Source organism: Manacus candei, unplaced genomic scaffold, assembly GCF_025592945.1.
Source record: "Manacus candei isolate 608988 ecotype Guabito, Panama unplaced genomic scaffold, ASM2559294v1 h1tg000014l, whole genome shotgun sequence".
Lineage (NCBI taxonomy): Eukaryota > Metazoa > Chordata > Aves > Passeriformes > Pipridae > Manacus > Manacus candei.
The window spans coordinates 36,043,695-36,115,783 of record NW_026138062.1 but is presented as its reverse complement, the minus strand read 5'-3'; positions in this window follow the sequence as shown (position 1 = coordinate 36,115,783).

Genomic DNA, 72,089 nt, shown 5'->3' with positions numbered 1-72,089 from the left:
TTTTTCCTAGTTAGAGAAATTTCCCATAAGCTTGGTAGAGGAGGGAATATTCACAGCTTTGGCAGATCTATATATAATAATATAATAATATTATATAGCTATATAATAATATAGTATTATTACATAATGCTTTCCCAGGATGTTGTACTGAAAGGAGAGGAATTCAAGAAACCTACTGTATTACCTCATCCTTTCTACATGTCTTACACTTGCTGTAGGGATGAGGTAGGAAACACCTCACCCAGGTATGTTGTAGAGTATCAGGTCTTTTTTGGTCACAATTGTTGCTAATTCCCATTATTAATTAGTAAATTAATTTTAAGCCCTAGTCCCACACTAGAAGGAAACTAGAGGGAGGATATGCAAAGTAACTGAAAGTAAGTAATTAATTTCAGAGAGACCTGGGGTGAGGGCAGATTCTGTGTTGCATGTAGTGTTCCTGGATGGCAGTCAATGAAAAATCACTTTGGAGACTTTATCTAAGAGGTCAGTATAACAACAAATGAGAAAGCTTTTAACGCGTGAGATTGTGAAATAGAGATAACGAAAGTTCTTTTCAGTTGCACTGCTAATTTTATATACAGCTCGTCAGCTAAACTTGTTCAGTTCTCATATTCTGCTATATTGCATTTTTTTGCCCAGAAAAGCAAGATGCTTATGCTGCACAGGTCCAAGACTTGCACAGCAGTTATATGCTTGGCTAAATGAAGGTATTGTAATACTCTGCATATTAGAGATCTTGGACTGCTCCAGGTCATGGAAAGCCCATTATTTTAGATGTAAGCAAACGCAGATGACCTGAATGTGTCACCAGTCAGCACGGGCTCTGAAGCTACTTTCTTTCTGAGGTGGGTGCTACACATCTTCTCTTCCTTCAGTAGGTACCTTCTCTTGTCACTAGCCCTATTCTCTGATCTCTGTCTGAGGGCTTCTGAAGGAGCCAACAGGAAGAAACCATGTTCCCGTTCCCACGGTGTCTGCTCAGGGAGATATTTCCCCACTTGATGTGCTGGAGGCTCTTCCATGTTCCAAATTCCTTTTTCTATGGTTTAAATAGGCTGAGAAGGATCTCATCACAAGTTAAGTTCCCGGTTGACTCTTACAGGACATACACACTCTGTCCTGTATTCAAGGAGTGAAGGCAGAAGCTAGAACCTCCTGGTCTAGAGGTGGCATTAGCCCTGTTCAGTTAATCTACACCAATTTGTATAAATCTGTGAACTCATGGCAAAGCTCTGATTTTTTGCTTCTGGTGGTTAAGCATTTGATGTTTCTGAGGATACCGAATGACCAATATATGCAAATTTCCGGTATTTGATTTCCCTTATATACTTTTTTTCCAAATATAAATCTACTCTCTTGCTATATATAGATATTCTACTGGAATTCGGAAGGTGATTCTTATAATTTAGATTTCTGTCTATGAGCTGGAGAACAAGGAAGGAAATTTTGCTCAAGGAGGAGAGGGTGAAAAAGGCACTATACTTTTTTGGTCATGACCAAATCCAGAAAATTTCCTTTAACCCAAAAGGTGCCCATGATTTCACAGTAGATTTCTTCTGCATTATTGAAGGTCATTTTCTAAACTCAACATTTAATATATATAGTGGCTCTTTGAGAGAGAAGACAGATGTGACCTCCAAGCACTAGAGAATCTCAATGGACATCAGCAGATTTTACCAACCCTGCAGGGACAGCTTGGAAATAGTTTGCCTCTGCAGTATAGTCTTGCCATGATGTTATTTTACATAAGAAAAGATTCATAGCTACAAAATGTTCAGGGAGTTGTACTGAATTACATTCAGAACAGAATGGCCAATACAAGATGTCCTAAGCTAAAGTCTTACACAACTGACATGCAAGTGCAAGGCTGGGTTATGAGGTGAGTTTTGTTGCTAGCATGAAAACATGGTGTGTTGTAACAGGAGGAACAGGTGCTTCCAAAAAAATTTCTTCTCCTATCAAAAAGTAAGTTGTTATGATGCAAATAGCTGATAAATCTTAGACAACATTAAGATAGAACTAAAGACATATGGCCTTAAAAGAAAAATACAGCTGCACACCATCAAGAATTAGACACAGTTCCCCATGCAAATGTATTAAATCCCACAGCATCAGTATGAAGATGAGGCACAACACTGACTTGAGAGAGAATTCCAGAGGAGTGGTATGAAATCCCGCAAACTTCCAGGTCTGCTTATGAATAAAAGATAAAAAATTACTTACCAAGAAAAGATAACCATTATGTTGAAAATTTTAGTAGCAATTTGATTGATTTATGTAGAATCCCATTTGGGGCACTCTACTTAGATATATGATGGATATGGGGCCTCATCCTACCCCAAAACCTGACCCTGTGGGAGAGGCAAAACTTTCTAGCTGAAGAAAACTCCTTTGCTCATAGTTGGAGAACTGACTGTCCCACTCAGACTGAGATCAAAATATCATATACTTGCCTGATTCTTCTGCATTGCCTTGTTAGATACTTGAGTTCTAGAAGCAGATTGCATAAAACACCTTGGAGTCCAGGGTGAATCAAACTCCAAAATGACTTGATTTCATGCCCTTTGATTCCCCTGGGATGGGTTGTGTGGCAGGGCAGTTACCATCTGCTTCAAGACTGTTGGCTGTAGAAGTATCCTTCAGATGAGGCTGGATTTCTTTGAACTCATCCTACTTTGTAACTACAGAGACACGTGGCTGTGAGTTTTGATGACGGATTGTACCTCTAAGCATGCTAAGCATAACTTTAAGTGGAAACAAATGCTCTAAATCTTCAAGGGATATTTTGCAAACATGGCAAGAAAACAAATTTAAGTTCATTTCACACCTTCATTCGGGAGATGACTTGATCACAAAGGAATATAAGAGGAAGGGAGTGGCTTGGCAGAGCAACCACCTCTGCAGTGCTTAGAGCAAAATTTTGGCATGATGTTTGAACAGAAGCTTTTGCGGTGAAATACATTGTATACTGCCTGGCACTCTGTTCCTTTATGTTGGGCAGAACATACGTAAAAAGCAAAGGCTGTATTTTGCCTGACAACACTTCCCTTGCGAAGTAGAAAACAACCTTGCTGGGGCCTGAACAAAAGGCTGCAGAAGTCAGTGACAGGTGTTAGTCCCTTGCAAGGGACCTTGCTGCTATGCCCAGCTCCATGCTGGAAGGGTGCAGTTCCGTGCTCAGGTGTGCACCTGCTGCATCATGGCCAGTCTCTGCACATGGAAATCCACTTACTCTTGTTTACTGCCTTGTACAAGCTCTAACAAGCCTCCAACGCTAACTGGCTTTTCATGGCCAGAGTTCAAACATACAAAATGAAGCATACCCCATGTATTCAAGGTCTTTCTACTCTTTAATCAACATCTTTCTAATACTCCCTTGTCTTATTTCACCCTTTTAATTTAGAGTGTTGAACAATTACACATTTTTTCTTTCTCTAGTGTACAAAGATATGTTTCCCCTAATTACAGCCCCCCAATATCTTAAGAAAGATCCTATGTAATTTTTTCAACGACTGTAACCATTCTTTTGCATGGGAATGGAGCTTCAACAGTGACCCTACATGTGGACTACTTCTAATATCAGGGGTCTAGTCTTCTTTACAGTGTGACCACTTCGCTAGTAAAAAGGAGGGTTTAGAATAAATAGAAATTATACCCTAAAGTAGGATTGCCAGCTCTCACACTATTATTATGAGTCTCACAGTATTTTGCTTAAAGTCTTAACTCCTTAGAGCAGATGCTTGGTTGAAGATCTCAGGTTTCATTCTTTTTCCCCGTTTTCCATTTTTTTTTTTAAATTTCAAAGGGATATTTCTGGATCCTAAATTTGTAAAGAGAATGTTTAAAATTTCATTTTGATCTACCAGGACCAAGAGGCAAAGAAAAGCATGTAAGAAAATCAGTAAAAAAATAGGACTTCTGAACTAAGCTTATGAACTAAGCCCATTTCCAGAAGAAAGGACAGGTCATGTCAAGAGACAGAATAATCTACCAAACTAAAGACAAAAATTTGTGATTTTATTGCCTGTTATTAGCTTATGTAACTATTTTAATGTCCTTCATCTCGGTCCTTCACTGCATTCTCAGGATGGTGACCTTGGCCAGATCTTTGGGTTGATACTGTAATAAAAATGATGTGTGGAACTTGGTAACACCACCTATAATTAAGGTTTCCTAACCTTCTGTATTTTAAGATCCTGGTTTTGGTTGCATATAATTTGCCATATTAACTATTTAAACTGAAATTACTCAGTTGTTTGCATGGGATGGATGGAATCTTTTTCTGAATAAATTTCATGTGAAGTGTTTCACTGCTTCTTAGAACAAGTGTAGGGGAAAAAGCTGATGTGAAAATAGTTTGCATGAAAAGAGTCGAATGGTTCCACTGACAATATGCCTGCTTTGCACCAGAGATCAGGGCTTGGTCAGGAAACAGGCACTGCTGCCAGGGGTGTGCCTTGTACTATCCCTGAAAAACTTTTCAAATTTGGCTCACTTCGGAACCCCTGCAAATCACAAGGTCACAGATGTTTGCTTAACCTTCAGTTAAAAACCTCTGCTGCTATTCTGCAGCCTCTGAAAGTAGACTGTCCTAGTACTTAACTCTTGTTAAAGTGAAAGGGGTTTTCCTTATATCTGGCTAAAATCTGCCTTGCTGTAAAGTGAGCTAAATTCTTCTTGTACAACAGAGAGTGGACATAAAGAACAACTGATTACTGTCCTCTTCAGAATAACCTTTTATGTATTGGAAGACCATTATCATGTCCCTGCTCAGTCTTCTCGTTTCTAGACTAAACAAATCCCATTCCTTCAGCCTTTTCTCATAGTTCCAGTTTTCTAAACCTCTTATCATTCTCATTGCTCCCAGTCTGGCTGCTTTCCAATGTATCATCATGGGTCTTTTTTACTGTGCAGTGCCCCAAACTGGACACAATAGCAGTAATACAGGATAATTACCCCTCCTGCTTCATATACAACATTCCTTCCAATATCACACAGAATTAAATGACCTCCTTTTTTTTTTTTGTATCAGCATAAATTCGTATATACATATTTGATTTGTCCTGCAATCTAACTTCACTCTCAGTGTTGCTTCCTGCTCCTTTTCTCCTAGTTTTACTAGCACTTCACTTCTTCTTTGTAGATATAGGGCAATATATTTATCTTCACTGAATTTTATGTGGTTAATTTTAGACAACGCCTCCAATTTATCAAGGTCAGTTTCAATTCTTATCCTACCCTCTTAAAAGCTTTCAGGTCCCTCCAGCTTGACATCGTCTGCAAATTCTGCACATTTTCTCTCCTTTCCATTATCCAAATCATTAACAAAAATATCAGATAGACTAAACAATACAGAACCTGGTAGGACCACACTTCAAATTCCTCTCCAGCAGAATCTCAAGTAGCAAAATTACTTTCTGTGTACCTTTGGTGGTTACGTATTTGCATATTTACATATTTACATGCTTCTGCTTTCAGTAGCAACGAGAATATCAAAAGGAGAAAGTATAAGGCAAAATTCCTGGCCCAGGAATCCACCTGTTTGCTACTGCTGGGACTGTGCAGTGAAGCTCCCCAGAAAGAGAAGTGGCAGCTATTGTGGGCATGTGAGGGGAAGCAAAGGGAGTAGGGAACACCAGGGAGCAGAGACAACCTGTGAGAGGTAGAAAGGCTGGTTTAGAACCATGGCACACTGGTGCCTGTGCAGATGCTTCAGATAGTGGGACCTAACCATCTGCCTTGGCAAGAAAACCTACAACCTGCCACAGAGGAGAACAGGTTCTTGAAACTGTGGGTGTTAGCTCAGCATCAGGGTTGAAGGGGTGGCGGAGCCGCAGACTCAGGTTGCTGTTATGCATTGTGAATGGGAAACTGGAGAGGTTATTGTACTGTAAAAAAATTAAAAAAACCAAACCATCAAATAAATCTGCGAATGTTGCAAAATCAAACATTCAGAACTCACAAACCACAGAAATGAAGACTGCTGATGGAGATTTAATTTATTCCCTTTCTGGTATGCTTTGCAAAATTTTATAATAGTTTGAATTGCCATTAGGACTCACAAAAGATGGTATTAAGGAGCAAGTACTTAGGCAATATTACTGCTTGTCTTCTTAATTCAGTTTCAATATGCAGTTGTTGTTTGTGTAACGCAGGTTGACAGAGTTACACATAACTTTTTAAAATTAGCTTTGGTTTAAAGTATTTTTGTCAGGTTAAATACAATTCTGACCAAAACCTGGATGATGAGGGGGAAAAATTTATCTGGCAAGTAATATTCAAAGACTATGAAGACTCTGTGCGTCTTTATTTATAGATAGGTGGTTCTGCTGGAAGACGTTGGATGAAGTTGTATGACATTGGTAAAAGAGGAAAAAATTTTGTGACGAATGGTGATGAAACAGTAATGGAGAACTCACCATTATTGACTGATACAGGATATCTCTTACAAGCACCACCTGTCAGGCCAACCAGATGGTGCACTATGGGCCATTACTCAGTAGGCCAGGCTACTGGAAGACAGAAGGAAATATGCAGTTATGGTGCACCAGGTGGACTAGGATTACAGGTAAAAGTGAAATAAAAGGATTTTTCACATTTTTCGGTATGAAAATATCCTCTTTATAGCAGTCTTTTTTTTTTCTTCACTGTGTAAATAATCCTGAAAGATTTGTGATCTTCAAGAAGCAATGAGCTTTAGGAGATGGCTGTTGATTATTTGGTCTACTGGTCCTTCTGAGAATGGAGCTTCCTTGGATCAAAAAAACCCATAAAGGACACGGAATTGCTGATCCTCTGGCTTTATGGATTTTCTTTTCTTTATTCGTGTTGTGGAAGATTTAATTGTTCATCAGCCAATATCAAAGACATACATTTGCAAGCTACAGAGACTTTTTTAGCATTATGCTAAACTCAATGTCCTCTTATAATGGCATAAATCCACACTAGGCAGAGTGGATTGGCATGATATCATGAGTTACAGAAGCTTTGAAACAGGTCCAGCGCTTAAACAAACTTCTGCAGTTAAGCAGGCTGTGGAATTGGATCATTTTACACTGCTTTTGTGCTGTTTACTTCAGTGATGCTTTTAATGGCAGTGTTAATAACAGATGTATCATGCAAAGGTACTACTCTCCTCAGATTCACAGAAGATGTAGTCCACTTTATTGAAAGTAAGAATTGATTCTTAGGCGCCCAAGTGAAGCAGTTATTCTGAAGTTTACTGTCTGAATTCTCTTACAGGTCAATGGAAACAGTCCGAAAGCCTGCAAAATTTCCAGGCAGAAGCAGACACTGGAAAGGTCCTCTGGAAGCATTCACAAACACTTACTTCTCTCCACCGATTATATGGGAAATTTGACACTCTCTTTCAGGGCACAAGTTACTTATACACCTAAATTTTAGGTACAGGTTAGGAGGTGTAGTATACAGTATATACTTGGTTTCTGCATTGCAAACAAGAGGGAGGCCCTGTATGCTCTAACACATGCCATGCATTGGAGAAAGTCTAAGGGCAGTGGGCTTTATCCTCATTTCAGCCAGGTGTTAGCCTGGGGTAACTTGCTAATGACTGTGGAGTCTTGCCAACTTTGCACCTGTGCAGTGAGATCAAAACTAAGGCCATTAATGATGCATTTAGAGCTGGCTGGAGAAAAGCAGTTTCACTTCATGATAACTTTGAACGTTGCAAAATTGATATTTTTCCTTATTGGAATGAAAACAAAACCTTCCAAGCACTTCGTCAGAATGTATTTAGATGGAAAAATACATTTTCGGATCAAAAAAAGATCATATTTCTGTCTGCTCTCTCTCTTTCTCTTTTCCTCCAATCTTAGAAACCTCCTTCTTTCCCTCAAGTCAACATGGTCACTTTTCTGTAAAGCCTGTCAGCCTCAGCAAAGCAGTTTTTTTTGGCATGAAACCTCAGCAAAAGAACTTTCCAGCCACAGCCATGCGTCCACTCCATGCAAAGATATAACAAGCAGAGAACAGAGAGTAGACAAGGTAAAAAATTAAACCAAACCAATGGTTTAAATTTAACCAAATCCTTTCCTGAGGTTTGAGAAAGCTTCTATAACTTTCTGCTTTTTTTTTTTTTTTTTTTTTTTTTTTAATTTTCATTTCCATTGGCTTGTCCTCTTGTGACTTGCAGCTGAGACTACGCACTGGAAAGACCATACTTTCTATTTTTCTGGCCATACAGTAGTATCCTCAAGAGGAAAGAAGCCGGTTCTTGTGAAATTTCCAGCTGAAGCCAGGCTGAGTCACCCAGTAGTTTGCAGTTTTGCCAGCACAACCTAAAGATCACAAAGAGTATAGCCCTTTGCAGGGTAAGGAGAAATTTGAGGCTATTTCTCAGATTTTTTTTAATGGCCATAAAGATAACTGGTCATCTTTGCTTTTGGGTGCAGCTTACCTTGGGTGCTGAATAAGCTTCAGACATGGTACTCTGGGTGGTAGCTGTTGGTTACTGAATATCAACAAACCCATTTTCTTTTTCTTTTGTCCAGAACAAGAGGTCAGAAAATTGCACCAGCTCCGAAAGCCTTAATTCAAGCTTGTTAAATTGCTGCTCTGTACTTTTCATGACAGAAATACTTTCCAAAAGTGCATGTGTCACCTAATGTGTTACCTTTTTTAGAAACAAACAAATATTTCCTGGAGATTGCTGAATGTCAGTTATATAAAATGCTGTATTTACCCCTGTTTGACTCATGCTACAGCACACAGAAAAAAAAGTTCTTATATCCACATTTAAGAACAGCTACCATGGCCCATTAAATACTGTCAAATTTTGTTATCATTCTTCCTCTTATCCTTCTTACCTCTATTTTTTTCCACTTAAATAGACTGGACATTCAGAGCATGTCATGCATGTTGGAGGTATTTCTTGATGTTGGCAACAAGTTGATATAGTAGCAATCCCCCACAAGGAGTACAGCAGAGAAGGAAAGAGTGGAGTTTGGCCCTGCCATCTTTACAGAATATTTCTGTCAACTCAAGCTGCGGTATAGAAAAAGCACATGTGAGAGGCAGCAAAATAATCAGATCCCTGTGGGGAAAATTGAGATAACTACTAATAATGCAAACTAGCAATTATACAAAATCAAAACCTAAACTAACAAGTGAGGAGTGTGAGCTACAAATAGATGTTCACTGATCCTTGTTCTTACAAATCTATCAGCCCACAGGGAACCTTGCAAAACAAAAGCATTTTTCTACTCCAACATGATTCTCTGTGAGTACATGGATCCCTTTCTTGCTCTATACATATAATTTTTAGGGAAGAGCAGGTTAGGCTGAGGGCCTTGGCGGTACCTTCAAGAGGCTCAGTGGACTTAGGCCAGCTCCTCCAAAAATCACCTGGTGAAAGGAAAAGATTGGAATAAAAAACTTCATCCCTGTGGCACAATGAAAAAAACATTCATAGCACAAAACCTTTTCTAGGCAGGAGAGAAAAACATGCCCCTCAGGAACCTGTCAAAAGGATCATCTTTGATATTAGGGACTATGGTAAATTGCATTCTTGTTCCTGCTTTGGGTATGTTTTCTAACCTTGTCTTCTCCATATATACTAAAGAGTGGATTCTTAGGCAGTACAAATATCTGTAAATGTTTGCTACTAAATTGGTCACACTTCTAGTCAATAGAGACAATGGTCAATTAAATCTTTAGGTAAAATAATGTATAGGTACGTAGTACAGGTAGGATTATTTGTGTCCCTAAGATACACGCTTTTGTCACAGCCTACTAAAGGAACCTTGGCTTACTATCTCTCATCTAGATACCTATGTTGTAAGCCTGAATTTAAGTGATGTGAATCCCACCCAAAATAACATTCACCTTGGAAGATGAAAAGCCAAGGAGTCAAACAAAAAATTCAGCAGAGCATCATGACAGAAAGAGACTTCTTCCAACAGAATATTTCTTGGGAAGAAAAAGAAGACAAACCATACGCAAGGGTATTAATTTGCTTTGACTAACATATCATTAGGAAGTGAACAAATGCACTACAGGTGCAAAGCAGTATAAGAGCCTCTGTGAGACCAGCATACAGTAAAGTGAAGTTGGTTTAGCTAGAGAGTGGGTTGCACACAATTGTTAAAGGCTTGAAACAATGAAATGATGAAAATCTCCAGATACATACAGTAACAATTTCATCATAATGGTGGAAGATGAATATTTAGAAATGCAAGGCAATGGGGGAAAATGCATCATGTTTCTAAAAAGGAAAGTCAGACGAATCTTCGTATTATTTTAAAATTAAATGCATGACCTAGTGTCCTGGTTTCAGCTAGGATAGAGTTAAATTTCTTCTTAGTAGCTGGCACAGTGCTGGGTTTTGGATTTAGTGTGAGAATCATGTTGATAAGACATTGATGTTGTAGTTGTTGCTAAGTAGTGCTTACTCTAAATTAATTTTTTTTCAGTTTCCAGTCCTCAGCCAGAGACTGGATGCACAAGAAACTGGGAAGAAGTGTGTTTAGGACAGCTGACTCAAACTGGCCAAAGGGCTATTCCATACCATAGTACACCATGTTCAGTATATAAACTGAGGTGAATTGGACTGGAGGGGCTGATCACTGCTCAGGGACAGGCTGGGGATTGGTCAGTGGGTGATAAGCAATCGTGTTGCGCATTACTTGTCTTTTTTGGGTTTTATTCCTCTCTCCTTTTCATTATAATTGTTATTGCAATTGTTATTGCTGTTGTATTTTGTTCTTGTTTCTGTATGCTGTTCTTGTTTCAATTATTAAACTGTTTTTATCACAACTCATGAGTTTGTTTTTTTTTTTCTGATTCTCATTTTCACTGTGGGGAGTGGGAATGAGCAAGCGGCAGCATGGCACTTAGCTTCTGGCTGGGATTAAATCACAACACCCAATAACTGAAAGCTGATCCATAGAAATATTTTGTATCAATACAATTGGCCAAATAAAATAAAAATTACTATTTTAATGGATAACAGTAAGAAAATATTAAGGGACACATACATATTTCATTTCAATGATTATTATTTAGTACCATGGTGCAAAGCACAGCTGTAAAGATCATAGAGATGACTCATGAATTTCTAATGCCAATTTTTTTCCTTTGTTTCCGTGAAATTATAGACTCATTCAATTCCAAGATCAAAGTATTCTCCTACTATGAAGCCATCTAAAATGCTCCAGAAGAAATTGAATCTTAACCTTGATTCTAATAAGAGGTTCAACATCATCTCCATTCTTAAATGGAAAGTTTCATAGAAGGAGAAGGATATATATCTAACACTTTATTTAAAAACAGGATGAGAGAACAGACTGCATAGATGGTATAGTAATGGCATGCAGCTATACCGTAGTAATTTGAAATTGGTTGACTATAACATCTATAAGTTTTAGCAGGTCAATCCTATTTCCTCAAAATAGGAGCTTGAGTAGTGTTTATAGGAAAGTCTTTAACAGAGATTTGCAGATGTCCTGGTTTCAGCCCTGATCAGCGTGAAAGGGCATGGCAAAGAACCTAGTGTTATTCAATACCACCTGATGTCATTGCTGGGATGGGGCAAAGGGACTCACTTCTGAGAAGAAGAGCATTCATTCCAGTAGGGGGAAGCCTGGTTGGGAAAGGCCGGTGGGTATTTGTTGCAGGCTTTCCATCTAAATCTTTTCTTTGTCTTATACCTTTTATTATTAATACTGTTGCTCTTACTGTTAGTTTTCTTATATCATGGCTGTTTCCAGTAAATTGTTCTTATCTCAACCCATGATCTTTGCCTTTCGTGTCTCTAACTCTCAAGTCCATCCCCAGAGTGGGAAGGGGAAGCGCGGGGAGCAAGTGAGTAGTGACTGGTTTGAGAGTCTCAGTGGTGGCGCTGAATAGGGGAACATCCCTAAACCACAGCAGCAGTGTAAAAGGGATCTTCTGGTAGAGTCAATAACCCCTTAATTGCAATATTTAATGCCCTTTTTAATGTCTTGCTTCATGGCTGGAGTGTTACAAAAGTAAATGCATCCATGTAAGTGGGTGTCAAGCCTCAGAACAGAAGTATGCCTTGAGACATAATAAAGCGAATATATCTGTTTTGGCAGAGGATGCACAATATTGGAAAGATTGGGATAATTAACTGTTAAAATCAGAGCCAGTGCCTTCCCTTGCTGTTATAAACCACACCTCCAAAGCTCTGCTTGCTGCTGCATCTCAAGGCAGTTCCTTCCATTACCTCCACCTCCTGAGTCCAAAAATACCACAGGCTGTGTCCACACACCCTCTAGCCTGACCCCAGAGCTGGTTGTCCACAGCCTGCCAGTGCTTCAGCTCTGCAGCTCCCTTTTCCATAGCATAAAACCTACTTCTGTAAATACCTCCTCTCTTGTTAGCAATGGAGTAAGAAACCAAAGTCTGGAAATATCCCATATACTGTCTTTCCAAGAATCTCGCTTGTTTGTATATGCGGGGAGACTCGCAAGAGTCCAGTACAGCTGGAGAAGAAGACTGTTTTGAGTCTGATGGAGAACATGTCTGTGAAATCTTTTCAAAGCTCTCTTTTTATGACATCTGTCTCATGTTTCAGTCCGTATTTATTGTAGCCTGTGGTTTAGCTAAACACTTCTACCTTTAAGACGAATAATTTGAAATCTCCCATTACCTTTCTGATTACCATAGTCAAGGCAGTGTGACTCTTAAGCTATTTTTGGAGCCAAGACTTTTCTTTAAAATGTTTATTCTGAGTCATAACTTTATTCCAACCTGGGTGTTAAGTGGTCCTTAAGTATCTGGTTAAATCCTATCAGAACCTACAGAGCTTCTGGCCTATGTTTCAAACTAAGCATGTGCTTAAATAATGAATTTAAATTAATTCTTGCATCAGGGCTTTAGCTGATGGGTTTTTTTCAATAAGCTGGTATAACTTTTTTTTCTAGTTGATGTATAGATGTCAAAGTACCAGAATGGTTAGGTTGCCAGCCTCTACTTTCAGATCTTTCTTTTCCTCATTGTTCTAGGATAGCAACCACTGTCTTGATGTTACACAAAGCATCTGATCCTCCATGCATGTAAATAGAACTCAGTTTCCATTCACTTCTGTTGTGCAGGAATATTTCCACAATATGCTGACAACTCCCTTGGCTTGACACTGAATCACTAAATCAAGAAATATACACTTTTATCTCCAAATCTCAGACTTTTTTCATTTAAAAATACCCTAAAAAAGCATGTGCCATCATTTGCAGCTTAAAAAGAAAGGAAATAATGTTTACCTTACTGTTATAAAGAAACATTCCGTTCTTTGCAAAATGAGCTACAGATCTTTGGTCTAAATGTGAGACAAAAAATGGCTTTTTCTTAGCCTTATGGTTTTATATAATGCTAAGTATATACATGAACGAAAATTGTTTTTCCTTCAGTGATGTTTCCATCAACAATAAACATACTACAGTGCACTATATCCTCTCTCTCTATTTTGTGTTCACTTATGGTCTTCAATATGATCAGCACTGATGAAGAATTACATGATATTTCTAAAATGAATTGTGAGGTTGCATCTTGAACATAGAATTACAATATCAAGCAACTCAGAGATGAAGATAGACGTTTTTTCAAAGTAGTGGTCAGACACTGTTTGGAGCCTAAGAGCATGATCCTAAGAAAATATTGGAACAGCTCCGCAAAATATATGGTAGATGTTCCATGAATGAAAACCTTTGACTGGGATGTAATACTAAGAAGAAACTTGTGGTCCAGTTCAAGAATTATTTGGTATATGTCATGATATGTGCTTTTAGTGTGGATATCAGTCCATTAAATGATTACAATGGTCATCTTGTTGCATTAAAATCTGTTATCTTGCAGTAAGGCAATCAACATTAGTTAGGACTCTGACATGTCTACATTCAAAAAGGTGAGACTGCAGAGGCCAGAGCAGAGAGTGATAGGGAAAAGGACCTCCTGGTGAGAGATTGGAAGCCAAAGCATTTGCCAAAATAGTCATTATGAGATACCCCAATGTCAACATGCTATCACCTTCAAAAGGGGAAAATACTGTTTCCCTTTGGATGGAGAGAAGAGAAGGACTCTCAGCTGGAGACTGAACAAAACCAAACTAAGAGTGTTTAAAACTGGCTGTTTTTCTGAAAGATAAACATTAGTAAATATATTAATCTCAGCAGAGGGTAACTGGTCAAAGACCAAATGAAATATAAGATGTTTAGAGGATTTAATTGTCTTCTTACTCAGTTTATTACATGAAAGCAGGAGAATCAGGGACACTATTATGAGAATACTGACCTAATCTATATTACTCTTCTCTCATCTGCTACAAGATTTCATCCCAGGGACGCTGAGAGGAAGATAAGTTTTCATGGAAGCAAGAACAAAGGGGAACTTTCTGTGGAGTATTATTTAAATCCTAGGCCCTAAAATTCTGCAAATATGTGGGGGTTTTGTACACCTGGTTGGTGAGGATGTCTTTGGATCTAAAAACTGACTGACTTGAACTTCAGCTAGAGTTTGCTGTGGGAACCTGGACTTCAGTGGGAGTTCTGTGATGAAATTCTGGAGTGTAGATACATGGAGACCAGAGACCTCTTTAATTTGAAAGGTCACTCTTTCAGAACCCATGCATATACATGGGTTAAAGTGCTACAGATCATACCAAAATTAACCAAAAGACAAAGTCATACATATCAAATTCCCCTGAAACCGAGGATTTGGGTAAATTGGGACATAGATAAAACCATCTGTAATTTTGAGTATTTAATGATCAATTGAGGAACTTGCCAGGCCAAAATTACCATTTCTCATCAAAAGTTTAATAGGGATAGTATAATTTTGTGAAGTTCAAACCTTATCTTCTTCCCATTCATCTCTAGCTGACACAACAGCAGTCCTTGCTGGTTCCTATTACATTGTCCTATGTTTCTAATACTAAGGTATAGGTGAACTCTGTGAACCTAATAACAGCCCATTTCTAGTCATTCGAAACACATGTATAACAGCCTGTTAATAATTACCACTGTCCTGACAGACTTATTTCCACTTCACATCAGTGTATGTAAGCAGGACCAGTATTTTTTTATTCTGATGTTTGGGAGCATTTTTACTACATTTTTTCCACAAGATACTGCATTCTGCTTCCTTTGCTTTGATGTTAGGTCATGTTCTCATGTTTTTTCCAAGGATTAATGATTGTATCTTAGGGTCACTCAGAAGCATGTATCCAGTCAATATGGACAGTGGAGTTAAATATTCTTGGAATATTTACTTCCTTTCATTCTGTTTGTATTAACTTAGTCTATTTGTCCTTTTAACATCTTAACTGTAAGTACATAGCAGCTCTGCTCTGTGAAAGAATAATTTTCTTGGTGAATCCATTAGTCTTTTAACCTGACTTTTGGCTTAAGAGCTAGATCAGAAATCATTCCTCTCCACTCCTTTTGGGTTTGCTTTAAATTGAGATAATTGAATGGATGAGAAATGCCATTCACATATCTCTGGATTCAGGTAGATATCTACTGTGGGTTGCAGTGTAGTCATAAAAGTGATAGTACCCAGCCTTTAGGACTGATCTTTAGCGTAGTACAGACAAGAAAAGGTTATGTTGTGGGAGTGGTTTAAGAAGGAAGGAATGGACATTGTCAGTGTACACTGATACTTCAATAGGTCCGTGTGTTGGTGGAAAAGGAAGCAACCTGGTGACACCTCTGAAGAGTCTCCTGCCATGTTTTCTGGAAAGCAGGATGGTTGAGGGGCTGTTGGATCTGCTCTGTCAGCTCTGAGGCATCATGGCATAGGCGTCTTCAGTGCAGGAAAGATTCTGCAGTCCATTTCTCTGGAGAGTAAAAAACCTGTATTCACCATTTCCTTTTTTCTAGACAGGAAGGAAATGAATTATATATCCTCATAGGTGTGCTATGGGGAAGGAAACGTCCAAGTAAGGTCTAAGCAAGGGGCTTTTCTTTTAGGAGTCAGAAAAAGGAAAACAGTGCCAGCCAAGAAACAGTGTAGGTAAAGTTTATGAAATCAACATCTGCCATCTGAAAGCTGTGTACAGCTCCAGTGCTGAACACCATGACCTTTTATCAGTTACAGCTTTGCGCAGTGCAGTGAGACTTCTGCAATTTCTGTGTTCCTGAGAGATGTTTATTAAAAGAGAAAGGCAAGTAGCTGAACTGTAGACAATCTTTTCTGACAGTATCAGAGTGTTACGGTCTGGAGGGCCCCATCAGCTCTGTCAGTCCCCCCCAGACATCCTCACAGCTCCCCCCACCTGCCCACAATGCAGGATCCTGTGTCAGCCCCCTGGCTGCCCCCCATCTGCCCTTTTCCTGGCTGGGATGGTGGGACAGGCTCTGCCTCCACCCTGGAGAGCCCCATCTCTCACAACCTTCAGGGAGTCCCTGGCCCTCCTGGTGCCCTAACAGAGGAGTCTCCTTAGGATCCTGAGAACCAGCTTCTTTCATGGTAATCCATCAGTGGGGCAACAGCATGGATAATGAGTGATTGCATATCTTGGCCTCATGACAATGGAGACTTACATGAACCAGAGTACCTAGTCTAAATCAGAAATGATATGCTGAGATTGATCTTAGCTCGTTTCAAACTTGTAAATCACAGCTCATAAACTATAATGAGATTTCACTGTAAGAAAGGATAAGAAGAAAATTTGTGTCCAAAACACCCTGTATACAGTGCAGACTTGGCCATCAGACATGACGATGACATAATATTGGTCTGTATGTAGTCAGCCTTTTACAACAAGCCAAACTGACTGGAGAAAAAAATTCTAAAGAGATATTTCTTATTCTTTTTAAAAATATATTTTATAGTAAAAGAAACTACCTTGATTTAGGCTGCTCATTGTACACTGTGGAAGCTTCTGATACCTATTTTTGAATGCTTCAATGAGATATGGCAGCTATAGTCAGGATTTCTGACCATTTTTTGAGAGAAATTCACTGGGGATGTTAGCTTACCTCTTACTTTTGATAACCTATCACAAACTGAGCAAAATTTGTGAGAAACTGATGCTGAACTTCTGTGGATATGGCCCTTCCATATGGTTGGAAACTTCTGAATAGGAGGAAAACTTTCCCTTTGACCAGAAGGTTGAATGGAAAAATTCAATTACTGCTTGATATGAAGAGAGAAGGTGAGTCACTCTCATTTCTTCCACAGTGAATTGCATGGACCATCTGCATCCAAAGACACAGAAGTAATTACTGCCAGTGAATGTGGAAACAGACTAAGCAGGACTATTTGGATGTAAAGAGCCTAATGTGATGCAGCAAATGCCCCTATGACCTTTTGTAATGGTAATAAAAATTTTCTACTGCTTAATTTCTTCACTTATATTTTGAATAAGTTTGATGACTACACATCTTACTGTCTGCAGGAGGCAGTTTGACTGAAAAGGGAGTACAATAGGGTCACACAGAGAGATTGCTTTCCAGCAGTTAAAGTTAAGGTTCATCTTCATTCATATAGCATACTGTAGTTGAAAGTAGGTAAGAAACCTCTTTTGGGCCCTTGTAGCCAGTGTTACACTGACATGGGGTTGGTCAACATAGTTATGAAGACAGGAAGAGAGGCAAAGCAGTGATGAAGTTATTTTTGATAGGGACTATGTGATTAAGTAACTTAAAATATTTTGTAATTTTTTAGGAAAATTAGGAAGCTTCCAGTCTACATATGTACACAGAGCTGTGTAAGCTATTTGTTTGGAACAGATGTAGTTCTGAATACTCAAGATACAGGGAAAGAGGAAAAAGACACTGTGGCAGTTTGAGCCACATTAGAAATCTAAAATCCAATTTTTAGGCTTCCCCCACCCCTTCTCAACAATTTATCCTAACACCGGAGAGAAACTTTCAGGTCAGATGCTTCTGTAGGGGAAGGGGGAAGTATATACATTTATTTACACAAATAAATACTATACAAACTAAAGGTAACTATATATATATATATATTACATTACTATCAGTCAGTCCTTTCAAGCCCCTCCTTTAACTTTAGTCCAGGAGCAGCCTTTAAGGCTGATACGTAACACAGTCTTTTGCTGTGGGAGTGTTCTGGGCTCCTGAACACTCCCTCCTCACCAAGTTCCAGCAGTTGTTTGTTGTAGTTTCTCCTCCTCATGAAGTCCGAGAAGATAGCTTTGAGTCCTTGCTCTTCTGCTGTAGTGATTTCTCCCCCTTGGTGTCCCACCTCGGTTCGTAAACTGCTGCAGTGTAGCTTATCAAGCGTATGCGTCCTGGAATCTTCATTCCTCCACATCAGTTCTCAGCTGCCCTCCGGTCAGCTTCAGCAGGCAATTGGCTCATCTCCAATTTTGCCTGGGACTCTTCCTGAGCGCCGGGCCTACCTCCACGACCCAGTCTCTTGGCTCAGCTCTAACTCTGAGCCCCTCCTCCACTCACAGTGGAGGGAAAGAAAAGCCCCCCTCTACAGCTTCACTGCAGAAAAGGAGGGGGAAGAAGGCTTGGCTGCAAAGCCTACCTCTCTCCTCTTACCTCAGGTGCTGTGAATCTCTTCCTTCATAGCACACACTCCAAATGCTGACTCTAATTCTAGCCAAAGGCTGAGTTAGGGGTCACAGGGCTCCCCTCTCCCCCCGAAGGGGAAGAGAGGGAGCCCAGCCACCCCCTGGCCTTCAGCACCTACACGCAGCAGACACCAACAGCAAAACACCCAAGACTGCAATGCCAACCGTTTCCGGTGCTGTGATATATGATTTTTCAGCAGAAGCGAACAACATGAGTGGCAATTGGCTCTCCAGGGAACACTGCCCTGGCACCCAATCACCCCTGAGCCCCCCCAGCCTCTCAGGGGGGCCAATTTCAAACTATGACAGATACTCAGGACTGCACCTGGGACGCTGTCCTTTTTTACCTGTTTGAATCTTGGGGCACCTATCCTGTGAAAAGAGGCTGGGGTGTCTGAACATGTTCAACCTGGAGGATGGACGACTTCAGAGGGACCTAACAGTACCTCCCACTGCCTATGGGAAGGTCACTGAGAGTGTAATGCTGAGCTTTTCACAGTGGTGCACAGAGGAGAAAGAAGGGATGTCTGGAACTGAAACTGAGTTGAAAGGTGGAGGGGGCGAGGGGTAGGGGCAAGGCGTGGGAGATATATCACCTCATCCTTGGAAGTTTACAGGTGGCTGACAAAGCCTGGAGCAACCTGATCTGAATTCAGTCTTGACCCTGCTTTGAATGTAATTTTGGACTAGAGACCTCAATTCCTCTCCAACCTGAACAGATCTATTTTCTTTTTTGGAGAATAAAAAGAAATGTAGCCTGACCTCCTTAGCATTATGAGACATGATATGCTCTTTGTCAAATCTGCTATATTATTATCATGATTAGATAAATTATGACTAAACTTTACCACTTATTATATGTATAAAAAAGAATATACTATTTCCTTCTTGCCTCTAGTCATCTTGCTCTTTTGGAATTGTATTTTCCTCATTGATCTTAGCCATAACATTAGCTGACTCATCCTAAAGTAAATTATTTACATAATCTTCCAGTAGATCCCCTATGCAGAGGTTTTTTTTCCCCCTGCAAATAGCTTTGTAATGTTTGATCATTATGCGACAATTATGTCTTTCCTGAATGAATGTTCTGTTTGTAATAAAATCAGTCAAGGAGATCATCTTCACCCACAATGGGCTTTGCTATGCAGAGAGTGCAGGTCAGCTTAGTAGTGTGAGATGATAGAGTGGATTTCCTTGGAAGAGCACAAGTTGCAAAAATTTGTATTCTAGGCCATAAAAATTCAAATTTGGCTCTTCAACAAAGATGGAGATGAACACTTTGTGTCAAGGCAGCAACAGGTTTTACTTCCTGATATATTAATCTCAAAGAAGAAGCCATTGCCCCCTGAAATCTTTTCTTCTGAAAACTGTTTCTTTTGTTTAAAATGAGTTTGAACTAGAAGGAAAAATTTTCCCTTGATTTTGTCATTTTTGAGTACACAATAATTGAGCCTTGATTCTGTACCAGGATTTTTATTTGTTTACATATATTCTGCAGCAACACCAAGAAGTAATTAGAGGGGAGACAGATATAAAACTTCTGTAAATTTGACACTTCCAATGTTTTGTTTTCAAACTATGATCTCTTCTTTAACCCTCATAGTGCTAATCTAGACCTCTAATTTTCCTTACATGTAACATCAAAGAATACTTCAGGTTTCTCTTTGAGGGTTACAAGTTTACTGCATTTACTGTATCTTCAGGCATACATCAAGATATTCAAATGGAGAAAATGCATCACATTTCACTTTAATGACTCTAAAAATGGATTTTTTGCAAGCTTATGTAAACAGCTTAGACTCATGAGAGTTAACATTTACTTCACTTAGCCATCCTATCTTTAGAGTGCTAATATGGCTCCTCGGAAGTCATTCATGGTGGCTGCAGGACTTCCTGGGTGATTAAGGCCATGGGATACTGCTGCATGCTACATGGACTGTAACTTTGGATGGGAGGTGGCTCAGGACAACCCTGTCTTTGCGACCACCCTAATGATTCCCCACTAGCAGATCTTTTCTGCATTTTTTATGCTGGAGTCCTGTTGCTGGAACACAGCTTTGTGTCAACTGCCTTCTCACGTCCCTGGTGCTGGGAGGAGATTGCAGACAACCATGTATTTCAGTATGGTGTTCCCAAGAGCTCTATACTGAGCCCTCTGCCTTCTCACACAGGTGAGGCCAAATTCAAATTTCTGGCTCTGTGGCAGCAGAAGGAGAGATCAAAAAGGTCTGTGTAGTCTAGAGGGAGCACCTTGCACCAGTCTTGGCTGCATCTTTTAGTGTTTTGCTTTGCATGTGCATCACATACGTAAGTTAACACCAAGGTACCCACAGGTTCCAAGTGAAGAAGAAAGAGGTATTTCACTACTTGCCCATCACGAGGTATTATTATACCTTTTTTTGGGTCTTATTGTGAGAAAGACCTTCTGACCAAATTCAGGATTTTAACTAGCTAGAAATAGAGCTTAACTGTTACTAAATAGGATCAAGAGCAGCTAAAGATCAAACCAGAAAGACCTTCTGGTTCCTTGCCAAAATAATTGTACCATATGGACTTACTATGCATAGAGCATTTCTTGAAGAACCTGTCACAAATTCCATTAAAAAAAGAATATTATCTCTTTAAATGCAAGTAAAACTTTTGAAAGTGTTGAAAATGTAGAAGGTTCCCTTTTATACAGGTAAAATTGGGAAAATCTAGATTTTAATATTTTGCTTCATATTTCCTTAATAGTTTAGTTATTTCCTGTGATAGAGGAACCAGCGGTAAATAGGGAGAAACATCTTTGCATAATGAAAGTGAGACACTAACTGCAGTGACCTGCAGTTAGTTCCGATTTGAATAATTACACATGCTTAAATAAAATATCCTTTGACATTTCAATTTAACAAAACCTTTATTTATCCCAGCTGATCTTAAACTGAGCAATATTAATAAAAAAACCTTTGCATTTCATGTGAGAGTCAGCTGTATTACGTGGATGGGCAAACCGAATCCAGTCTATTAATGTGTCACCATGCATAGAAAGGTTGATTCTGTGAAAACCAGTGGCAGAATTTCCTTTAATTTCCTTAGTACAGGATTCCACTTATTTCTCTGTCTAGTTTTGTCATCAACCTCACATGGCACCTTCTGTAAGTTAGTTCACTACTTCATACAAAAGCTTTTTTCCCCCCCTTTAAATTTACTCTAATGATACTTAAAAATTGACCACAACCTTAAGTACAAATAATAAGCACTGTATAAGGCCTCTATTTTAGTATAATTATTATGAGCAAGGCACATAAAAGTCTCTTTTGTTTAAGGTTTTCCATTACAGGACTCCATTTTTCAGTTACTAATGTCAAATGGCCTGAGCACACTTATGTTTTCCATGGAGGGTAGGAACTTCAGTTTCAGGTCTTTTGGAAATTTCACCACAAATGGTGTACATTTTTCTTCCTATCTGTAAAGAGGTGCCCAGATTTGGTTGAGTTATGCATTTCTTGAAACCTTAATTCTTATTTTCTCAGCAGTGACCTGGCAGAAATTGGCATTTAGGTTTCCGAGGATACCATCTGCACTGGGTATCCTCTGTCCCAAGGCTACAGGAGACGAACATAACTTTCCCTGTAATTTCTCCTCCTGTTACCATGTATGGCTATGGCACAGCATCTAATAGCAAGGTCTAATATCCTCTCCTCCTGCTGTTCTTCCTTCTGCTGCCTTAGCAATAAAGAGATAGAGGAAATCTGAGGGGAATGGGAGGGATGCAAAATCGAGGAACACAGGATGAGGGAAAATCTGCTCAGAGCAGTTTACTCTGCATCACAGAAGAAGTCAGTGGTATGCTCAAGCATAAAATTTGCTTTTCCTAGAATAGCATTATGGTTGCCAGACATGCCATGTAATATGGGATTTCCTGTATTATAGTCTCAAATTTTGTGTCCTCTGTTAAAACATACATGTTATTAATTTCCCTGTATATTCCAGAAAGACAGTCATTGTATAATTTGGTAATCCTACCACTAACTTCTATCTCCATCTTCTTGGTGGGTGTTTCTCTGTTTCATTCCTCACATTGTGAGGGTAAACTCACGTCTGAGGGTTGTAACAGGAGGTAACATTCACACATGCACACACAGGATTTATGCCACTGCTAGAGCAAGAAGTGACTGGCTGACCTCCGGACAGGTTGCAAATGGACTTTCAGAAAAGCAGGTTAATGGTAAGGAAGGAAGAGAGTAAGGCTGTGCACAAACCGAAATACCAGTTTTATTTCTGTATCTGAAAGTGATGAAGGGTTGAGGGAAAAAGCCTTCTGGTGGCAACCCCTGCTCCTAGTATAAGGAGCAAGTGTGGCAAAGGGGTGACAGTGATATCTCACGCTGGGCAATTGGTTTTGAGACCTTTAGGGCTTCCTGAAAGCAGGTAGGTCCCTTTGAGCAACTTGATCTGGTTGGAGTAACACTATTCACAGGGATTCTGGAGAATAAACTTTGTGTTCAGGCCCAATTTTGCTGGTCTTCACCTTTTTTTGTTCTACAGTGAGTATGTTGGGGTGTTTTTGACGGTCCCTGTACCACTCTGGAATCCAGTAGAGAGCCCCTGCTTGAGCTGATACTCAGTGCTATTCAACAGGTGTGGTAGAGCCACAGTGAAAGCCATCACACTGTGGCTGGTACAAGAACTGTTGGGTATGAACAACCCCGAATACATCTTTCTTGTGCGTGTGCTGGCACTTCACAAGTCCTAAACTTTGATTCCCAGGGACAAGCAGGTTCTGTGGTGTGCCTGGCAAACCCACAGCTGGCCTCAGTAGACCACATTATCTGTTGACAGAGGCTGCACTGAAGGTGCCTTGCAGTGTCCTCAAGTGCAAGCCCTCCTGCCACCTCCTGCAGATGAAGTTAGAGGTTGTTGGAAAGACCTGGATCCTCCACTACCTATGCTGCCTGATGCTCAGGCTAACCTTCCACCTTGCCTGTTCCTGGTAGCAGCAATGCCTAAACACTGCAAAATTTTGTTTTAAACTATTCGATTGTCCTGCTCCTCCTCAGCATCCTTTCCCCTGTGGTACCATGTCTCCAGGCACAGCTACTCTGCACAGTGGCTGCAACTGCTAGGGATTGCCTGTGCTTGCTGGAGTTCCTCTCCCTATTCCCCTCTCCAGCACCCTCATTAGGAATGTGCATAATTCTGTGCCTGTAATTGGTATATGCTGTTTGAGGTCTAATTATACTATATGTTCTGGTTTATCAAACAGTGCTCATCTGTTGTGTGAAAAACAGCTTAGGATTCTCAGCCTGCCTTCTGCAGAGTCTTCCTCCTTTGAAAGATCAGAGTCATGGCTGGGTCAGGACAGCACGAGTTTTTCTGCCTCCGCTCAGGGTACCGGGTGTCAGCAGCAGAGCAAGATGGGCTCCTACTGTGCAAACATGGCTGGAGTGCTTTGTGTCCCACAGTGCAGCTCAGAGACAGCCATAATTCTCAACTGAGACCTATGAGCAAGTTGTGTCAGAAATACCTGTATTCTTTCCTTCTTCCTTTTCTTTCCTCTCTTCTTCCATTTAAATTTTCTTCTTGCTCTGAAGCATTTTCTTTAGTAGTGACACCAGGTACTTTTTTTTAAGGGGAACCAGTGATATTCACCCAACCTTGAAAAAAAATACTTTGTACATAGGTCATAGGTCAGTATTTTCAATGAATATCATGGTGTGTGGTACTGCAAGCTATGTTAAATCTAATGAGAAATGCAGGAAAGCCTGCAATGAAATGAAGCTGACTTTGGAGACAATGACTGTCTCTCAGCATTGCATATATCATTGCAGTGTGAAACATATGCAAGGCTGCTCTTAAATAGGGAGGCACAAGTATTTATTCTACTTAATATTTTATAGAGAACTGGGAGTAAACAGCTTTTGCAATCACAAACCCTAGTGTCTATTATTTTGAATGAAGGAATATATTTGAAAAAATGTTGAACCTGTAAAATATAATAAAAGGAAGAAGAAATATTTTCAGCATGGATTACAGAGACAAACTGAACCAAAGATATCCTGACACATTAGTTTACTGCATTCAGTGTTTGAATATATTATTAAGGGGGTTTTTTTTGGGGGGGTGGAGAATATCTAGGAGTTATCCTGTGTAATAGCAAGGATCAGAAGAAAGTGCTGACACTTGCCCACTTGGGAAAGCCTGCACTGGCATTAGACAGTAAAATAAATGATAGTGTGTTCAGAGGGTCATCAGGTTGCTGGTTCAAGAAAGTTACCTCTCTTTTGGGTAGTACCTCTTCTCTTCAACAATGAAGATCTCTTTACAACAGAAGAACTTTCCCTACTCTCCTCTTAGTGTGATTAGCAGGACTTGGGCTACCTTGAGCAACCTACAGTGATAATAAATGAGATTTGCCCAATGCAATGAGTCGCTGACTGAGAAGCGACAACGCAGGCTAACCTCATGCCACTGAGAGATGTATTACAGCAACCTATCCTAGGAAAGGAAAACTTAATCTTTTGTGTGTGTTAACAATTTAAGACTATGTCTAGGGAACAATGGGACAGGAGTGAATGCCATTCCATGTGTCCCATGGAATTTCTGCACTTAGCAGAAAATGAAGACAGTGCTCTTATGTATCACAGCACCTGCCAACAGCGGGATGGTGCAGGGGTTTACTGCACACAGCACTTGACACAGGAGACCCAGACACTCTCCATCCTGGAGACCTGACAGATTAAACACAGAAGTAGATGGATGGTGACATCAGATAAGTATGACATCATGTTAACAGATCGTGTTAGTGGTCCTCTTTGTTTGCCTGGCTTATGTGAACTCTTCTGTTTTCTAGAAGAAAGGACAAAGTTTAAATGGTTTGTAATGAAGCCTTTGCTCATGCCATCACACAGCTGCATATGCCACATGTCGAGGATTTAAAAAGTATGTATAATATGTAAGATTAAGCCATATATTTTATATGTCTGTATATGCATATCCTATTATGTAAAATATATCTTAACCACATACATATGTATAAGCTAGAAGCAAGACAAAGTAAAGGACAAATTGAGATGCTTCTGGTAAAAGCTGAGTTATCTTTTAAGGTTCTTCTGTGTAGAAACAACCTTGAGTTATCCAGTGTTATGTAAGTCTACCTGTTTTTTTTATATATACACACACTAATGTATGTGTACTGATATATGTATCACTTATACTTGTAAAGTCATATGAAAATGAGATATCATCATATAAAACTGGAGCATGCTGTAGGTGTCCGATTTCATAGGTTTCCAATGGTGAATTTCAATATATTTAAATATAATTTCAATATATTTGAATACAATTTTAATATAATTTCAATAATGCTTCTTCTCTAATAAAATGGAAGAAATTAAACACACTATTGAGTATTTCAAAAACACTCTGAAGAATCCCAGTCTCACATTACAAAATTCAGCAATAAACTTTACTTGAAGATGATAGTGTTGAAAAATAGAGGTGTAGATGGCTTTCCATGTGCTTGTAAGCATCACATTTATGCATGAAGCACCAGATATATGTGTGGCAGCAGAAACTGTACACATTTCCTAAATATTCTCCACACCCTGAATCTGAAGAGAAAAAAGACAAAGACTAGTTGCTGCAGAAGCCAGAAGAAAGAGAAAAAGGTTCCTGAAAGTTAGATGATGTCACTTGTTCATTTTAAAGCACGCTTGTTAGCCTCACTGGGAAAGGTTTCAAAATACACACTCCACTGCTTCAATTCTGTCATTCAGTCACACTGATCTTGCAAAACATAGTACAGCTCACCATGACAAGTGGTGTCAGAATCAAGATGCAGAACTTTTGTTTTGGAGAAAGTTAGACAATTCCACAGGATACCTACAAGGAGTTCAGTGCCCCAAGCATATAAGATGCTCAGACTTTGAAAAAACTGACAGGTTTTCAACAGGTCCTTGACTTGAAACACGTATCAATATACTTCTTTTTAGTGTCAGCAATGGGCAGTGTGTTCATAGCAGGATACTCTGGCATCTGATCTGATAGATTCCCTTATATCATTGAAATAATATCCTGGCTTTCTCTACCTTTGGCTTCCTAATGGGGAAAAAACCCTGAAAAGATGATGACTATGAATCATAACGAGAACTGGAAATTTTGTGGTATGTATTATCACTTGGCTTGTTTTAACCAAATAATTCTAGTCAACCATGTTATGTTCCTGCCAGAAGACTTAAATATTCTCTGAAGTCAGTGATTCAGCAATGTTTCTGTGAGATTGTTTTGATGCTAACTCATTAGGGAGGATAAAGGCAACATGCACATGGAGTTTAAAATTCTCTCTCTTGAAATATAGACAGTAGATTGTTTATTATCATCAAATATGCAGGAATTGGCACCTCTAGAAAGGGCTAATTTATTTAACTGCTTAGAATAGGATTTAGGGAACTTAGCAGGCAGCCTTATTTAGAGATATTGGCCTCAGTCCACACTACATCATATACAGCTATGTCTTCTGATTACAGGTGATTATAGGAAAGGAGATAGATCATGTTCAAGTTCTCACACTCAATTATGTTTCACTAACATTAGAAGAACAAACTGGGGTTAGTAAAAATCTTTACTAGGTTTACAAGGTCCAGAAATCTTCATTATCCCCTCTTTCATTCCAGCTTGGTCTTCCTCACTCAAACCCACTCTATCCGTGACTGTAAGCACATATTAAGATGGTTATCATAAGAAGATAAACTGCTTTCTATATTATGGTATATGACTTTTGGTACTACATCACTTGCAGTAAACCATCATTACAGATTGTTTGTTGAGAATTGTATTTCTTCTAGAGAAGTATAATTGTGCCTCAAATAAATCAGTTCTTGGTGCCTGTGATAGCTTAAAATATGTATAAAAGTATATGGGAGAGTAATTCAATGTGAGTTCAAGGACCAACAAGAATTAGAAATGGAATCAGAAAGTTCTTAAAGAGACCAGATATCCTGTGAAGATGAAGGAGAAGAGGAACGGGGATGATGACCATGCTGAACTGACTTGGGCAAAGGGACTGTGGGATTGGAAAGGTCCTTCCAACTTGCTGGGTACAGTGAGCAACCACAGTCCCATTCATAAACTCTGGAAATTCCACCATAATACTGCTTCCTGAGTATGTAATTAAAATAAGATCTTTCTCAGATTGACAGTTATAGCTATGGAAAAAAGCATGTGGGATTTTAACTCTGTTTTCTTTCATTTGCATGTGTCTGACTGAATAACAGGGAATAATGTAGCTCTGATATTTTTCAGGTCTCAGTTATCACTTGTACATAACATTAACAAATATAAACTACGGTGATCAGAAAGTCTTGATGCATTGATGACATTTACAGTGCTTTACTTTTCATCATCTCTTGTACCAGGAAGCCTTCAGAGTGTGATGCTGGCCACGGTGTGCAAAGGCACACCGTGGCCTGTGTTTTTGTCTAGTCTGAAAGACCACACTCATGAGTCTAAAATATGTCTCAATACCCTGTGAAGAGCTTCTTGGCTAAGTTTTCCACTTGCACAGTCCTGGCACACAGATAAGAGAGTGGCTTGTGGCTGTGGCTGATAAATTCTGAATGGACAGGAGGAAGAGGAATTTTCATGCTGCCAGCACTGGACAAGATTGGGCTTGCCATGATACCGCCCCCTCCCCCCCCTTTTTGTTGCCTCCTTGTGTTGGATTTTATTGTGTCTATTATTGAAATGCCACTGTTGGAAGATTTGAGGGCTATTTTACAAAGCGTAGTATTTAGCCCCTGCTTTGGTTTAAGATGTGTCAATGTCATAGTGCAGTGTTAGGCTGGAGAACTGAGGGATCATTTGCAGTTTACTGCAAGCCACTGGAGATACTTTCATATTTGTAAACACAGCAAAGGCCTTCTATTTCAGATATGATCAAATACAAATTCACTTGTTTGTCATCATGAATGCTTCCCATCTGAGATAATAAAAATGCTTCGAGGTACTTTTCTTGCAACCTTGACATTTGCTTTATCCTTTTAGAAATTTTGTGTACTTCTAAAGCACACAGAGAATTTAAAACTATAGTTTTGTGAAAAAGTGAGGTTTGGTGGCTAGCACATTAACTGGGAGTCAAGGCACATCAGGAGAGTTCTCACCTTTGCCTACAGTCTTGAGTAAGTTATCTCTTTCGTTGTTCCTTGTTTTCTGCTGTAAACAATATAGCTATATCAGTGGTCATCTTTTCATTGTCCTTGAACACCCAAGTAAACTATGACAACAATTGTGACTATTTTTTTGATTTTAAAAATACTAAAAGTTTTTTTATGAATTTATTTTAAAATGATGCAAAACTTTAGATTTTGTGGGTTTAGTAGCAATGAGAACTGCTGAGTAAGTCTTAGTATTGAATGAAAGGCAAGAAAGTACTCATTACTCTGAAAACTTTCTATGTGGACTAGACCTGCAATTTTGCAAAATGTATTTCTCGTGTGTTTCTTTTTCTATTTTTATTTTCTTACTGTGGCAACAACATAATAACAATTCTTCTGGGATTATCTTCATTTCTCTCTGGTAATGAGTGGACCATGGTGACAACACTGGAAGCTCAAAGCCTTGGAAAGTCTCACTGAAATAACGCTGGGGCCCTTCCAGAGCTTACGAAACTCAATAGGAGTTTTCTCACTGACTTAAATGGGTTCTAACTTGTCCAATGAGACTATGTATGTCTCATTTTGCTGTATATTTATGAACAAACTAGCAATTCTTTACAATGGATGCATGTTAAACTACTAAAGACTTATTGGATATAAAATCACCCTTGCAAAAAATTTGGTGTATTTTTCAGATGAGTCAGCCAAGTGACTAAAGTGACTCTCTCTGCAAATGAGAATATGTTTTGCAGGCATTTTAGCTCTGAGCCCATCCAGAACAATAACAAACTTTCAAAAATCTATGGGAAAGTGTTAGAATAATGACAAACAAAAGCATTCTGCTTTGTAATGATACAGTCTTTTTGTTTCCTTCTGTCTGGGGCTCTAGAGGTTATAAAGTGGAATAGGATACAAATGTGAAAGTCAGCTCCTTCTCATCTTCAACATGATTAGCTGACTTCATGCATGACCTTCAGGTTGAAGCTACAAAAGGACCTCAGAATGAGAATTTAAGAGGTAAACAATCCAGAAAGTTTTTGGATGATTTTCTCAGCAATTAAGTCTACAATCTACCTCGAAATAGTTATAGCTCATCCATTTGCTGTGCTGCATTTACCTTGTCAACATCACTCCTTAGGCACACCTGTGATGTTGTGAGAGGAAACAGGGGCTGGACTTCGCCTCCCTTTTCCCAGAACAAAACACTGCAATCCTGTGGCCTCTTCTATGTCCTGTTGCCCTAATGTGAGTTTCAGAAAACCATACTGTTCCCTGCTGTTCTTTATGAGTGACCTGGGATCCCTAGAGCTGCTCGCTTGCTGCATCCACTACTTCCAATGACTTGAGAACCTGAATATTTCATCATGGATTTCCCTTCCTTCTTTGTCTTCTCATCTCCTGCACATGCATGTCAGATATAGGTTTTTTTCACTCCCAGATTTTGCAGAACCTTAAAGGATCCAAGTGAGGGTTTACAAGAAACTATTTCTATGGGCAATAGGAAAACTGATGATCCACTACCTGCTTCAGAGTTTCAAGTCTTTGATGCAGGATGACAACTCTTGTATTTTCAGGGAATTGTATTTCTTCCTTCTGTCTTGAATTAGATTAAATCATAGGGTGTAGAGAGTGAAATGCCAGCTGTACTGCAGTACTGCACAATGGGAGCAACATCCACAGCTGCAGTCCTTGGTTTTGGTGACAATGTGAGGAGTATCGAGACGAGTGGATTTTGACTCATTTTTCTAAGAATAGACCTGCCCTGCTGATGTACTCTTGGACAAAGCACTATTTCCAGGGAGCTGAATTTGGACAAGAAAGTCCAGTCAAAGCAAAAATGCTCTTGGATAGGTCAGATCCCAAAAGACCTGGTTATTTAAAGACTGACCTTTACAGTTTCAGATCAGAGTCTTCACTGTATTTCAACAGCAGTCCTGTAAAGTCCTTTCTCCTGGATCTATGCCTTAATAGCTATACTCAGTTTTACTGTTGAAAAATTGGAATTTTTATATAAATGAAGAGGACTGAAAATGAGAAAACCAAAAGAGGCTAATATGGAGTTACTCCCAGTGTCTTACTAAGGAGGGAGGAAAAAAGATTTTCTTCATCAATACAGTAAGCTTTGATTCCCAGCCCTCTGGAAAGGACTAGCATGGAATGAAAAAAAATACAGCTTTGCATCCCATGTTACAGGTGATTTTCACTTTCTCCCAAAGAAGGGAGCTGTGTGCAAAAGCAGCACCCCACAAAGAATGCAAAAGCTATGTGTGTGGTACCAAGGGCTGCTGTCCAGTTAATTCACTTTGAGCAAGTTGCAGGACCACTGTTGCCCATTGTGTAATGGCTATGGCAGAACTGTTTTCAGAAATGGTTTCTGCAAACAACTTTGACACAGAATAAAGGCTGAATATCAATCCTTCTCGATAGAGTGTTATACTCTAGTCTGGATTCTGTAACATGTGTTTCTGAGAGAATCTCAGGAATCTCTCATGTGTCAGAAATCTGGGAATATACTTTTTTTTTAAGACCGAAGTTTATTTGCAGCTTAAGTTAACTGAAATTTTATCCTTCTAGTAGGAATGACATAGATACTTATAAATAACATTAAAATTCAGAAGGTCAGAGATGGATGGTTGACATTTGAAGGCCTATTCTTGTTAGTGCATTGAAGCATACAATGAAAGACTTGAGCTTCTGGACTTCTGGACTCTTACTACCTCTTAAAGCTATGCCACTGATTTCCCCAAATTTCCTCAATTAAAAAAAGGGGAATACAGAACCTTCCTATGGCTGTTAAGGTGGTTCTAGCAAACCTGGTGGAAGATCCAGCCATGTAGAATATCCCATAAAGGAAGGCCGTCCTTCCAGAAATCAGGGTTAGGGGATTGGAAAGCATGGAATGCTGCTGGTCTCCCAGCCACTGCAGTTCTGTGCTTGTCCTTTGCCCCAACAGGAGTAAGATCAGCTTGTTTTGAATTGTTGAATCAAGAGTGTGAGTATGAGTCCAGTCCATTTCCGTACAAGATTCTGACACAAAGGCTGGGAGGGCACCTCATGGTTTGAGATGGCACGTACACATTGGTGTTTACTTTTCATGTTGAATAGGAGCCAGTGAATAATCTTGTAGTAAAATTTAATAGATTTTGACTGTTGAAGACAAGGTAGGGCAGCAATTTAAACTACCTTTTTAGCACCTGCACTTTCATTACTGCATTATATTTTCGGTGCATTTGTGTGTGTTAACCCATTGCTCTGGTCCAATGTACACATTTACATTAGTATCTCTGCTTTCACTAGGTTAGCTGCAATGCTTCTCAGCTCTGCCCCCAAAAGCTAATATTTTTTCATCTGAGAATAGTTCAGACTACCCATTCATTTGCAGACCCAGATCATGAATTCATGCTTGCTTCTCCTAGTTTGGGGCAACAGCAACAGCTAGAGGCATCCTCCAAAGGTTGACCTTCATCTGTGCAAACACACTGCTTGAAGCTGTACGGAGGCTACTGTCACTCTGGGTGGAATAATGTTTGGGTACATGTTATAGATGAGGAGAGGTTATGCATGCTGTCTGCAACACAGCAAGGAGCTGAGCCCTTGCCTCTGAGTGTTACTCCTGTGCCTCCAGAGAGAACTACTGTTACTGGGTTTATTTACGCTCCTTTGTGGTCTACACAATAAAGTGGCTGAGTCTCCTCTGGGACCTTGTTCCTTTGCTCTGAGAAATCTTGACTTTTGGGGATTGTTTTTTTTAAATTGGATTAGAGCCGATAAGCTAGGTAGCTGAACAGTGGGAGAGCTCTGATATTACAGCAGGCTGCTAAAGGAGTGACCTCCAAGGGCAAGATGAGGACTGAGAGTTCCTCTAGGATACTGTTGAAGGACTGACTCTTTCTGCACTGTGTGGGCAGAGAGAAGCTTGACACTGTGGTACCTGTACTGCTGATAGTGAGCAACTCTGCAGCAAAGTAATTGCCCTTCTCTGCCAGGATTTTCCTGGCCAGAAGAACTAGTTAGTTACTACAAATTGGAGCCTGGGAGCAGACCATCATATATGCAGTGCAGACAATGGAAAGATCAGGGCTTTTCAACAAAACAGAGAATAAATCCCATTGACAGTATATATGTCTTTACCAACTCTCTTACTCTCCCAGAAGAGGAAGTATTTAAACCCGTCAGATTAAACGCCCCACAGACCAAGATTAAACATCTCATTGTGGAGGCTCTATTAGCCACCACTTTGTCCACTCTCTAATTAGTTTCTAATATTTAGAAACATTTCCTTATTTTCCTTTGATGAGCCTGCAACTCAGAATTTTTACTCAGAAACAAGAGACTCTCATGCCAAAACTGCCAGTAGCTCATGGGGGCTGCAAAATGTACTTTCTCTATATGAGGCAGGGCAGGGACACAAACCAAGTCTATTGCACCCTGGGAGGGTGCCCTAATTTAGCAGGCTGTGAATTGAGCGATCTGAAAAATGATTTCTTCTTAAGGTTCCCAAACTCCCCTGTAGAAAACTTGTGTTGAACATGGCAAGATAGCAAGGAAAATTTTGGTTATAACAAGTAATTTTTTCCCAGATTCATGGAAAAATTCCTGAACTGCTTTATATTAGGTATTAAGCCCACTCTGGTCAGAGGTCCAGCTTTACCAACAAGCAAAGTAATATATGCAAAACGTTGTCTGCAATCTGTTGGACCAGTGTCAATAACAGTGCAAAACATTCCTGGAGTCCCTGGCAAAAGAACAGGCACAATTTACTGGCTATACAACTCAGGTTAGGGCAAGATGAATAGAAATGATGGTCTAATGATTAGGTTACCGGCTTGCAATGAAACAGATCACTGCTCAACTCTTAACTTCAGACTTTTTTTGTGACTTCAGGGAAGATACTTAAATCTTTCCTGTGTCACAGTTCTCCATCATAAAAGAAGGATAATTATAATTTCCTACATCAACAGGGATACAGGGAAGGTAAATTCATTTATGACTGCAAACCTTGAGATACTGCAGGAGGGAGGGTCTAGACATGGAAATGTTCGATTCTGTATCTTCCAGTAGAGAAAAGAGAATGCAGAAAATATTTTCTAAAGACATATTGCAAGGTTATTTTCCCCTCTCCCAAATGTGGCATTTAGAGAGATATTTATACCTTTTTTCTCTCCTCTATTCCTTTTGGAGTAAATACCTTCCTTCCCTTGCAGCCAGAGACAGACCTAAAGCATATGATGTTCCTGTATCACTTTGGGTCTGATTTGATTGTTTTCTGACACTGAAATATTCAGAAGTTTTATGTTTGATTTCATAGTGCTGTTTCTGAAAATTTAGTATTTCACTGTGACCTTCCAGACCCTTTGAAACACTCTATAAAATCTGCACGGTGTGGGCGGGAGTATTTCTGGCAGTCTTTGTTCTTTCCAGGACTCATTTTGTGTGAAGTTATGTTGATGGATTTGCTATCACATTAGTCAAAGATTTTCTCTACTAAAAATTTACACATTTGTTTTCATGTAGGAAAGCAAACAAAAATCACTCATTTCTGGAAGATAAACATTTTACTCAACAATTTTTGGAGTGTAGCTTCCTTTGAAACTCAGTTTAAAGAAATAGATGAGAGCTAAATAGAGGCAAAATATATCCAGCTGTATAAAGTCAGGCACCTCTGGAGTGTGAATCATTTCCTATGACAGAGGAAATTGCACTCTGAAGATATCTGTTGCTTATATTTGACTACAGAGGAAACCTGAATAACTTATTTAGGCTAGTTACCTAGTTTTTGAATAGGCAAAGTTGGGCAAAGAATCCTTATAGTAGCCATCAATATGTATACATTTTAAATCATTGTACAACCTTCTCTATGTGTTTAAATGTAGATTAAAATAGGCTTTCCAAAAGTCAGGCACCTAAAATGCTGGGCATTTTTGGAATTGTAGGACTTCTTACATACAGGACTTAGGTATTTTCTGGGGAAGAGATTTTGCTCAGGCTTTATATGGGTAGCTGTGCTGCTGCTATGATCTGGCTTCAACTACTGCATTTCATGCTGATCTCTCTGCCACATGCCACCTTTTTGGGTAAGAAAGCCACATGATAAATTACCAATAACGTTAAAACTCATCTTTTTGGTGAAGCCGTGTGACATTCTTGTTGCTACCAGTTTATTTAACCAGGACCAGTTACCCTTTGCCTCCTCCCCTCAATACTTGCAAAGCCTGAAAGTGGATTCTGTGTTGGCCCTGCTCATAGAGTGTATTATTGTGTCCATGCAATCCAGAGTTTGTCCCTCCCATACTAGGTGCACTGCTTACACTGGCTGATGGAGGTGGATGGGCTACTTGTTACCCCTCTTCTCAGCTCCCCTGGAAATGAATGGAGATTTGAGCTGAGGAGTGTCACTATTTTTTTTTTGCAATGGAAGTGGGGAGGTAATCTCAGAGGCTGGCAGTGTCTTGTCGCTTCCTTCCCCAGCAGTTTCTTTGTGCTTGTTTGGGTGGTGAACAGGTTGCAAGGCTTACACAAATCTGTCACTATCTCTCGGGGCCAGACCCAAACATGACCTTCTAAAGTCTTCAATAGAAATTAGAGCTATGAGAATAAAAGAAGACTGTACAGTAGGGTGAATTTTGATGCTTTTAGAGATAAGATTTTAACTGATATGTGGGATGGGGTAAAAACATAGTATTCTCTTCATCTTGTTCAATTCAGTATTTGTAAGGCTCCAGTCACCATGGCATCTGGGCATGAAAGATACCTTATGTCAGCAGGATATGCATCAAAGGAGTCCTTTTCTAATGGATAAACCTGATATCAAAGAACTGAAGAAACTGAACCAAAATTTACAGGTGTCCTTTGCTTTGATCATTAATTAAAATGTGACTTATACTCACAGTGTCCCTATTAGAGGACTTGACATAACAAAGCATTTGAGGTACCTGACTATTTCTTGTAATGCTGTGAAAGGCAGGTGTTCATTCCTGGGAAAGCTTTGAAGCTAAAAATAAAATAAAACAAAATTAAAATTAAAGGATATTTCCAGGTACATAGTAATCATCTTAATACTTATATTTGAGGGGGTTTTGTGTGTGTGTGAAATACTGACAGAACTCCTGGCTTGAAAGGAATGCAGACAATGAGGTAAAGTAAAGCCTTCTAAGTCATTTGAGATCAATTGTCAGAGAATTGTCTCAGCCATGTCATTATCAGATTAATAGCTGAGTTCCAATTTAAGCTGGAATTATTTGGATAACAGAAATCAAAAGGAAAGTTTTTGCAAACAATTTGCCTTAGAGCAAAATAAAAGTATTAGAGATAGGATTTTTTTGATTTTCACCACACCCCTTGAAATTCTATGCAGATTCGATTGCTTCATAGGCAGACCATGACAGCCAACCCCAGCACCCCAGGTTAGTCCAGCCTGAGTTGTAATGTAAAATGCCCCGGACCAGGGCATTTTATTTCCCCAGCAGTTAGCCCAGAAACAAGAAACCTGGTCTATTGGTGCTAATGGGTTCTATGGTAGCCAAATATGTTGATGATCCAGAAAAGCTATCTTAGGTTATAGATTTGAAGTTCATAGAATATCCTGAGTTAGAAGGGACCCACGAGGATCATCAAAGTCTAACTTCTGATGTCTTCTTACTACAGGTCATTTGGCAAGGGAGCATTCATGCAGCTTTTTTATCTGTTTTTCTCTCCACAGTAAACTTTCTAAAAATGTCCCAGATCTGCCATTTTCTTTTGGCTTCTACTCACTTTGCTTTCCATCCCTTCATCTTCCTCTCTTGTTCGTTTCTCATAAGCTCACGACTTCGTATTTATCTCTCATTTGAAATAGCATTAAACATGCCACCTGGGGTTGAATCAGCTCTTACATGCAGAGAATGGAAAGCGCCAAAAGAATCGTGTCATTAAACCCAAATAGCTAACAACTTCCTAAGCACCAAACACATTTTGTCTTCACCCCTTCTGCTGTGAACCTATGAGTTTCACTGGCATTTCACAAATATGTTCTACCATGTTGTACCATTTGATCTTTATAATATGTTGGGGTGAGGGGATCCAACATGCAGAAATTTCATTTGCAAGAGCATTGGATCTTCACCATCTTCATCAATGTGACATGTACACATACTCTGAAGTGGTAGTAGTTATCAGTGAGTGTTGTGTCACTTCCGTTGCCATGGCTTATCGGTGCCATGACCGAGAATCCACCTGGTGTCCATCCCCAAATTCATGGTTTTCCAGAGTGAGCAAAATGTCCTTCAGCTGTTGATTCCTCCATAATTGACAGGTACTATGGATACTAAGAACAACTTGTTAGACCCTCTCACCCTCCAAATGTAGAATAACTGAATAATTTCTGCAGCTCTGGAGAGATGCTCTTGACTCTTTGTTGTAGTGGTCATAGTAGCAGTGTGGGAGAAGACAGCATCATATCAGGTCTGGTTTGTTTGAGCTTAGACAAGAACACCCTGGGCTTTATTGCTTCCAGTCATGGGGAGTTAGCTTCCCGTTTGGTTTAAATCCTGCTATAATTTATGCCACCTGAAATTCTGGTCCAATCATACTATACCATGTAACAATTAAATCAGATTTAAAGACTAACTTTGGAGATTTGTTCTATGAAGGTAATTTCATGACATTAGATTCACCAGGCTGATTTCTGTAATTTAGGACTTCTATGAAAAATTCTAGACTGGAAAAGATAACAACCCATGAGCACACGCAATAAAAGACTAGCATGCAAAGCAAATTGCAGGTATTTCTGACAAGTTTTCTGTGAGAAGGATAACTCTGCGAAGCCTTTTGTCACTACAAGTGGAATCTACTTTGTTGCACAGCCTTTGGTAAAGCCCATATCAAAACCGCAGCAGTGGAGTGTTCTTCCTGGAGACTTGACAGCCCCATTACTTTTCAGAGATTTCTCCATCAGGGTTCAGGTTCTGGTTTAGCAGAATAAGTGACTCCAGAATACAAGGGAATTCTTCCTAGTCCCAACTCCTTTTTTTTTTTTTATCTCTGATGTAAAAGAACACAACAGTTTATAATACTTTTAATACCAAATGCCAGTTTTTACTTTACTTTGTCCTTGATGTTAGACCCACAGGTAGATGGGTCATTGGGACATGTATATATTCATTCTGTACTACATTTAAAATTAAAAAAAGTGTAGAATGGACTATTGGCATTTCTAGCTGTAACATATTTTCACCAGATGTGTTGTGCCCATTCACAGATGCTACGTCCTCACTCCATTTTTAGTGAGCAGCTTAACTTTTTCTTTGTCAGTAAGTACCCTTGAGGAATATTACTGTGAAATAAAAAAATCTTGCAAGTATACTTAAAACTATCAATTTGTTAGGTGAATGGCATGAAGAGTAAATCAACAAAGCTGACCAGAACACCGGACTACTGCAGACAAAACTTTTCATCCTTTCCAGGAAAAGTCTCCTTGATTTCTATTATCATTAACATCTGCACTCTTCAATGAAGATCACATGCCTTTTAAGAAATGTAAATCAAGTCCATATTTCTAAACGTTAATTTTTAAACATTTTACCCACTGTAGCAGAGATGCAGTATCACCCTGTTTACTAATGACCTGAGTCTGGAATTTGAAGAAAGAGAAAGCATAGACAGCATCCATCTACCTTTACTCATCCCAAGACTTGTAAAGAGAAGACAATCATCTCCTATTTAAACAGCTATTGCTGATGAGAGATTATTACTTGCCTTTTAGATTCTACTTTACCTTGGTGATCTTCATGGAAAAGGATTTTCCAGAAAAAGAAATTATTTTGATATTATGCAGTGAGAAAAATATAATTCTACCATTGAAAGGAACTAAGCAAAAGAAAACTACTGAATGTCAAGGACAGATGCAGCCTTAGGTGTCAGGTAGAAAATGGAGGGGCGAAACTCTTCTCTGCTGATCTTTGGCTGCAATGTATATGAACTGCTGGGAGTGGCTGTTACAGCTGAGGCTTATTTCATTGTTGGCTGTTCTGTGAAATATTGATTATTCTAAAGGTCTGTGTCAGTAATTTTCCAAGAAGTCATTAACCAATAAAGATATGTGTTTTATTCTGGAATCATCACTGGTTCTTTATATGTGTTACTGATGACTTGATCTGTCTTTTCTTGGCAGGTATTGACAGAAGGGCTGTCTGTAACTTACACATTCCACTTCCAAGAACTGTAAGAAAGGGAAAATCTGAACAATAAAGATGAGAAAGAAAATTTCATGCCTGATTTAGAGTAAATACATCCATAAAATTGCAAAACTGGACAAGGAAATAATTTGATTGTTTATTTAATGAGGAGTTAAAGAAATGGCTTTTATTCACATACACCAAGTTTGTTGACAGGGACCAAGACTTGTTGGCAGAATTGTTTAAAAAAAAAAGTGAAGGGCTTAGGTAAAATTCAGTCCTGAACTGAGTACCTGTTACCTACATCACCTACAAATCTACCTGTACCAAAGTAGCAGGGCAGATTCATCCACCATAAATACAGTTCATGAGTGTGTGTGTGATTTTTTTCTGCAAGACTCCTACAAGAGTGACTGACTGTCACAGGTGGCATTATAAAATATTCAGTAATTCAAAGCTCTGCATCCCTGTGTGTGCACCATCTAGAACTGGTGTGGTACCACATAAAAATGAAATAACCCCCCTCTCAGGGGGGGTTTAAGACACCCAAAGGCCTTAAAGCTCAAGTATGGACAACAAGGACCATACATTTATTTATGTAGATCTTTAACTATGAATTTACTATGTGCATTTTATGTTTTCAGACAGCTGTGATTTTGTGGATTACATTTCATAAGAATATGTGGACATAGTACCCTATGTCCTTCCTGTTACCCTCCAGACATCCATTTTGAAAGAACCTTAATTTATATATCAGTCTGAGGTGCAGATGGAGGATGTAGATGGTTGGATGTTTATGATATTTTAATTATAATTTTTTCTATTTTTTCACAAACTTCTGGAAAGAATACTTGCTTTTATAACTGTAACAGGATTATTTGCACAATACTTCTGGCATCGTGTTTCTGGAGATATATAGGTTGAGTAGAATGATACTGGTAAAGTTATCATCGCTGTGGGCAACAGACTTTTTTTCCAGAATTTCCCTTGTGCACTGACCAACCAAAATTCAGCTGAATCAAAGAGTATAATGCCAAAGTTATAGGTAAATAACAAATGGAAAGAATTAATACTTCTTCACAAATCAGGACTCAGTATCTTTTCAGAAGACTTTTCTTAACAACCCAAGCATCTGATTACTATAGAGGAGTACCTGGATGAGATTCTATGATTTGAATTAAAGAGATAGACTAGATCATCTAATATTTTCAATCCAACCTCTGCATCTCTGAGGTGGGGATAAATCATGTGAATCAGGCTACTTCTACATAAGCATATTTAACCATAACATCATGCATTTTTATGGTGCTAGGCCTTCTCTGAGGAACTCTCACATTATTGCACTGCTCTGCAAAGCCAAAATTTTGCTTTCCAGATACTTAGTTGAGTAGAGCTGCTAGGAAGTTTGCAGCTGAATTCTATAATAGCTGTTATGGAGTTTTTAATGTAATTTGTAAACTGCAAAGCATAATAATTCTGGAAAGCAGTTGAAGACTGTGGTAACTGAGGATATGAATATATTTCTGAACTACAGCTGTGCTTCTCCGGTTTGAAGTTGTCTGTCAAAGACTGCAGAGAACACAAAAATGTGATCAACCAGAACCATAAACAAAAATCCCAGCCCAATAACCACATGGAAAAATAGCCAACCAGAGTCTGGATTACCACAACTGTCAACAAGACTTCCATTCAGAAATCCTCTCTTTGGCCTGTCTTCTAATACTATTGCTAATGGAAAGAATGCTCTTAAAAGAAGGCAAACTACTTTATATAGTTGGTTTTGATCATGTACCAAATAGAGTTTCAACCAGAGAAAATGAATAAACATCTGTAGGAATTTGCAAACAATTACAACATGTTTTTTCTGCCTCTCCCTCTCTCTGCCTATCTTAATACAAGTGTACATGCATAACTTTTTCAGATTTGTTTAAAATTCAAATATTACCCAGTGACATTTTGCAGTTCTGGAATTTTTCAATCCATGTTGCAAATTTTCTCCAGGGATTCAAAACTATGCAACCAAATTCTGACTTGTCAAATGGGATGTTGAGTTTTCTTGTAGTATCTTTTGCAGTAGAGGTTGCTGCAGTTGCAATAGTTGAAGGAAAATGTGACAGGACATAAATATGGTTTATTAGGGCTCTATTTGGTGTATTTGCAGAGAGGATTACTGAGTGCTTTCTCAACACACCGCTTTAAAGATACTGCTTAAAGGAAAGTTCTTGACTTTTCTTCAGTATACCAAATAACACTCAAACTTCAGTTGCTGAGATGCTGGCTTTGAATTCAAAAGTGACATTTATGGTAGTGGAAAAACTGAGGTAGATTCAGATTCACTATTTCAACCTTTGACTGGTTCTTCCTGATTTGGTGAAGAATAAGGAATGAAACTATAAAGTTAGAAAAAAGACCCCTGTACATAAAATGCATAAAAACCTGTTTCAAAAGTGAGAGTGTTATTGATTATCTAGTTCAAAGCACAGGTGCTTTTGTTAACGGCAAGTTATGACAACTGGAACATACTTCTTTTATTTAGTGAGTAAAATGAATCACTGATTCTCTCATTACTCTGGTCTGTCTCTCCAAATACAGAGATGTGAAACAATGCTGCTCTGGTTAGTGCTCTGACCATGGCCTGATAAATCCTGTGTTGTCTGTCTTTTATAGTTTTTTGTACATAGAGACCTGCTGTGAAATCAGTCAACTCCATTTATATGCAACATAACACTTCTGGTTTACATAAAGGCTGCAGTTTGAAAAATACTGGAATGTGGACAACAAGTTTATTAACCTGCAATGGAAAAGTGAGGTTGTAATGGAAATGTGAGGTTGTCTGGCAATTTTAACTTGCTGGTCCAGCATTAAACTAGTGGCTGTTCCTACAATGGATTATTTCAGTTCTGGAAATACAGCTTGAAAAATGGACCGGACTCTGCAAATTCTCCCTCTGTGAGGAGCACGTGCTTCCATGCTAATAATCAGGATCGAGGATATGAATGTGATAATCTTGTTCTACAGCACCTTCAGGAATGATTTTAATGACTCATCCTAGTATTGACACTAGAAATGACCTTCTCAGCACCGATTTTAAATAATGATCTCCCCTGATGCTCAATGCCTAGCCTGCCCACAGAAACATCAGTCATCTGGAGACTGTTGCAATTCTCAGTCCACTAAAATTGTGATGAAAGACTTCCTTCTCTTCGAGGATGTCTTTGCCAGGAGCAAATAGCTATGGCAGGTAGATAACAGTAAAAGTGCCTCCCAAGAGCAAAATGAAGTTTTATTTAATGTGCTCTAGGATAAACACTGCATTAAAACCTAAGTGTGAGAAAATTTCTCCAAACAATTTTGAAGTCACAGGCAGAGATACATAGCAGTTGCTTTTGTCACATCACCCCAAAAGCAAAAAGTTCCTGGAGGAATACCTCCTGCCATTTTACTGTCACCCAAAAATTCTGGGTAGGTCATGCATTTCTAATGTTATCCTATCTCTGGATACTGTAGGCTTGCTTTCTATATGGAAACCTGTGGTTTTTATCAGGAGTTGTGAGTTTTGCTGAACTAATGCCAGAATGAACATTGACACCAGGTGCCTGCTCTGGCAGAATCCAGTACCACACCTACAGATAAAGTGTAAAATTACACGTGTCATGCCCCAAACACCACAAATTACTCTGCCCTTCATCTCAAAGAACATGATAACTTCTACTTTGATACTTCAGACAATACAACCTTGGCAAAAGACAAGATTTCTGCAGCCAAGAACATCAAATCTAATGTATTTTACTGCACCAAAGGGGTTGACTTCTAAAGAAAATGTATTACCAGATTGAATCTACCTTTGGTCTGTGAAATAAAACATACTGTCCTGGGCAAGTATAGTGATAAACAGTCTTTGACTGGTTTGGAAGGAACCACAATGTGCTGTGGTGCTGACTGCTGGAGGCTCAGATATGAAGGCGATGCAGGTACAAGCACGTGAAGGTTCATGATGGGAGAAATAGTTGGTGAGGAATGACAGAGTCATCTCCTCTGAGATTTCTGACCCTTGCTAAAGTGTCTGAGAGTTCCACACTTCGTGCTTATTGCTTGAAGGCTGTGAGGAATTTGAGAGGAGTACTGGGGAGAAGGGTGATGGCTCTTGGGACACTGAAGGCCATCACTGCTGTCCCAAAACCACTGACACTGTGTGGGCTGGTGGAAGCCTTCCTGGCATGTTCCCAGATAAACCATTCACATTCAACCAGTAAAAAAAGAAATCTATGGTTTGAATTCCATACCTTAGTTTTCCTGTTCTCTAGCACATTTTGAAATTTTGAATCCTTCAAATGCATGGTAGATCTAATTAACCTCAAACACAAAGGGTGACTAATTAGCAATTAAAATTTGAATTTAAAAGTGAGACCTGATTAAGCAGCTCGTAATTTTTTCTTGGAGGATCAGGTCAAAAGTATCAAACCACCTCTGCTACTGAGAGTGAAGTGACTGGTCTCAAAGGACTACACTCATAAAAAATCTCTGAAAGATGACTGTAATATTTCTTCATCAACATTTACATGAGGAATTTCTTAAATCTGTACAGAAAAGTGTCCTTTATTATACAGAAATGTAGGAGTTTGAACTGAGGAATGGATTAGACCACAGAGAACTGTGGACTGTCAGCAGAGATCAGATGAAAATTTACATATTATTAAGATCAAAAGAATAATTTCCTGAAGTTTTTTTTAAATCCATTTTCAGGCAATGACAATAAGGTTATTTAGTAGTTTAGTTATTCACTAAACCACTTCAACTAGTTTGGTTGAAGATGGTAACAAGTTTACATCTGTGGTTTTTTTTGATATATGGACTAAATAGCTATTATTATTTATGGACATAATAGTTATTATGTCACCTTCTATCTTAATTTCAGTTTTATTCCAAACTTTTGAGCTTTGTGCATTTGCTGAAAAAAAAAAAAGTGGGTAGGGAAAATACTGGCAATTCTAAACTAAGTGACTGCTTCACATATCACTGCTAAAATGGAACTGGCCTGGTTAAGGTCATTCATCTTTAAGGACAAAGATAATCATCTTTATAGCTTGCAAATTCCTTATTAGTGTGCAGAGAGTGTTACTATAAATTCAAGCTGCATATTATGAGCCACTCATTTTCAGCTGTTAGAATTCATTCTCTGAATATTTAGTAAGATGATGAAGGGAGGTGAATGGCGACTCCCCAGCTGGACACAGTTCCAGCTTAAGCAAGACGATAAACTTCTAATATGAAGATGGAACTTATGGATCCTGGCCAGAACAAAATAACATTTCACCAGTGGAATTCCAGTTAAAACTCTATTCTGGAAAGAAATTATTCTAACAAGGCTTCTCACCCTTTTAGGGGCTTCTGGAAAAAAAAAAAATAGTGGAAAAGCCAAGTGTGTGGTCTTTTGAAATTTCAGAGTAATTTGTAAAAAAGACAGTATGGGCAGCTTTTAGGAAAAGAAACAGAAAAAATTGCTACAAGTTGACAAGAAATATTTGCTGCCTGTAAGCTTTTACAACAGCAACCATGACCCTGCAAACAGAATTATTTTTTCCCCAGCAATACGTCTAAAACAATGACCCTTAGACACTTCTGCAGATTATTGAAGTGGTAGTTGATTTTCTATATTTTTTAAGGAATAAAAATTAAATATAAGAATAAAAAAATTTATTCTGTTGGGATAAATAGGTCTTGATATTTACATTTTGAGATCTTTTTATATTCTTACATTGTCTTTACCCTTGAAAGAACTGAAAAACTTACCCTTTGTATTTTCACTTAATTCATATAAGGGCATTCATGTCTTGGGGAGTGCTATTGATAGCTAATAACAAATCACACTCACATGCAACAAATCTAACTTAAGGCTAAGTGATGTCAGCATGTAAACAAACAGTGATTTATCCTGAAGATATGGCAATAACATGGGGCTCCAACAGAAATGTGCATGATCACAGTCCATACAAAGCTATGTAAGTGCAAACATGTTCAAAATGCTGGGTGTGATCCTAGATTCAGTATATCTTTGCAAGGTCCAGCAGTGCACTCTGGCTTTGTACATGTTTATCCACCTATATACACATCTAGCCAAAATTTTGCATTCGCTCTGGTAAAAAAGTATCCTTCACTAATACAAAAATGTTCATGATGTGGTTTTCTCTGCTGGTGTGCTTACCCTGAAACTCTCTGGTCACAAGATGTTTCTATGCAATAGTAGCAACCATCTACTTCACCCCTGGAAAAAAAAATTAAAATCAGAGCACTGACGAATCTGTATCCTTGGACTTCTTCAGAAGTGAGTAGACAAGGCTCTGACTGATCTCATCTGATGTTGTTGCTGACCCTGTTCTTAGCAGGAGGCTGGACTACTTCTCCTCTAGAGATCTCTTCCAACTCAAACTATTTTGTGATTCTACAGTTCAGCTCATTACTGAAAATCTGCTCTGTCAAGCTGGATAACATGAAGGAAACATGCATTAAAGTCCTTGTATTTAATATTTTGGAAACAACAATATTTCACTGTAGACTCAGATCCAGTTTCATGCCAGATCCAGGCACCCTGAATTGGTCACACAACTGTTATGTCACCTTTCCCAGTCAGTCAAGTTGGAGGGATGCCTTTCTCTGTCTACTGCCTCCATGGGCAACTTAGTGCACTTACACTCCTAATTCATGGACCTTAGTTTGTTGTCTATAGCTAAGTGAGATTGAATTCAGACACTAGCACATATTTCCAATTTGTAATTGTAGACATTTATCTTCTTTTGTACATACTTTAGTATAAAGTGATTATGTTACATACTGAGCCTCTCAGATATGTGAGCCGGATAGAAGAATAGAGCAGGAGCCTAAGGAGCTCTTAGTTCAAAGGAAGCCAGAGGATTTGCAAAACGTTGCTGGAAGTGGGAGTCAGTGTTTTAATTCCAAGAATTACTGGTAATTTGAAAAATTTGCCCCACAGAGATAAGTGGGAAGACTCTGAGATAGCTTTGAGCCACATGAAAGGACCTGCTCTTCAGGGTGGTTACTTTGGGAAGGAAATTCAGAATAATCAACAATTTGCATTTGTGATACTACTAAAATTGATGGCCTCCTTTGACAGTTTTGCTTTTGAAAGACCTCTAAGTTAGCACAGTTGATAGCCTGCCTTCTTACTGTGCACTACACTTCAGTACCTGGAGTTGCAGGATACGCCCAGTGGAGGAAAAATGAAGAAGATAAAGATTTTATAGATGAATTGTTTTTACATGAAGGCAAACACCACATTTTCCTTTTAAAGCAATTGTTATTTTATCTCTTAGGTGTTATTGTTTACAGTGGTTCAAATTGTTTACATTCAAGACAAAAATTTAGCAAGAGCAGCTTGCTTTGATACAACCAATTGAAACACTTTACCAGTTAACACTCTTCTGTGGTGATTGCCACACAAATTGTTTCCTCAGGTGATAGGAAATATGAAAGCACTACTACAGCACTCCACTTTAGAATAGAGTTTGGTTATTGAAGTTGAGTTGGTTTATTCTTGGTCTAAAAAGACCTTAGCAAGATGCAGAGTTGGCAGTCACCCTTGTTGTATTCACTCCCGTGTAAAAGGCACACTGACTGGAGACCCTTGGTACCCAACAGCCCATTGGGAAAATGCACTTTGCTAGTTCTCTAGAGTGAAGTGAACTGCACGCTGTATGCTCTAGACAGAAGTATGAAGCAGTCCGTGATGCAACATTTTGGCAAAAGTTTCCAAGTATACAAGAAAAACGGGAGAAAAATCAGGCATGTCTTTTGTGTAAATGCTTTTGTTTCATGGAAGTCTTGGTAAAAGCCCAAGTATGCTCTATGATAATTCGCATTCACTTGTAAAATCTACATGTCCTTAGCAAGACCGAAGCATGAATAATTCTAGAGAACAGTTCTTGGAAAGGTAATTTATAGTAGTAATGCTTTAAGACTTGTGAGGACACATTCACATCCTTTCTTCTCAGTCATGAATTGGGGTTGCTTTTCTGTTCTGTGACTGTTTCAGATGAAGGGAAGGGAGAATGTGATGCGAGTTCAGACTGTGGATTTCAACACAATCACTGCCTAAAAGAATACTTGAACTTATTGACCAGAAGGTGTGTAACTCCATTACCACATTTTTTTATGCTGAATTTGGTGCTATCTTAATGCATCAAGAATAGACTAATAAATCAGTCTCCTTTAGAGGCTTCCATGGGATTTCCTTGTTCACATCTGAAATATCAGGAATGTCTTATTCCACCTATCTTGTCAGGACAAGGACTTCTGAACATATATGAGAATTTAGGTTCTCTGAGGGGTTCGGTGACATTATATCTCAGGCTAGAAAAAAGTTAGTCCTGTGACTGGAGGAGTACCCAAGACAGGACTGAGGTGAGAGGTCAAGTTGGCACCAGAAAGTAGGGATTTGAAGCAGGAGTGGAACAGAGACAGGGAATTAAGAAACTCAGCCTCAGCAGTTAGTGAAAACTAATTTGGGAAGTGCTAGTGCGCTTAGACTGAGTTTAAGTATTGTTATGAAGTTTGGACTTTCTACAATCATCCTGCAAATTTCTCCTCCAGATTTGTGCGGAGTGTACTAATTCGCTCTTTTCTGGAAACAGGATTCTCCCTCATCCCTTAAGCTTAATTAAGATTCTGACACAAGACTCTGGATGCAACACATGGCTCCACCAAATCCTTTCGTCTATCTAGGAATTTATTATTCAGTTACAAAGGGATTAATAGGATCTCTAAGGTTTAGAACTTAATATCCATGTTCATTGAGGTTGCTCAGAGAAAACTTCAGGAGGCAGTTCCTGAGTCCTGAAGAAGAAAAAAGTGTTTTGAAGACTCAGTATATTTCTAAGATCAAGAGATGGAAGTCTAAAAAGCTTCTTTGGAAAGAAGTTTGCCATTCGGCCAGCACAGAGACCGGTTTCTGGGGTTCATGGAAAGGTCTGAAAATTCACAGGGCTATGAGGACACAGTTAGTGAATATATGAGAAGTTCATGGATAGAGCAAAACTAACAAATGTAATGGCATAAATAAATTATGACTTATGATACATGGCCTTTGAATACATAACTCTATGGACATAATCCTGCCAAAATACTGGTGGAGGCAGGAACAGGAGTCAATGTCAGAGTCTGGGGCAAGTAGTTTCTACTTACACTCTGGTGTAAATTCTTATTCATTCTGGGATGAAGAGCAAAGCATTCCTGGCCTTTGTAGCCTTAAACATGCACTTGGATTGTGCTGTAATGTTACATTTCTTGGACAAGGGTAATTTATAAACTGTCTTGAAAGACCAGTAGTGCTGGCATGTTGGAGTGAGTTATTAGTGTTAATACCACAAACCACAGAATAATTTGGCTTCTGACTACCTTGCCAGTGGTACCTCATTCTTGATTCCACTGGTTCATGGAAATGATTAGTTTGTTGGTTGTATGAAATTTGGTAGCTCACACGAGTGAGAAGTTCTTGCTGCTTGTTGGTGCTACCTTTCATGAGGAAAATTCAAGGATAGACCTTACCTAGGAAAGCAGGAGGTGGTTAATATCAAGTGGGTGAATGCCCCTCATCTGTGTGTATTTTATTCTGTTTGGGTCATCAATACAAGTGCAAAAGACAGTAGATTTTTCCTGGGCACTAGTTTTCCAAAGAGAAGAAACTTTGCCTGCCCCTCTTGACCTCTTCCAGGAGACACAGTGTGGGGTGTCAGAGTTCAAAATCGCAGTAATTGAAGGAGCCATCCAAATCCCTTTGTGTTTTTCTTTCCCATTTGCATGATTACAGCAGTTGCCACTTTAACTTTTCTACAAAATCGTGTTAATCTTAAAAAATCATGTTAATTCATTTTAGACATAATTTCACATAGACATTTTATGGCAGTTTGACTTCTCAATCTGCCAGACATGCCAACTAGAGCTTGCCTATGCAGCATGTGAACTATTAGCACTGACCTCACATAATTTCTAGAGTCAAGGGGTGGAACAGCACTGAAAAACTTGTTATTGGCTGTATAACTTATGCTACAGCAGAAGAAATGATTCCTAAGGAGATTAAAGAGCTGCTGAAGAGACTGCTCAGGAGTTGAGATGTCAGCTGCAACTTGGAAAGTACCATTTATCTTTTCTATGCCTGTACTGTTGCTAGTGGGATTGACCGACTCCTTCAGTTTGTTCTACAAATATATTTAAATACTCACTGGCATCAGTTATGGAATCTATATGTTTTATTCTTCCACACTGGGGTGAAGTCCCTTGTGGACTTTGACTCACTTAATATCTAACAGTGTTCATACAGTAAGTGAGGAGATGTCAGAGGAGCCTCTTCCTACAAAATGGCCTGGAAGAGTGTCCTCTGATAGACAATGTCAGTCTGATTCTTCTCAGGAAGACATGGAAGTTCATCAGGACTTTCATCTGAACTCTTAGGGAGGCCAACAGGCAAAAGTGAAGCTCTCTTCAGAAACATGAAAATAAGCTTTCTAAACTTCATTTACTATATTGAGTTGAATAAGTCAGGGTTTGTTTGGTTTTGGTGGTGTTTTTTGCTGGTTTGTTTAGTTTGGTTTGGTTTGGTTATTTTTTTTTCCCAAGAAGAAAGCATTATTTTTGTAGGTTATTTTGAGTGAATCTAAGGATTTTTTCCCTCTCTTTATCAGTCAAATTAACATCCTCCCCCAACCAGTAATTTGCCCAGCACACTCCTATAATCATGACTTATTCATAACAGACATTTGAAGAAGTTTAAAAACAGAGAACAGAATATTAAGGAGAAAGTCATCCTTACAGTAGCTGATGAAACTGAAGTAGTTAATTTCGAGCTAAACCCTAACACAGATCTACAAGTCCATGATGATCTACAGGTCCATGATGACTTTATCTGACAAACTGGAAGTGATCAGTGCTGAAAGATGCTCAGAGTGCAGGTTCCTCGGGAAGGCACAGAAGCAAATATCCTCCAGGAAAAAGAATGAACTGAAATACTTATATTTATGAAAAAGAAAGCATGAACAAACCCACCACTACCACCACAAAAAAAAGCAAAGAAGAATTTTGTTATAAAACAATTACCATTATCTAGACCCTGTCCATCCTTCTTATACAACATACAACAATAACAAAGGACAATGTTGCTGTGTTTTTCACTTCTCAGTCTCAGAGAGTCACTGTGAATTATTAAAATTATGATGATATGTTTGATTCCAGGAAAGTTTTTGTTCTGAATTTAAACTGCAGTAAATGCTAATTGGAGTTGATATATCTCCTGGTAGATTAATTTTGAATCAAGTACTGTAATATATTGACATCGTGTTAGTGATTAAGATGTTCTCTAAACTGAAAGTGTTTCCCAGAGAATAATTACAACTTGGAGGAAAGAAGAAAAGATTGAAGGTGTCAAGGATTAAAAGCATATAAAAACTATATTTGTTATGCTTTATAGAACTTAGAGAAGAACAAACAAAAGGACTTGTCCGAGTAATTGAGGAACCTTTTAAAATTTTTTAAAAGATTTCATGATCATAAGGTATGGTTGGAAAAAAAAATTCAATTCAAGGTAATAGTATAGGTTGGGAATGCCTTTTGTGTCATGTTGCAGAAGGGTACACACTTCTTAATGCTTCCATGACATAAAGGAGGAGAAGGGTCCAGGGCAACACAAGTGCAAGGACACAACCATCCTGATCAGCATAGGCTCTCATTGTGTTCCCAGTCCTGTTCTGCCTTCACTGTTTTCAATGATGCTTGTCAGGAGGAATCTTCTTTGGATTTGAAGACAAATTTTCTCCTGGCCCTGAGAGAGTGTAATTGAATCTGTGTTTATTTCAGGGGTTTTTTTTCATTGTTTTGACCAGTGAACTATTTCTCATTAACCTAATTTTCTTGGCATGGACCTGAACTGTTGATGGCTAGGAAGCTTCATCACAGGTCTGCTACCTGTGCAACTTCTGCCAAGTACCTCTAAAGTGACCGTGGTAGCCTTCTTTCCACTCAAAGACACTAGCTGCCTCATTTCCCTCCTGTGCCCACCTGCATTGACAAATTTGTTTTTTCCAGGCTCAGACTAGGGAAGCTAGAAGACACAAAGCAACAGAATGACACAGTGTCACTGTGCCTGTATTTTCCAAGATTTTGATTTCCTGTCTGAAAACTTAAGATTTTATGACATGAGTATAAATATCAGTCTATTTCCCACACGTGGACAAAGCTGGACCTCATGTCAGAAACAGAGAGCTCTTACTCTTGTTTGTTTGGGGATGAAGGAGGTCACAGAGATGTGCGAGCTGCTTGCTATATAGTTGGAGGGAGAAGACCTGCATTGGTCAGAGGAAAAGAGAAGTAGTCCCTAGAAAAAGCTGAAGGAAAATGGCAAGGATTATGAGAATGGCGTTGTATCAAAAAGGATGACAGGAATCTGAGGATACCTGTTTGGCAGAGGTACTTGCCTTCTACTGCCTCTTTATGGTAAAATGCAATTAAAGTGCAGTGGGACTCAGGCCTTTTTAAAGCACCCAGGAAACCCCCATAGTAAGACCATGCATACGGGTTCCTTTTTTTTCTTTAATAAAAAAAAAAAAGAAAGAGAAAATAAATAGTAGCCTTAGTATTTCATTCCCATTAAGATTAATCTGCTATTAACCAGCAGCAGAATCACAGCAATGGACACAACAGGTTTCTCCAACCCTTCGCTGTTGGTATGGAAACCCTTTACTCCTGGGAACACATTGTCACTTGCTTTTGCCAATGGATACTTCAATGGTACACTTAACCTGATGGAATTTTCACCATCTTCTCTGGGAGTAATTCTGTAATACATTTGTGACAAGTGGCAATATATTTATTTGCAGTGTGTGAGAAACGCCTGCATTTGACCACAAACTCATTTTCACACACTGCAGCTTATTGGTTGGCCAACAGATGGTAGCAATTTCGGCTACTGTGGACCTGGGATATGTCCAAAAAATACAGGGTCCATTTCCAACAACTAACTTTCAAAGTCCTTCAACCTCATCATTATTGAAACGAGTAAAATAGTAATGGATCAGGAGCTTATTAATCCTTTTAAATGTGTCAGTTTCAGAAAGATGCTTACCTGCGACTATGTGATCAAGTGTTATCTAAAAAGCTTTAGAAGTTAAAAAAATAGATGAAGATCTTCGAAACTTATGGGAAGCATTTGTATCAACTTGTTTTCCCAATTTGCGTTAGAATAATCTATTTCACAGTCACACAAACCAACTGATAATTAGCAAACTTGAACAAAATGTCCCCATTCAGAAATCAAAATTATTCACCACAAATATTAATTGCAAATTTAGCCTTTTTTCCTGTCCGTGAATATATTTTACATGCATAAATATTCATTGAATAGTTTATGAAAAAAGATTTTAGTCTGTGGTTTGCTTGTAAGATGATTATTTTATCTGTATAGTTTTTGCATGTGCATCGCAATTAGTCAATAATTCACATAGGTATCATCTCTTCTTCCTTGAAATGAGATTGTGGTTTTGAAAACAAAATAATATAGAAAAAAGTATAGGGATGATTTCAGTGTTGGCATCATTTACAGGAACAAATCACATGCACTAAAATTTGAGTAAAGTATGAAGATTCACAATTATCATGACAAATACCCACAGCTGTGTGGGGTTTTATAAGCATGACATATTATAAAAGCATAAATAGCAGGAAACTCTGCTTATTTCTTCTATTCACAAAAGTATTCTTGAATCACAGCATTATTGTAAATGCCCTTTCTCACAATGATACAATTTCCTGTTTACATCTTTGAGCATTAATTGTAACTGCTTGTCAGCTTCCAAAAATTGTTAGACAAGATAATATCCGAGCTTTATGTTCACTTGAATAGATACTGCAGTACACATTCCCTGTCCTCTCCCTATCCTTTCAGAGCATCTTTTTTATTGGGGAAAATAAGACAAGCTGCTCTTTCCATTTTTGTTGCTGAGAGCCATTCCCCATTAACTCTGCACCTTTTAACCTTCATGATGTGAAGTTGATAGAACTGCCACTTTAAAACAAATTCTGTTTGGCCATCAGGGAGCTTCCTGTGGTGATGGAGATGACAGAGCCTTTTGAGGGAGGTTGCTTTTGAATCTGTTGTTGAGGGGAAAGCCCTTGTAGTCTGATATCTAACAGCATTTGGGTTCAAATGTGAAATCCCCGGGCTCATTCTGGATTCTTCATGTATGTGAGGCACATCCACTAGAGTGCTTGGGAGGGAGCAAAATCAAGGGAAGGAAACTCTTTCTTGGCATAAAGCCTTATTTACCCAGTCTTGTGGAACAAACAGGCAAACAAAAAACCCTGTCCAAAACAAGCCCCACTGTGTAACCCACTGTTTGCACTCAGAGTTCAGAATATCTCTTGGCTTCGAATTCAGTGATGTGAAGCAAGAAGTTATAGGAATGCCCTTGGACAGTGACTCTTTCTTTAATGCGCTAATTATTCTTACTAATCTTGCTATGATATGGAAATTAATGTTGCTTATTTCACAATCTTTCTTTTCTAGCACAATGGCCCTCTGAACAGGTGGAGACGATTTTATCCAGCACATCTTTGGTCCTTAGCCAGCACATTCTTGCTCTTCCAGACGTGAAAATATTTACATACTAGTAATAGGAAATAACATCTTTCACTTCTTATAAAATTTGTAAAATGGTACGCTAACAGCTTATTATATACTCATTTCCAGCAAAAAATTAGTACAGAAAAACACACCTCCACCTTGATTCACTGCCCCTAGCTAACACCAGCATTTTAATGTTGCCTCTTTGTCACTGGGAGTCGATTTTTCCCAGCACAGCACCTAAGTGCAAAATGCGTTAACGCAAATGTCTGAACTCCAAACCCATCTGGCATTAGGAGCTATAAAAATATTGCCATACTTGTCTACAGTAGATTTTAACAGACTTTCTGGACAATATCATTTAAAATACATTGTTGTGCAGTGGAATTAATTAGCACAAGTAACATGTACAACATAAATTTTTATTGTTTCTTATATGCCATAAAATTTTCAAGACAGAAGCACCTGGTAAAACCATACCGTCTGACTGGGCATGGAATTATGAAGGCCTAGATGGGAGCAGATGGAAAGTCTGAGGATGAAATAAGAACAGATGGGAAGTCTGAAGGTGAAATTTGAACTTAGGTATTTCAAAGTTCACATGGCTGAACAGAAAGTCCCATTAAATGTGCTCTGATGAAGAGGTAAACTGATGGGCTCCACTGTGCCCTCCCTCCCTTTGGATTTCCAGTGTCACTTACCTGTCAATAATGTTCGTGGCAGCAGTTAAAAATGCACTTTTCTTAACTCTGCCTGCTCATTTAAAATCCGAGTTTTCACCATCCACTCTGTCCCTGGGATTTTGTGAAGGTGTTAGTGCTATAAACATGGAAAAGCATTTTTGGGTTTCATACAGAGCTGATGGGTCTCCTCTGTAATTTCCCTCTTCATTTAGACAATTGAGGAGCCACAGAAAGCTATGCTGGTGGGGAGGCAGCAACTGCAGCCAATGCCAATGTGTGGATGGACCCATAGTGTTACAGAAGGCAGCAGTGAGCCACACCAATGGCTGGTATCAGAAACAAAAAGCCCAGCTCCTGCTAGCATGTCTTCAGGCAGTGTGCAGTTGGCTCATTTTAATGCGTACGGCTTTTTGGAAACACTTTCCCTCCTACTGTTTCTCCAACAGAAGAGGTCTGTTGCACTTTTAACAGAAAAATGTCATCCAAAAGTATAGGGAAAAAGATGATTGCTACCTATAATTAGAGGTAAAAACACAGAGCAGAAAAAACTACTTTGATGCTTGTTGGAGTTTATTTTTCCCACCTTGTTGGGGATTTGTGAAGGATTTTTGGTTTAGAGTGAATTTGCCTCAGTTTGGTAGGGTGTTATGAAGACTGATTTTGTGCGTAGGCCTTCACATGGAGTATTTTAGGAAATGTGGTGAACTGACAGATAAGGGCCTGGTATTATTACTAAACCAGCATGCTTTATATAAAATTTTTACTTTTAAAACCTGTCAATTCCTAATATATGATTGTCAGCAGAGATTATTTTTTCCAGCTCCCGTAGACATCTAAAATTCCCAGTTTACAGCCCAGAGCTAGTTGTACAATGTAAATACTGCATCTGGCTCTAGGTTTTTGGGTTTTAAGGTCACTTAACATAGAGATATTATTCAAGTTTAAATAAATTACCCTTTTCAGATAAAAAGAAGGCATGAAAAAGGCATGACAATTTACCCACTGATTCTGAAATATTTCTATAATTTTTTTAACAACTGCCAAAGCAGAGTATATCATTTCCAGGATTTGATGGGTCATTTAGAAAGTGCCAAGAATGAACACACTTTTACAATTCGGCAGGTTCCTAAGTCACTTATCTCCTGTACGTGGCCAGCAGGATATTTGGGAAGGGCTGTTGTTGCCAAGGCAGGTGGGGCACCTCTGTCAAATTTGTGGTGGACTTCCAAAAGCTAGGAATTATGTCTTTCTCCAGGATAACAAAGCTCTTTGCCACCCTTCTCAAGTCAGTCACGTTGCTGTGTCAGTCACTCTACTGCCATGACATGTCACCTGGGTCTTGGGGATGGTTCAGCACATTCTAAAATTCTAGAAAGCTTTTGAGTAATGATCTGAAAAACGACAGGCTCTCATATGTCCCTACTGTACTTGAGGAAGTGCATTTCCTGTGATTAATGACCTCTCTTCCCACTCTGCACAATGCTTTTTAAGATTTTTTTTTTCCTTCTGTAAGCCAAACCAAAGAATGTTTCCAGTTTCTCAGGCTCTATTTACCTTCTCTCTCATTAGTGGAGGCTCTCACCCTCGCTTTCTGATGATCGTGCACATACTTAAAGACTTCTGACTGTTTTCAGCTGCTACTGCTGTGTTCCAAAAATGTGACACAGGGGAATGCATCACCTCGCTGCCGGCATGCAGCAGGCGCTTCCCTTGGACTTCTGCCCATTGTGTTTGCAATCCAGTGAGAAAACAAGGTAAAACTGTGACTCCAAGGGCTTTGCAGGGACTCACTGAGCTTGACACGTGTCCCTTGCTTCCTGACACCATCCCTGTAGCTGCTTTGGAGTTTCAAAAGTCAGGAGCCTGGCAGGAGTGAGGTATGGGAGAGAAGGCAGCTTGTGTGGACTGGGCTGGGTGAACAGGCAACAGGCTGGGTAGCCAGTGTAGCTTTTTAGCTGTATACCACAGACCACTGGAGAACAATTTACTGTAACTCCTTGCCTAATTCTCAGTTCCTCAGAACTATGTGTCTTCAAGGTTGTGATGTTGCCTTTTTTTTTCCCCATTATAACTTTTCCCTGATGACAACAATCTGTATTTTTAACATAGTTTAAGTGCAAGGCACTAAAAACATCCTACCTCTCATAAAGGTTGCCTTGTAAATACAACATTCTGTTTTCATGGACACTGGTGTGAGTATTTCATAAAATGTTGCGAACAAATATTTTTGTAATGAAATAACCCCGTAAAATATCTTTAATTTCAGATTGTACTTACAGCTCCACTGACTTCTTTTAGGTATTGTTTGTAATCCATGGCTGTGGAAGGTCACCTCTCCCTTGCTTTCTTGCTAAACTTAAGTGAAAAGCTGATTTTTTTTGAGAAAAGTGTAAAATGTATCAGCTGAACATTGGGAGGTCCAAGAGTATTTCAGATAGAGAAATACTATCAGTTGCTATAATGAAGCAACTGCATTTATTACTTAACACCTGCGTATCTCTTCTCAGGGCTGTTGGGCACCAGGGAAGAGATGCTGCAGTACCTTGTTTCAAACAGGATCTACCAGTACATTGCCTTGCTCAGACTGAGGGGATGATGGTATAATGAGGCCATGAGTGTGGTGTGGTACCAGACCAGCAGTGAGTGCCACTGACAGGGTGAGGGGTGCTGTGGAGAGATGCTGCTGCTCTATACACCACTCCTGTGAATCCATGCCTCTCTGTGACTTCTTTCCAGTGCTCCATGGGTGCAAACTATTTTCTTGTATAAAAAGTCCTCAATTCAGGCAGATAAATGTGTGGTGATATGCTAGAGTTCTGCAGTGGGTCACAGAGTGTTTGAAAGGCAATTGAATAAAATAAATATTTAAGAATACAATTATATTGAAAAATAATTCCTACTTACTTCTTTCCTTGGACATTGTAGGGGGCTATGGCTGAAGACACATTGCTTGGTAAAAAATCCAAGTAAACGACAGTAATTTTTGTGTCTTTCCTGCCTATTTTTCTATTTCAGCTTTCAATTTCTTTCTGAACTCGCTATAGTTATCTATGGCTCATTTATCTGCACTGTGCTGCTGTTAGGATCCTGAAAGAGCTCAGTTAAAAGACCTGCTGTCACAGTTAGTAAAATAAGGACTTCATCCACAGTGTATGGATTTACCCACTGGCAATAATTGTCAAAAGTATTGTCTTTGAGTTATCCAGATTTCAAGTTCTGTTTTTCTCTTTTAATGTAGTGACTGATTTGAAAAATAATTTGCAGAAGTCACTGGCATTTTGTCACAGTGCTATACCATTTTTTAAATTCTTTAGCCTTATATATTTAAGTGCTGAAATGACATGATACCTTTCACACTGTCACTGCTCAGTGACTCCAAGTGCAGATGAGCTGTGTGCAGAATGACATCAGCTGGGCAGGTATGTCTTCGTCTTTGCAGTCTTGGTGCTCAACTTTCCAATGACTTCTGAAAGCACAAGGTGGGCAAGAGAGAGACACAGAGTGTCTAAATAGATTGCTTGAGGTCTTTCCATCCCCTTCCTAGTCACCGTTTTTCTCTCCTGTGCTTTATTGCATCTGGTCACATCTTCACTTTTATCCTCTTTCAAGACCAGCTTCTCAGTGTGCTGTAGCAGTGTGACATGATTTTAAAAAGTTTAAAATGAATGTTAGATTTCCACAGAGAATCTGTGTTTCATATAAATGTTATTTTGAAGTACTATTACACAGTAATAAGAATATGAATATCATAGTTATTTTTTTTACTAACACATTAAAAGTGTGATAATTAAGAACAGTTTATTTGAAATACTTAATAATTCATATAATTGTAAGTGTGTGCAACAGGTCAAGTACTTGTTAATGAAGTGGCTGTTCTTAACACAACTGCAAAAAAATGGGATATCTGCTGCTTAAGGGAGAAAGAGCTTTTTAAGCAATAACAGTCAAATTTGTAACGAAGAGGAAAAGAGGAGTGTACAAGTGCTGCGATAGTTGATAGCAGGCAGCTGGTCGATTCTCTGGAAGATGACCAGTAAGCTCTGACATTACTCTAAGTAGTATCACGAGAAATGATCCAAGAACTATTCGGACAACTCTTGTGGCATGATTACACTTAAGTTGAACTCTTTTTCCTGTTTTGACTATTTTAAAAATTTCAGTGTTACCACTACATATTCTGTGAGGTAGATCTCTCACATATGCTGGCTTGGCCCACTTTGGCTATTTTTTTTAATGGTCAGTCTTGCTTTTCAGACCTTCCGTTCTGTTCTTTCCTGACACAAACTGGATTTGAGAATTGGCAGTACACATTGTTAGCATCCATTTAACATTTCTCTGTCTGACTTGTCTTCACAGGTGCTGGGGCAGGTGTTGGGAGAAAAAAGAACAAAGCCAGTAAAGTCTAGTGCAATTTTACTGAGCAGATGTGCCATCTCAAGAGAATGAAATCTTTCCTTTTTTTTCATCTAAATTCCTAATGACAATTTCAAATAATAAATATGTTTCTTTTAAGATTCAAATGTTCAACTAAGTTTTATCATTTGTTGATGAAAAGAAAAGCAAAACTATTGGAATTTCAAAGGAATCTAAAAAATGCTAAGCAACTGGCACATGCTGGCTCCATGCAGGGACAAAATGATTCCTTGTGTCAGGCTTTGGGGTGAAGACACTGCTTTCTCTTATACAATATATACACTGAAGCAAAATCCTTAGATATCACCTTGCTGAACGTTTTATGCATTAGGCCACTTGTATTTTATGGGGTTTAGGACTAGAAGAAACAACCAGAAATCCAGTCTGATCTTCTGTGTATTTGAACCAGTTAGCCATTGCTTGAACTGTATCTGTTCCTTGACCCTTAGACAAATGATTTTCCATTTAAAATGTAAGGACATCTGTGCTGGGAGAAATGGAAATTTCAGCCAGTCCAGTGCCTGCTCTCTTACCAGAGAGGCTTAGGGACAGAGGACAAAGACAGGAAAACCAAAATCTGATCCCTTCTCTGTAATAACTTTCCAACTAACAGCAACTTGCAGCAAGGTCGAATGTCACAGCAACATGTTTTAGTAGCAGTTTGGAGATATATTTTTCTGCCTTGTATTAAGATATATTTTCTTTCCATAGATCCCAGTTTATTGAACAAATGAATTGCTCTAAATAAATGTCTGGTTCCCATCATGTTATGTTGTTTCACTACTCTCTCAGGGAGCACCAAATTTGTTCTTCTTGCTCCTGATTAATAAAATAATATTGAGCAACGTAAGACATAGTAACAATCCTTAAATAATTCCACTAGGAACACAGTCTTTCACTGGGTTTTTACTATCAATACTCAAGACCTGTCATTTGGCCATTTCTTAGATCCGTTAAATAAGTGTTCCAGAGATGAACAGTGCTGTTTCTAATACTAATATTATGTTTTATTCTTTTAGATGACTAACAATATTCCCAAATAACATTTGTAAATAGCCTTTGCCATCTGAATTTGTAGTCTGAAAGACTATGACCTATTTAAGTTTTTGTTTGTTTTATGGCAGATACTTCATTTACACGAGTTAATTCTGAAGCACATACTACCTTTTTCATTATTTTGACTAGTTATAATGTTAAAATAGTCAGACTGTAGTTATCCAGATTTCTGCTTGTGTATTTATTTTTTTTTTTCAAACTATCTTCCAGTCCTTTGAAACATTATTATCTTCTGCAGGTTCATTAAAAATTAGCACCATTGGCGTAAGTATTACTGTAGCTCAATAGAAAGTTGTATAAGCATAGTTTCTTTAAAATATTTCTCTTTCAGTTAATGTAATTTAGAGTTTCCTTTAGATTTTTGGAAGTAGACATTCTGAACTATCCCATACATTGTGTTCTTTGGGGCTATCCTTTGTTTGGGTATATTGAATGCAATGAGGTCATGATCATTGGTTCCTAGGCAACGACTAACTTCTACTCCAGTGATTAATTCATCTTTATCCATCATATGAAGTCCAAAGCAAAGTAACCTTCTGTGTCAGAAACTTACGATCTATAATTTTTAGAAAGCCTATGACATTTCATTAGTGTGAGACTTTGAGCACATCTTCCAAATGGAAGTTGCTCTCTGTAACGTCTATTTGTTTCTCATTCTTTATCTGTATTGGAGATATTATTATTTTTGCAACGGGAAAATAAGATAATATTAATCCATTTGCTTTGAAACACTTTCTTGACTCTATATTTAATAAGACAGAGATCTGATACACACATTTGCAAGTATGAACTATATATCTGGAGAGAGAAGAAAAATGTTGTGAGGTTTTTTGCAATTATATAGCAACTCCATCTTACCATTCTAAACGGCCTTTAAAAATGAATTAACACACTTCTGTAGAAATTTATGCAAGTGACTGCAGTTTCTTTCCTCAGAAAAGTATTAAGCCTGATAAAATGTTATTAGCTTGATTTCTTCCAAGTAGGGAAATACAAGGGCAAAGCAGTTAAGTTCAGCATTTGACGTGTGGGCATCTCATCCATATTTAGGCAACTCCATGGCCTGATTTTCAGAGTTGCTGAGCACCAGCATGATCCCATTAGGGCAACTTATCAAGGTCATGCAAAAATCCTATATCAGGAATAGTCACATCTCCCTGCCCTGTGTGTTAATGATTTGTAAAACCAAAATTAAGATATCAACTCCTTTATTGATAAGGAAAGGTAAAAAAGCACAGAGTTTCTAAAAGAAAAGAGAAATGGGCCACATCCCCCCACTTCCCTCTTCATCAGATCCATATAGTTTCATCTCCAGCAGTTATAATGAGTTTGCAGTGATACTATGCTGTTTTGCAGTTCCCCAAATTAAGCACTAGTCAAAGCATAGAAAAGCTAAGTTTCAAAGAAGTTCTTTGAGGCTGCTGCCTACTGTCTTGCTGTGTTTCTCCATCTGTGGGCTGCTGAAACTCCTCCTTCAACAAACAGAGATTGTTGTACCCTGGTCCCTCTGGTGAAAGGGAGCTGTAGGAGATGGTGACCTGAGACAAATTTTAGTGGCACAGTGTGAAAATGGAGAACAAGTGCAAATTTCTGTAACAGGAATGGCAGGAGGAAAAGCAGTATGATGGCAAGTTGATTGTTCAGTCCTGGATGAAAAGTACTGTTAGTCAGCCCCATGGAGACTGTTATCTCATTCCTGTATGGCATAGAGGTTTTCCTTTATAGGGCTGGAGAGTGATGGGAATAGAGGCATTAAGCCTCAGTCACCAGGTGAGCAAGGGAATTCAGATACTGCCAGAGCAGGATTGCTGAAATGAAAAAGTTATGTTTAGAATGAGTTCACTGGAACATGACCCTGTCTGCACAGGATTTCTTTATTTCTTTCCTTTTCTATTAATTTTTGGTAAGTAGCAGGCAAGTTCTGGGTCAGATTCCTGGTATGAGAGAAAAAAGAAGCAGAGTGAAATAAAAATTTTGGAAGAGCAATTAACTAGGAAACAGGACTTGAGAAATGGCATCGCTGCCTGCCATTTACCTCCTCCCCTGCTCTACCCCTCACTTTCATCAGAGAGTAGGGACTGAGGAAGGAAAGATTGATGAGAGCAAGGGACAAACACTGTCTTAACAGGTACTGAGTAGTCTGGCTCATTATATCCTGTCTGGTGTAGAGTCTTAACTGCTTACCTTTCTTTCACCACCACCTTTAATTAAGCTCCCTTAGGGGTCATCATGAGCATGGGAGCTTGGCTTTTTTGTTCTCCACACTTTTTAAACTGAACTGACACACTAGCCAGATTTTCCGAAGCACACAACTCCCTTTTGAATCAGATTTTCCACCAGATGAAAATGTGGGGGAAAAAAGGATGAATGTGATTTTTTTTTTTTTAAAGCTGAACAACTTTATATTGTATCCATTTCCACTTTGATAATAAAGATGCTGGGATTGCATCTTTGTTTTAAAGCCTGCTAGGTGAGAATTCTCCCCTGTGCTCCCACAGCTTCACTTTCAGGGCTGTGGTCAGCCTGGGCTCCCTGTGATGTCCATTAAAAGTCAGCCCGCTGTTGTCCTGAAGAGCAGATTGGCTTGGTGGGGAGCTGTTTTCCTGGATTTTCTCCTTCTGCTGTTTGGTGGGAGGGCCAGTATGGGTGCCACAGAGAAGACAGGGGCTGGTGTGCAGTGGTAATGGCATCGTCTTCTCTCTAGAAGAGACCCCTGCAACCCAATGTACTGTGCCCCTCCACAGTCCCAGACTGTGCATGTTTGTGCATTTGCTCCCAAGGAATGGATGTGCCATGTTGCGCTTCCAGGCCACAGTAGGCACAGAGGTTGTTTTTGCCTTATAGAGTAGCTCCCAAAGAGTCTGACTGTGGATGTGAAGACAGCCCTGGATAGTAAGCATTTTCCTGGAAGGTCTTTACCCTCCTGCAGCTATGGCCACCCCAGGCTATTTACAGCAAATGATGGCTTCCCTGAAATACAGTGCACCAAACCTCTCTCACAGCTGCAAAAGTAAACCTGACTCTGGTGAGATTTTGCCTCATTATGGTCTTCTCACACTTGGGGATTCTCATGGAAGTGAAAAAACATGTCTCCTGTAGCTTGCAACACAGGAAGCAGGGTCCCATTGCCAAAATATAGCCTGATTGGAACATTTTAGATGCTCTAAAGTAGCTAAGTCACCCCCCACAGAGCTGGTAGAAGGGATTTAAGGATTCATAGGAGACCCACACTCTTCTAAATTCACAGCTGAAGGTCATACCAGATACTCTGCACCATCTGAAATGGCATGAGAAATCTATGTTGAGGCAACTTAGTGCTTCTATGTGAGTTCACAGTAGCTGAAGACTACAGGATCCAGCTGAGTTAGACATGATAAGCACCATCATTCACATTCATGTCATTCACCTGGCCCTTCCCAGCTTTGACTTTTGCATTGATTTTACTTTTAATTATATCCAAATTTGGCTGTTTGGGAGAAACTAAGATTTTCCAGAGTATTACTAGAGATTGCCTATGAGCAGTCATAATTAGCTGCAGCAACTTCATTCCCTCCAGTGTTGGAAGGAGGGGTAATCCCGAGGTGCTCTTGGTTGGCTGCTGCATGAAGCCTGTTTTAAGCCCCTTCTGTGGTGGGGAAAGGCATGAACTCAAGTGAAATGGATGAAAAGTTACTACAGTCACAAGACAATTACCCTCCATAGGTAGAACGAGTCAAAGCATCCTGTCTACCTTATTTACCTTTTCTGCTCCCTATCTGCCTGTAAAAGTTATATTTTATGCAGTCTAACAGACTGGGAAAAAAAAAAAAGACAGAGGAGTGAAACTGATAACTGGTTATAAATTTAGGACATGGAAATTTCCTAGATTTCCCACTGCTGAATTTTCCCTCTGCTGACTTATGAGACTAACTGTCTTGAAAGAGTTTTCAAGGTTTTGTATATTTACTAGAACAAAGTTTCCAGTTTAAAAAGGATAACACTGATGGGGGCAGGGGCCATGAGGGGTTGGGGGAAAGACTTGCTTGCTTTCTCTGCAAACAAGTTAGAAAAATTATTTATTGACATGAAAACAGTTCATAAATGGTCAGGCTGGGATAGAACTTGAGCTCAAGACTTTTAATCAACATTTTGTTTTGCTTCCAGATTCCCTGAGACTATACAGGGTCCTAAGAAGAAATTGTTCCTGATTACGAATATAGTATTAGGAACAAACAGAAAGCAAGAACTGTTTTGCAGGCTTCACTGTTTGTCAGTGTTCCACACTGTGATTAACCCAAAACCTTCAGAGAGAAGGAAAATAGGAAACAAAGGGGAAAAAAAGTTAATTTCTTTTGACATCTTAAAAAATGACAAAATTGGTGCAAGTGATGTAGCTGGGGCCTGCTAATTACAACTGTTGTCAGGGACAAAATACAGGGAGAAGACAGATACTGAATTCTCTGCTTCCATCACTTGAGACCTCTGCCATTCCCTAGGTCTTTCTAGCTTGGGTTCTCTACAGTAGGAAACTTTCCTGGCAAAAGCTTTATCTGAGTTGACACATTTTCATGAAAAAATGTCCGTGTTGCTCCATAAGCACTTTCTCATGAAGTAAATAAATAAAATTCCACATTAGCTCTGCTCAGTGTGGTCCCAGGCTAAATGCCAGACCAGATAGGCAAATAATTTGACAGCATTTTTGGACACAGGAGCTGTCCTAGAAAAAAGATTCTGTTGTGTCCCTTAAGTACAACTACTGGAGAGTCGAACTCTTATACCATACCAGAGTAACTAATCCTCACAGAAAGAAAACATACATCTTTTTCTGCTGTTGGTGAGCTCATCCCATGGGGCAGCATGATTTATGATAGCCCTTGATCTTTTTATCTTGACTGGTAGTTTGCAGATCCTTTAATTATGCACAAGTAGCAGATTTTTTGGGGGGAGATCTGTGAGCTGCAGGGCTGGCTAATGGAAGATGTTAGCCTCAGTTTTTGTGAACCTTTTTGAAAGCAATTTCAAAGTTAGGTAAAAAGCTCAGAAACACTCATTATTTTATGCAGGTGAGACAACCACTAGTTCATACCCTGAACTGCCTTTGATCGTTTTCTCTGGAAAGAAAGATTTTTCCCATATTCCAGGGCTCTTTTACTCAGGCAGGGGAGGACTGCTAGTTTTCCTTATGTGAGTTTGCTTTTGTTGGCAGGGTGAAGGGATGGGTAATGCATAAAGATCTTTTTCAGGGAAGATACTGTACAAAAGCTTCCTTGTAGGAAAAAACCTTTTGCGTATATTATGATCCCTATGTTGTATGTAGCAGAACACAAAAAAAATGTTGAGTCCTTCACCACTTTAGTTATTTTTTCAAATAGGCACTTCTGCCATGCTAAAGCATCTTGAATATTTTACAAGGCAGGAATCTCCATCATCCATTCTACCTTTCAGTTCATTAATAAAGAGTAGTAAAAGCAGGTAGGACACCAGAAAGATGATACAAAATGATCCTAGAGGAAGGTATTGTAAAAATATAAATGAGCAATAAGGTTAAATCTGATTTAGAAAACCAGTTGTGAGTTAAGCATCACCCAAAATCTAGTAAGCAAACTGAAGATAAATACTTTGAAAGAAATTATGTTCAGCAAGAGATATTGACACCAAATGCATTAGTTTTCAAAGCAGCCAGATTTCTAGCTCTTGCCTGCATTTGCATTATAATCTAGAATATTGCCGGAGTTGCTTCAGTTAGAAAGCAAATGCATTAATTAAAGAAAATTAAGAGTTTGTCAGACAGGAGACCTGTGTTGGCCTGTAGAGGTTCTTGTCCCCCAGCCGTTAGTCAGTGTCCTTCTTTTCAGATGAGATAACTGAACAGATACACTGCTGCTCTGCGTGGGAACACAAGGTCAGTCCATAGTGACTCACATGAACTTTGCTTTGCAATGGACTAACAGTACATGCTCAGCGAGCTACTGTGTCTCAGCTGACAAAGTCTGGAGCAGCCAGGTGGATTATTCCTCTTGTATCGTGTCACAGCCTGGAAGGCTAACAGTCACAGCATGACTTATCTCCATAAACTCCACAGAGTATCATTCTGGGCACATAATCTGCAAAGACATGTCTGAGATCAGAGAGAAAAGAGTCACGTAATAAAGGGCTTGGTTTATTTATAGATAGAGCAAATATCATCAGTATAAAAATAATTACTAGGGAAAGATATACATGTGAACACTTGAAAGATACAAATATTAATGAAGGAGTAAAGTTTTTCACAGTGCAGATAGACATTGGTAGGAGACCATAGGGCTGCATCCTAGAAAAGAGTTCTTATGTCTTGATTATTGCATAAACTGTGTGTGAACAGCTCTCAGTCAGTGAGGCAGACCCAGCTGTGCTCGATATGATCCCGTGTGTGGCCTGCAGCAAGTAACTCAGTTTTTGCATCTCTGACTCAGAACTTATCTATTTCATGGGGGGCTGTTATGAAACTCAATTAACACTTGAAAACCTTTAGGATAGCAGTTACAGCATAAGTGTGAGGTATTATATAATGGGATGAAACTAAGGACAGTAAAGACTGATTATCAAGGAAAAAGAAATCCCAACAATGTAATCTGTTAGACTGGGGAATAATGCTGTAGGGGAAGAAGTGGATGACTCATTGCTTGAGTCAATTAAATCTGGGCTGGATGTGGCACCAGAAAATATAATGTAGGCTACAACCTTCTAGTAGGAAAGGTATGGTTCACATGACCCTATTTCTATGATCTTATACTCGGCTGTATAACCGACCAAGATTATATGAGCTCATATAAACTTTACATCATTTCTCATGTGTTTCTCATGTGTTTAAGGACTCTCAAAACATTGTTGTGGTCTGTGCTCAATTGATGAATACTTAATATACTAAAGTACTGGAGATCATTAGCATTCCTGAGGTTATCTGGCATGCTTTGTTTATACAGCGTGGAAATGGGAAATATTTCTTTCAGCCTTTATGAGATATTGGCAGTGTCACCTCTCATAACCATCAACCTAACAATTATTTGACAAAATATGCTGATTATTGAAATTGCACTGTTAATATGCATCAGTGCCAGAATATTATTAGGACCTAGAGCCTGTGCTACATGGAGGACACAGACTATGTAGTGAGTGCTGTGTAACTGCTTGATTCTCCTCCTCGCTTCCCTAAATCACAGGATCTGTGGACTGACCTGTCCTTGTTAGGTCTGATATCCTTCGTGATTGGTTATCAAACTTTTATTCCCCTTGAAACAGCTAATTTGTCTACTTATGCTCTTGCTAGAAACTAGGGATGAATTGCTAGGTTTTAAAAGGCTTGCAGAGAGGAGGAAAATAGGACTGTGTTTTTAAGGGGCCACAAGCGTATGCTCTAGTCACATCCAGCCCCCCTTGATGAAATTTCTTTGTTAAGAACCCCCTTGTCTTACTTTTTTAAACCATGAAAGGCAACAGGCACTCCCCGAGAATGATTTAAATTTTCAGCATCTCTGTGAGAGGATCTTATGTGCACTGAGCAAAAAAAACCCCTCTGAAACATATCATTCCCTGATATACTTAAGTGTACCTTCAGCTGGACTGTGTCTACTTACAGGTATTTCAGAAAACAACCTCTGAAGACATAACCTGGCAGATGTGTACCGTACTTAAAGAAGAAATTCAGCCATTGGGTTTGAGTGACACTAACATGAATTTACCATCTTCTGCTCAGCTCCAGAATATGGAGTCTATGGTAGTAACACTCAATGCACAAAACCCAATCTGATGCCCATTTGTTCTTGACCATGTATGTCAATATAATTGGAACTTTCTGGGCTGGTATATTGATATCTATTACTTTCTACTACCTTGCTCCCTAATAATCGCTGGTGCTTTAAAAATGTAACTTCTTGCAGGAACTGTCACCACATAATTAAGTCTGTTCCAGCTGCAGACATCAACTCACTTGCCCTTGTTTTGTTGTCATGGCTGCCTTTGCAAACTGGTCTACCTCCTTATGTCATGCTTGAGGAGTTGCACTGTAAGGAGGGATGATCCTCACCAACGATTACAAAGTAATTTCTAACCCTTGTGCACCATAAGAGTTGCCTTGAGTACTTGCAGCCAGATCAAGGTCACTGACCAGCCGGACCCCTGCATGTGGACAGCCTGAGGCCAGCCTGTAGCAACCAGTCAGACATGACAATGCTGTTGTTGATGAATGTTTTGTGGGGTGATCTCATGGTGATGTGATGACATTAAGTTGAACAAACAAAACAGTGACTAATTGACTCATCAGTAAACATTCAGCTAAACAGAATTAAAGGGAGAGAAAACTCTGTGAAATGATTTAATTTAATAGAAAGCTCCTGATGATAGGAGTTTATTAATTGCATCTTCACACAGCCCAGGAGGTACAAAACAAGAGACTGGGAAAGTTTCAAGAGGAGGTTGAAAAGAATCATCCAAGGTTGTTTTTTTTCCTCCAAAAGGTAACCCAACCAACTTCGAATGGGAATTTTTCTTGTTTGCTCATTTATAAGCTGAAAAATAAAAAAATCATTCTGTAATAAGCAGGACATCAGAAACACGTACCTTACACATTCCCCTTAGCACTCACTGCATTAATATACATCATCATTTCTAAACTATCCAAAATAAAAAGGAAACCTTATGTAAATTAACAGATTTATAATTTGTAGTTTTCAACTTCTAGTCAGCATTTCAGAGAAAAGAATGCTACATAAAACAGACTGTCACTCAAGACAGGTCCTATTTGCAACATCAGCTTTATATGAAAGTGGAAATTTGGCTTAAAAGGTTACCTCCTTGTTCCTAGGGCTGTTTGAATACAGCACTTTGCACACAAAGTTTCAGAAAGTATTTTGTGAAGACATTGTTGATGTAATTGTTTCAAAACATGCCTTGATGAACCATTTCTATCCTGTGGTGAGCCTTAGAAAGATTACTGTGATATTTCTTTTAACCACAACTTTGTTAAAATAAATGTTAAAGTTCAGAATGAAAATTTCCAATAAGAAAAGACCTGTATCAGTTTAAAGTGGTAAGTCACCAGTTCGACAGCATCAGCTGCTGCTTCAATTTTCATGTTCCCAACAGCACCCTACCAAGTTTTATGAGCAGCTGTGTTAGCACCACACATCTTTAGTGGCATTTGTTGTTAGAGATGTCAGCTGTCCACTGCAGTGCAGGCCTGCAGTGGTCACACAGCTCTCGCAATGGTTACAGAGACATTCCTTCAAAACTGACTATTGCAACAACAAGCAGCATCTACTCATGTCCTGGTTATTTCTACCATACTAGAAGACACCTGTAGCCTCACCCAAAATTCAGCTGCTTCTTCCCCCTGGAGAGCAGCAAATGGTTATGCCATTTGCGGATTACTTTCCTCTTGGCACTTACCTATACACAGAGGATCAAGGATTTCCACTGGCCTCTGTTTGTGGGAGAATGAACCAAGGAACAATTTTGTCCTCTCAGTATCACTATTATAATCCTCTATGCATAACATGATTACTTTTGGCAGTGTTTTTAGATTTTACTTTCCTTCTCCCTTCACATCCAAGCCTCAGTTCCATCTTAGTAGCTCTTTTTTCACACATCCAAGTTCATATCCCTCTCATTTCCAACTACAGCTAGCCTCCTCTCCTGATATTTGTATTCTCCTTCCTGCTCCCTCCTACTGGTCTCCTCCAACTCCCAGTCAATCCACTGTGCAGTTGACAAAATCCTTTTCCATTGCTCTGACCTCGACCTCCTCTCCCCTGAACATCTGCATTTGCCAGACCTTCTTCAGCAATTGTGCCAAGCTCCTCCTCGCTGGGGGATTCTTTTCTTCTGCCATTACCTGACAGCACCTCCTCTTCAACTCTTTACAAAGAACACCACATGACAATACCATATTCTTTGCATAGTCAGCCAAGTAATTTTTACAAATAAAAATCTGTTCTAGCAAAATTTTGTTTCTTTTCTCATGGAGGGAGGAGATTATTTTATGTTTACAGCCCTTTATGGCAAGGACCTGTAGTCAAAATCTCAATTAAATGTGCCAAGACATTTATGGCATTATTATGCAGGAGAAGCAGAAATAATATGTGGAGGATAAATTTGCAATTGTGGTGATAAACAACATGTGGATTAGTTCCTTAGTCCTTGCAAGTAGATAATTCTTTCTTAGAGGTCAGCACAGTTAACATCACCTCTCTAAACCTTCACAATAATTACTTGGATTATTTTAATTAGAGGAATAACCTTATTCCTTTGAATCTTGATTCACAAGAATTATCAACTATAAAATATTCTTAATGTGTAGGTTTGGAGCACCTTCTGATGGTTCTGTATCAAGCTAAATGAGATCCTTCAGGAGTGCTAAAAACACAGGAGTCTAAAGGACTAACAAACTTGCAGGGTGATATGGTTTCTGTGACTTTATGTCACTGGTTCAGCTCAGGAGGTACTGAAGATCTTCAGTGAAAAATTCAGACAGTACTACTGCTCTGTCTGCTGTTGAATACTCATAATACTCACAACTTTTGATTAGGACTAATCATGCCAGTAATGAACACTATCTTTTGCTTTTCCCTTTCTTCCTATTGTTATTACGTCCTTCCAAACAGCACACTTATTTCATCTGTCTGATGGTTTCTATGTGTGATCCAGCATTTATGGAATTCAGCAGAAAATTTTTTCACACTACTTTCTCAGGAAGGAACTATCTTAATTTAGATGAGTTTGTTAAGCTTGCTTGGTAGTGAGCAAATGATGTTCTAGTTGATATTCTCAGCAGGAAAAGGTGATAGTGAATCCATTTAAAAGGCTAAAAAGCCTTTGACTAAGCTGAGTGGAAAGTCAGGATGTGCTCAGAAACACACTAACCTCAGACCTTGGTGCTTAAGCTGCTGCTGTTCTGTGTATGAGTAAAAAGTACTAAGTTCTTTACTTTCCTTCAAGAATGTCACCGTTTTATGAAGATGACACACACCTTCAAATACCAGGGCCTTTACGTAAATAAATGAGGAAACTAGATGGACAGAGTATCATTTTATGCACTTCTACTGAAGAAAATTAATTATGAATTAGGTGATTCACAGATTACTAAACTGGATTGGAAACATCTATTAATTTTATGAAGTATTTCAACTGACAGCTGCTGAAAGGGTCTTTTAGTTGGTATTGCACTAGGAATACCAGTCACTTTAGCTGATTTCTGGAATTGATGAAGGAAAGTCAGGTTAGTCAGAACATATAGGTTCAGTAAGGATAAATATTGTGCTAAATTTAGCAAGGTATTCTCCTAGATTGCATGAGCAGCAGTAGATGTTACTGCCCTATGTATTAGGATCAACCATCACAACAAATTTGCAGGACTCTCAAGGGCAGTCGATTTAGTTGATGATGCCATGGCTAAATGACAGTTTTCCTATTACCAGGTAACCCTGATTTTCTGCTTTTCTTAATCAGTAATCACAAACATTATATATATGTATTATATATAATATATATATTTGTCAACAATGACTTGGGGAGAAACAAAAACTGAAGTGATTTTTCATGTCTGAGACACGACCCTGATTCTGTCAAGACTTTGTTTTGTATTTACTTAGTTTTACATAGTGTTGGATCAAATAATGAAAGAGTATAAGTACTTTATTCAAAATTGCAAGACTAAAGACCAGGTAGGTCTGTATCCTCATGTACAAATGCACAAAAAAGTGCTAGTGGAAAATGCTTCTGACCCTTAAATTGACACACTGGAAATTAACATTGGTGAGAGTTAATGGTCTTTAACATTATTAACTATCTTATTAACTAATCAAAGAGCTTAATAGTAAACTGATTAGTTGTGCAATTAGTAGTACAGAGAAAAAGAAATTGATCAGTCACTAATTCTTCTAGTAAGAAAAAGAGGGTAATAGTGTCTTTTCCAAATTGTGAAAATGTTCAAGGTGATATGGAAGAAAACATTCTAAAAAAAATTCTGGGTTTATATTCTCCTGGAAGGATTGACATGCAATCTGTGATAACTTCTTCCAGATATGTTTCAGGCTGAGGTAGAAAGGACTTGAGGTGAATGATCCACATTTTAGTTTGTGCTGCTTCAGACGCATTGTCCTGCCTCATGTCCCTATCAAGTGTCCTTAAGAAAAAGATTTCTTTCAAGATCGCAAGGTGAGACTTTAAGTGGTGATGTTACTCCCTTTACAGTAACAACTTTAAAAGAAATTGATTGTGCTATCAATTCTTACATTTCTGGGTAGCAGTTGTAACACTGATATGTTCCACAGATCCGTTAAACTTTATGCTGGCATTACCATTCCCCTCTTTCCTCTCAACCTCAGTTTATAGTTCACTTAGTTCTGTTCACTGACTTGAGATTACATGGCCAAAGAAGACCAAATTCAGGTGTTTGGTTTTTTTTTTTTTTTTTTTTTTTTTTTTTTTTTTTTTTTTTTCCCGTGGATTAGTGTGAAAAATCTTGTCCACCACTAATTTTTGTCCAAGTTGTAA